The sequence below is a fragment of the Pithys albifrons genome, chromosome 5, assembly GCF_047495875.1.
Source record: "Pithys albifrons albifrons isolate INPA30051 chromosome 5, PitAlb_v1, whole genome shotgun sequence".
In the NCBI taxonomy this organism is placed as follows: domain Eukaryota; kingdom Metazoa; phylum Chordata; class Aves; order Passeriformes; family Thamnophilidae; genus Pithys; species Pithys albifrons.
The window spans coordinates 14705560-14777648 of NC_092462.1; the positions used below are offsets into that span (position 1 = coordinate 14705560).

General features: G+C 36.6%; 1 long non-coding RNA gene across 3 annotated transcripts; it reads left to right on the forward strand.

Annotated features, from left to right (window-relative positions):
- Positions 1 to 12399: 12399 nt before the first annotated feature.
- Positions 12400 to 56502, forward strand: LOC139672160 (uncharacterized). 3 transcript variants are annotated; one of them, XR_011697873.1, is made up of 4 exons: positions 32278 to 38662; positions 41756 to 41841; positions 48658 to 48731; positions 50113 to 56502. It is a non-coding gene; the product is annotated as an uncharacterized lncRNA (long non-coding RNA). The 3 variants fall into 3 exon arrangements; XR_011697871.1 differs by lacking the exons at positions 32278 to 38662; positions 41756 to 41841 and adding an exon at positions 12400 to 18576; XR_011697872.1 differs by lacking the exons at positions 32278 to 38662; positions 41756 to 41841 and adding an exon at positions 12400 to 18576 and having other exon boundaries at positions 52506 to 56502.
- Positions 56503 to 72089: the final 15587 nt, after the last annotated feature.

The window sequence follows — 72089 nt, forward strand, 5'->3', positions numbered from 1 at the left end:
TTTTGAATCACCTACACTGAAATGGAGTAGGGACAAGGGAAAGAAAATTAGATAATAAATTCAGAAAGTAAGTTTCAGATTTCTGATATGCCAACCAGCGGATTACAGACAACCAGTGTTTGTTATGTTCTGTTTTTAGGTGTTCTGCTTCCAGATGTTTGGAGAGGTCTTGTATAATTGAGGTTTTGTTAGTTGGTTTTGGTGGTATTTTTACTTTGTCAGGAGCATGTGTGGGATGTTAAGTGAAAATATACAGGACAATGTATCTGTTACATTTTTAGAAGTACAGAAAATCCTCCCCACTGACATGAGTGTGTAGGAGAATACTGTAGGAGTGGTAAGGAATATATTAACCAATTGAAAATTGCAGACTTGATAAAATGAGATAAATTTCTTCAATGACAAATCTGTCTCAACAAGAGCAGCTGAACTAAGGAGAATGTTTCTCTAGTAAAAGTAATGGGATGTAACAGAGACTTCCAGTAGTTCATTTTAGTTTTACCTTTCACAAATTAAAGCTGTGTTCAGTTCTTTCCATAAGGGTCCATGGCATCATCTCTGAAGAAGGAGGTAATATCTTCTTCCAGTCATTCTCCACAAGCATTGACTGCCCTTCATCTGAGGAGGCAGATGAAAGCATTGAAGCATTACTTGGAAGCTAATATAGACTGTAAATCATTCCAATATTATAACATCATTTGAAAGCATGTAGACATGTACTTAATTGTAATCACTCCCCATGATATGGAAATAGAGAGAAGGACATCTTACATTACACAAACATACAGCTATAGCACTAATTAATTTCCTAGTTAAATCTATAGATAATTTCATCAAATAATTAGCAATAGCTTCATAAATCATTTACCAAGTATCTGGAATTCATACTATGAACCATAGTTGCTCTAAGAAAATGGTTGATTCCCCTGTTAGTTTGCCTCCTCCTTAACTATCAACTACTTTTGTAACACTTTTAGGGAGCTCATAGCAACTCCATAAACATTCTATCAGACTTGAAGAATGATCATTAGTCCATAAAACATCAGAGTAAGCATGTCTGATTTCACACACTTAACCTTGTGTTGGTTCACTTGACAACCTGTTGGTTCTGAAAAAGCCATTTATAGTGCCCAAGAACAACAAATAAATTTTCAAAGGATTTGTTGTTTGATTGCAGATGATCTTACAAACATATTAAGATGTTTTGATCACTATGATAAGAAGTAAATTGAATTTCTCTTTCTTCCAAGTTTTCCAGACACACAGCAACAATAAAATGTCCCAAAGTTACTGTGTACAACACATGCAAACTATATTATAACTTACCCATTTCTACTTTTACACAGCACACTTTACAGAATCACTGTTTATTCAGGGATTAGTCAAGAGATTAGTTAGAGAGAGCCCTTGGGTCAAGTGCTTTAGTTTTCTCACTCAGACTCAGTTTTAACTTCTACCCTAGACATTATATCTGACTTTTCTGAAGGAGCAAGTTCAGAAATGGGAAAACACAACAGTGTATGTTACTGTATTACCTCCTCTACCTTTTGAAACAGAACAATGAAATAAGGCAGTGAAGATACAATCTATTTAAAGAAAAAAATCTATATTGTTCAAAGACTGGTTTTCTCTCTCACCTCATGATGTAGATATTGTTTTGTTTGAGAAAAAATGCAGTATTATAAACAGACTATTGATGGACTTTCAGAGTTGTCATCAATAGTACTAATTCTGCAGAAATGAAAAATAATTTCCCAGGAGTCATTCAATTTACCACTTATAACACACAAAGGACCCTGAAGAGTAATAGGAAAAATAGATTTGCAAAATTAAAGTTTATCATAAAAATTAAATAGTCTTTAATGAAAGGGCTTTTCATATAATAAAAACTCTCACAGCACCAGCTTCAGAATCCAAATCTTGTTGCATGAAATCAATCTTTGGAAAAGGGAACTGTGTGCACATTAATACTCAGTAGACATTAGTTTTGTATGCTCTGTGAATACCAGACAGGGTAGAGCCATAGTCCAAAGAATTAGTAAAAATACACAGATTTTATAAAAAGCAGCCATAGTCCAAAGAATTAGTAAAAATACACAGATTTTATAAAAAAAAAAATCTGGTTGCCTGGGGTCAATGAGAAACTCAGAATAGCTTTACAGCTGATCCAGGTTATGTTAAGTAAGTGACAGCTACAAAGTGCTGATCTAGTAAGAAATGAAGCTGCATCTCAACCATATACAATATAATCCCCTGTTTAGGCATTCCATTGGAATTCCCTTAACTTAGAAGCATCCTTATGGAAAATTTTGTGGATTCTTTTTGTGGCAAAACATCACAGAATATCATAATACAGTTGGAAAACTTTTCTTCATATCACCTAAAGAAACTCTAAGAAGGCAACACAGTGCTGGATTTTTATAAAGGGAAGAATGCAAAACTGGAAAGACAGTTATTATTCCATTGTGAATGATACCTTAGAAGTACAGCTAAGAGCAGTAGAATGAAAAGTGAAAATATAGAGAAGAAATTTTCTCTGATAATGAGTTCCTCTGGATTATGGAAAAATCTTCATGAAAGTCACATTTTGACAAAGCACTGTAAATAAAACACAAGACATACTGATGGGTTGGCAGAACAGAAGCCTGAAAAGCTGTTAGTATTTTTCCTCTTCTTTCTTAATTCTTTACTCTTATTGTTGACACCATTTATTTCCAATATTTTGATGCCATTTCTATAATAGTAAAAAGTTAATTCTATATTTCAAGTGAAAGAACTCTCATTTTCTACAGGAACACCTTGCAGATATAAAACCAGGTGAGAATTATCACCATTGAGTTTAACATCTACATAAGAGCTATTTCTACAGCATCCCCTTATACACAGCAGAGATAAGCATTCCTAGCACATACATCTTTTCATATTGCCAACAGCTTATTTATGAGCCAGCTCCTAAGAGGTCAACAGAACAGCTCACAGACAAAGATGATAAACACAAAATAAAAGTTGTACAAGCAAACATACAAATGATAAGGTGATTAGGATGAAATTAGACATTAGGACGTAATGAAATTTAGTGGACATCAAACACACAGTCTGTGCAGTGTGGGGGAGGATGCCAGGTTGTTTTTTTTTTCAGTAGGGTGAATGGATGAAGCAGAATATAGATGCCAACTCTCCTCAACTGGGAGCCTGGCAGGACCCTTCTGCTTTCACACAGGGCGTGTCATTGTTAGCAGCAACACAGATTTCCAGAGAAGTTTAGAGACTAGTGCACTTCTCTCAAAAGATGTAGAAGCTGTCTTCAAGAACTGTGCTTCTTGGAAGAATGTACTTTGTACTGCCTCTGCTCTTGTTAATAGCGTGAGATTTAGAGAATATTTCTGCTTGGATATTTTCAGTTACTTCAAGAATCAAACCTCCTAATTTGTCTCCTACTTGTTCTTCAGCTATACCCAGCTGTGTAACAGACTAGCAAGCAGACTCCACCATAAAGGAACTGTCTGTTCCTTGCATAAACTGGGATTGATGACTCCTAATAAACCTGTATTTTGAGTTGTACATATTCAGATTCAAAAATGTAAAGCCAAGACTGCCGACTGTGATCCCATCACACAACAGTGTGCTTGTGTTCTGCCAGGATGACATTTTATGTAGTTATGTGTTCTTGTCACAAGAAAAACTGAAAATGTAAAGTAAGCAAAGATACAGAGGTTTTACTCTTTTTTCTTTCTTTTTTTTTTCCAGCACTCAAAACTGAAATCACTGATTATACAGCAGTGAATTAAGGTGTATTACAGAAGACACATAGCCTAAAATCAATCTTTGCAGGAGGCAGGGTCTTGATTTGCCCCTCAGACTTCAATTTATTCTGAAAGTTGTATGTTCTTAGATAGATTTTGTAGCTCTGGACTCACAAAGAATAAAGCTCTATTTCCCAGATTACTCTTTTTATTGGTTTTCATCATATAAGGGAATTTTTACCAACTATTCTTCTGGTTATTTAGATTATCAGGCATAAAAAATAGTTCTTTATATATATAACAAAAAGAAAGGAGGTGGGATTTTTTATCTTTACGTACATTTGTAGATTAAATGTGTTATATATTTATGGGAAGCAAGAGTTAAATACTCCCACTACATTTTTAAGTCAACATTATTACACTTAGATGCAAGTTTATCATTGCAAACCAAAGGATTTACTCACTGAAAAAGGTAGAATTGCAGGCACCATTTCAGATTGTCTAGGATCTCAAAACAACTCTTACATCATACTGTCTCCTGAGCCATTAACATAAGGAATGAGGCCAAAGGAAATAAATTGGATGCTCCTAAATCTGGATCACCTGTACCTCTCAGAAGAGCCATCTAGGACTATAGGCGGCCAGACACAGCTTAGGGTAGACTTTCACAGCTCTAGTTTCAGCCAGCGGTAGGGATGTGACTGGATCCTGGCCAGTGTCATGCTTGAGGCAGTGAAAAGCTCTTTTTGTTCTCAGTAGATTTTGGGGGGCGGGGGTGGTGGTGTCCAAATAAAGCTTGTACACACTACCCGACCTGCTTTTTTATTTATATCCCTGTTTATACATATATTGGTAACTTTGCAGACCTTTCAGTGAACACACACTTCATGCAGACACTTCCAATGCACAGATTGCAGGAAGAAAAGCTCCATCAGCACTCCCCACAGCCCTGTTCCCTCCAACATGAACATCACAGGCCTTCCACATTATGCAGCTGTCTTTCATTCCCATTAAAATTGAGCTGGAGAATGGATACAGGGAAGTGAAACACTTCTGACTTAAATTTTGGCCTCTTTCAGTTTAGAGGCTGCATAAAGTGAGTACATACTCAGACTTGCAAAGCTGGAATTGCTCATGTACTTCTGTTTACACGTAGCAGCAGATCCTGCTTTGTAAATTTACATGAACTATGAATGTATTTTACCTTTGAAATACTACAGTTTACAGGATTAGAAATAATAAAATAATGGTGAGCCCAGAATAAACCACAGCTTGTGTTTGAGTTTTCCTCCTCTAATGGGTAGATATTTATAATTTACTAACCCTGCAATGATAATGGGGATAAGCTGCCACAGCAAAGCAAGCTCTCTGACTTTCCAGCTTAGTCTTCTGTTTGCTCAGGTAAGCAAGCTGGTTTCCATTTCAAGAGAATATGTAACTCTCTTCACAGGCTGCTCAGCACGAGAACTTTGGTATCCAAAGTTTCTGTCTGGCTACTGTGTCAAGAGAGTCTCAGAGAGACTCAGACACGCAGTCCAGAGATAACTGGGGTCTGGGGCACAAAGGGAGACTGGATAGAAACTGAAAAGTATTGGGGGACAATTTTATCCTTTGCCTGTACACTATTAGCCAGGATAATCTGGCTTTTCACACAGATACATTAGCATGACTCTAAAAAATAAATCACAGTGTCTTGGTGTCCGTATTATTTCTCCTGTATTTTAAAAAGAAAATAAGCCTCTAGTCTTATCTAGACAATACTTCTAAGATTTCCTTCTAACCATGTCCAAACAATCAACATTCCTCTGATAAATAATGCCTTGATATTAACTAATTCTCCAAGGTATCTTTTCTTGGAGTTTTCATAGCATGGGCTGATTTATTTAATTGATGAATAGCTTTGTATGTGCTTATTTTTAATCCTAGCCATTTATCCTACAAAAATTGCTGTTTGTAATTATTCCAAAGGCCTAATAACAATATTTTAATGATAATAATGAATGACATGGCTTTTAGCAAACCTTTTAATATATGTAAAACAATAATTAGTCTGAATAAAATATTTGCTCAGCTAATGCATAAGAGCTTATATTTTACTTGATCTCATGTCAATACAATGAATCCAACAGGCTGAGTTTCTCCTTGAAATCCATGACCAGATACCTTTCTTTTTAATCAGACTCTCATACTTTCAAATCTGCAGAATGCTTTTGATGATCTCTGTGTTATGAGTTAAATATTATATACCACCAAAAAGAACTCCTATAGCATTTTATCTGCTCTACCATCTTCTGTATCCAACTGCTGTGTCACATTGAGAATTTAAATTGGAAGGTCTTTGTGCCAAGGGAGGGGTTTTTCTACCTGACAGAACAGCTTCATTGTCCATTGCTAAGGTTCCTTGTGCTAATGCACTACAAAGAATGATTATTATTTAATGAACACCTGTAGTCTCCAGGATGGTTCACTGAGGTTATCAGTGACAGTTACATTTTCTAAGCCTATATTAAAAATTACAGGAATAACTATTCCCTTGTTCACTAAAGAGAGAAGAAGATCTTACCACTTAAGCAAAGAGTGTGCACAGATACTGTCTGCGTTGCAGTCTCAAGAGTTCTTAAAAATAGCAGAGAATCCATCTCTGGGTGCCTGGCCCTGAATCTTGGCCTGTGATCCAAAATTCATTTTCAGACCCTTAAATAGGCAAAGGGGTTTATGAAAGCCCACATTGTCTAGTCACGTCACATAAGTCACTGGCTGCCAGCAGAATCCATCAATCCCATATCATTGGAAATGAGTCACTTTTCTTTTGCCATGTTCACAGGTTACAGAGGCTATTATTTTGATAATAGGCCTTCAGGTGTTTCTATTTTCATATCTGAAGCTTTTCAAAAGACTTCTGAAGACTTTCAGGAAATATTCAAACCATTCAGTCTTATATAAACCACCTATTGCCTTCCATTCTCCCCATCTTTCTCTCTCTTCTTTTGATTCTTACAGAAAAAATCAGAGTGAGATTTACATTTTCAAATATGTTTTGACTAGTGAGTTCTTGATTTGAGACCTTAAAGCACAGTTTTACTAACTTAACTTTTGGTCAGTCTAATCAGTCAGCATTTACAGTATTTTAGCTTACAAAATATTACTTTACATTCCATGATTCTAAGAAAATACCAAGAAAAAAAAAGATTATGAATTTCAACAGACTTTCCCCAAATTTTTCATTCATCTGTTCTTCACTATCCCACGTCCTCCTTCCCAGATCACTGTAAAGTTTGCTGATCATTAAGAAAATCATTATTCCTGCAGTTAATATCTCTTTCACTAATCTCAAATTGAGGCTTTTTGAATAAGCAATACACTTTATATCAGTTTTTCTTAAAAAAGTAAACAAGGACAGAGCACATGTATTGTTAGAATTTTATCTCTCTGTAGCATGCACACAACATACAAGAAACTTTGAGCAAGAACTGAGGTCTCCTGAATAGCACTGTGTACTGAAAGCTGATGAAACCAGTATGAAAGTCCTTTCAGCCTATGGTAAAGCATCAAGCCAATACTTCATTGTGAAAAAGCACTGCAAGTTTTGCCTCAGATTTTCAAAGACGTTGAATATTTGTGAGCTTGCTTTTCTGGTTTCTTCTGTTTTGTCTTTCTTGAGTACATATACATAAGCTGAGAACACAAAGTGTGTTTGACTTAAACAGAACAGCAACTTTTAGTTATTTCAGTTTAAACATGATGAGATTTCAGATTGTGTCTATTAAATTAAACCCCACTTAAATTTTGCTTACTCTAAGATTTGTAGCAAACTGCAGCTTCCCATAAAAGCTCTCAAGTGGAAATACAACTATGTTGATTTTTTAGATTATAAGAACTTCTTCCTCCCTTTCCTATTAAAGAAGAAAAATCTGAAAAGCTATAACTGTTCGTCAAATTCATTGTGCTGATAATCCCTTAAATTCCAATTTTGCTGTAGTTTTTATTGGCTGAAAAACTTAGTCAAGCTCTACTCATGAATTATGTATTTAAGAATTGAGGACAGGCAATATCTTATGATCCATAATTACAAATCAAGTCTCATAGAAGAGTCTCTTCCCGTATCATTCAGCAATGTAGTTTTGTAACTCCAGTATTAGTTTTTTATTTCCTTGGGGACTGTATATTGTTAATCAAAAATAATACAAAATATTCTCACAACAAACTCACTTTGACACTGGTGCAGTACCATCACCACAAATACACTGCCATGACTTCATTAGGCTAATGAATGTCCTTATAATTGTTCCTGCAAAGGTCGTATCTTCTTAACCTTCATTGCTTGCACAATTTTCTATCGTGGCAGGTCTGCAAAATTTCATATTGTGTCTAGATATGGTAGTCTGTACACACAAGAAAAAGGTGGTAAATAGATGCAGAAAAGTAACAGTCTTACAACCTTACAGTCTTCTTAGCCCTGGAATTGCTGGAGGAATAATTTTCTGAACATAACCCAACACAGTCATTTAGTTAAGTATGAAGTTGGACTCACTAAGCTCTTTAGACAGTTGGTCACAAGAGATTCCTGTTCTGAATTATCCCCTGGGGCAGCAACCCAGTCTCTGCAGGCTACATAAAGAGCCTGAAACCTTCTTAACATAGGTGTTTAAATTCAAACTTAGAACAAAGTACTGTGAGTGCTCTGAAAAAATGAAAAAGTGGAAAACTCCAGAATCTTACAGCATTAGAGTGGGAACTCTACATGTTGGGTATCTGAACAGGCAAGAAGTAGTTCAGAAGTTACTACCTAAAAAGCTAGACAATGGAAACATCTTCTTTAAAAATGTCCCATTTCAGGGAACAGTCTGACAAAGTCAGCTTTGTCTTCCTCCTTTCTTCAGGGAGTTAAAAATTTTATAGCTCTGTAGAAACCTAGATCCCAAATCTTGTACTCTTCAAACAAGAAGTAAATATAGCAGTCTGCTATGCTTAAAATCAATTACAGTAGCTTAATGATTAACTAAAAAACCTGAATGCTTACTTCCATTATTTTTTAGGTAATTTATTTTAGAATAATAGATCCTTTGGATATGTGGAAAGAAAATGAATGCAAGTTTGATGTTATTTTTAATATTCTCATTTTATCATAAAGATTGAAGGCATTTATAACTGCTTCAAACTATAAAGCACATCTCCAACATGCAAGTCAATAAAAAGCAATTAAAATGTGTGTGATTGAATGTTAGACACAAGTCTGTGACTTTTTAAAAAAAGCTTTGAATATTAATGAACACTTTCTAAAAAATTGTTTAAAACCTTATGAAATGGTAACTCTAACTCACAACATTAGCAAATTGCCTGTAATGATAAGAGAGTAGTAATACTACCAAAGGATTTAGGACAGTTTTAAAAGAAACAGAAATACTCTGAAAGTAAAGCCACTCTGATGCCACTCAGGATCAATGTATTCCCAGATAACAGAACACCAACCAAGCATGAGATTTGCATCTTCACTTCAGATTTTTCACATATGAACTTCTTTCCTCCTTATCAATTCAGTTACCAAAAGGCTTAGTGAGTGCAGTCAGATCGGAGTCTCTCGCTGTGGTTCTGACTGAAAACTTAATTGTTCATGTCCAAGTTATGCCTGCAGACCCATGATAAATTTAACTGCAGAACAGGAAAAATATAGGGGATAAATAAAATATTAACGTACATCTGTAAGAGTTAATGTACCAAATTATATAACACATATTATGCATGTAACTTAATTTCACTTATACTGTAAATCAAATGGCCTGATCAAAAAAGAGAAATACTCTACCTGCACTTCAAGCAATATGGGTCAGTTTAAACATGCTTAATGTTACCGTGTCCCTAGCAAATTTATTTCTGTCATTTAGATCAAAGGCATGTATTTGCAGCATTTTCTATGCCTGCTTCATAGATACAGATAAGTTACTTTCATAAGAACCTGGTACTAACACTATTGTAATTGCTCAGAAAATACTGAAATCACAGAATTTAATTCTGGAAAGATTCTCTTTAATAAAATATTGCTGTTTTTCTCTTAAGACTATGTCATTATTTATTCTTTTCATGCTGTTCACTTCAGAAGTTTCAAAGTGTTTGACAACAACAAAAAAATCAATTAAAAGCCCAAAGACAACACTGCAATAACATGAAAAGAAATGTAATAAAATGCAAATTTCTAAATTATTCAAATTAAAAGTTTTTATAGGTGTCCGTACTAATAAAAATTAATAACAAGCCTTCAAAGGAAGAAAAAAAAAGCAACAGAGGGTTTGAAGACTGATATTTGGTTAAATATCTGTATTTAGTTTAATAATTTGGCAATATTTGTGCCTCTCAGGATAATGGCAGCTGTCTATAGAAATTACATATGCATTGCTCAAAACTCCAGTTTTTTTCTTTTAACTATATGCACGCCATTTTCAAGCTCCTTTACACCATATCTACTGAACACAGAAATATTTTATGCCTTTATGATGCATTTGATCTAAAAATCTCAAAGCAACTTAAACAATCACAACATTCTGCAAAATGAAAATTATTTTTATTTCATAGCTAGGGAAACTGAAGGATGAGGGTCCTACCTTCAGATATTTCACATGTTCCTGAGTGAAACTCAGAGCAGCCAAAAGCACAAACATCCATGTTTTGCAGTGACGCATGTAGGAGTTCCAAAGCCTCACTATGTCAGCAGCTTAAATCCAGCTACACTTACTCAGATATGCGCCTGAATCTCTTTGCTTTTGCTACCTGGGTGTATAAATGTTAGACTGCATCATTTATTCCCTGCTAATTTATTATGACACTGTATATAGAAACCTATGTTATGAAGAATTTTTCTACCTCATCTGGTGGCCTTTATTGTAATACAAGTTGAGAATCTCACAGATGGTGTCTTTGACATCACTATCTCTCATGACAGCATCCCAGTTTTGCAGAGTGAGGACCCAAGCACAATGTAGTTAAGGGCTGAACTTATCTAAATTCACTTGGACCAAGATGATGTACTATCCCAGAGATAATGAAGAAACTAGCACAATGAGGCAAACATGCTTCATAGTCATAACTTTCCCTCCAATGCCTCTTGCAATGCTTCCTTTCCTCTGCTGAGTTCTTAAACCATCTCAGGGCTGCTGACAAGTGGTTGATAAAGGCAAGAATAAAATGCTGTCAACAAATGTTGCCCGTTTCCTTTTATCCTCTTCATACACATGATCCAGGCTGCAGAAAAATAGAAACTGTCATGCTGGTTTGGCTAAATCCTCCCTCCAACTGCAACCAGTAGCTGATGCTCAGGGGACATGGGAGAAACATGGGAAGGACAGACTGATCCTTCCCAGAAAACATCACTGCTTTTGGCAGTCGGAAGGTTAAGGATTTCCTGAACTGCCTATCTGCCATTCATCTGGAACCAAGTTCCACAATTTATTTACAATTTTATGAAAAAAATATTTTCTTCTGCTTCTTTTAGATATGGAAACATCCTTGAAAACAAACAGATGAGTTCTCTTCTTTTCTAAGTAAATTGTTCACATACAGCTTTGTAAGGACATGTGTTTACTGATCTCTCTGTGTTCCTTTTTTCTTGTGTTCTTTGTGTCTCTGTTTCCTCAGAACAAGCACATCCTCATCGATTTGGTAACATCCACCTCTAGTAAAAACTCCCACTACTCACAGTATTCTTCCTCACTTTTAAATCAAGCATTAATCATCACAACTGATAATTACCATGATTGAGAAACTCAAGTAAAAACACTTTTTGTCATTTTGTAAGAGCTTAGTTTCCTAAGGGAACTTTCAGTGAGGGACACTATCAGAAATCCTAGTTCACCAGCACTACAGCTATTCCAGTAAACTCAAGTGCAAAAAATTCCCACTCCCAAGAGTTTCTCTCTGCCATTTATTAGACTATTAAAACTGCCCTTGCCACACCTTCAGCACAGCGAGCCAATGCTATTTGGATAGTATCATCTGCAGCACAGTGCAATAAGTTAACACTGTTCTCCAAGGACAGTTTGGATGCAGCCCCTCCACCTTTGGATGTTGAGAGTGTTTAACAGGATGGCCAGATGGTGCTTGGTGGCCCTGGAGCCAGTGGACATGCCCTGGCACTGCTTGTTGCTAACATGCATTTAAAAAAGCCCAAATCAATGAGGTTATGCGAAGTAGAGCACAAGGCATGACTTGTCTTTCATGTTGACTCCAACTTATTAGAAGAGGTTATATATGATCAGCATAACCCCCCACAAAATACCCTCCAGATTTTGGATGTTCTTGAAGGTATAGGGGCTCCTACATCCTTCTGCAGCCGTCTAGGTCAAACATATGCTATTCATAAATGTTTAACATAAAGTGAACCATGAAGTGAGAGCAGTATTCCTACAGCTCAGTCCACTGCCTGAATCATATTTTCCTTTCACAGCTGTTTAGGTTTTTTAAAATTATATTATTTAATCACAATGTGGTAGTTTGGGCTTTAGTTTTAGCTAGGCCTCAAATTAGCAGGCTCAGAGAATCTACGTAGATTAGAAGAGACAGGTATCACCTGACTTAAGTAATCAAAGAAATATTGCATACCAGATGATGCAAACCTGAGATATGAGTACAGAAGTAGGAGGTGTTCATTCACTTCCATCATGGCTGAAATAGAGACAAGACATGCAGCTGCTGTCTTGCTGGAGTAGGCCCTGCTGCTGCCGCTGCTGCCGCTACTTGCCTTTTCTTTGAATTCAGGGAAGTAGAAATATTTTGTTGTTATACTTTCTTGCTGGGTGTATTTTAGGGTGCTTATAGATCTAGAGTGATGGAATCTGGTTTTGGTGGGAGGTAGAAAATTGTTATATCTAACTTTTGTGTGTTATATTGTAATTTTCCCTTAATTTTCTCTTTTCTGCATAAATATATATAGTTAGTTTAAGCATAAACCCCTTTTCTCGGCCGGAGAAAGAGGCTCTAACATTCTGTGTTGGGCAGTTTGCAGTTTGCCAGCTCAACCCACAACAAACAGTTTAGAAGCTTTCCTGGTATGATGCTTTTTCCTGTAACAAACCATATCTTATTTTTTTAATTTTATATTATTATAAAATAATTTCTTAATGTATGTCTTGTTCCAGAAAGGAGGTCAGAGATAGCCTGTTTTTTCTACTTTAAAAAATAAAACCTAAAAAACCAAAAGAACCCAAGTTCTTTTCTATATGTGGTCTTTCCAGGCAGCCCTTCATTAAAGATGTACTTTAGCATGGCATACTCTCTCACACTTCCCTACTTAGTTGGTAAGACTACACAACTGATTGTCCAGGTTTTCAGCTGTTTCCTTAAAGCCACACAGCATTTCATATAGCTGAACTGAGCTGACGGCTTGGTGGATAACGAATTCTCATCTGACAGTGCAAGTCTTCTGATCAAACACAATTGTAACATTGCCAAGTTCCATTTACAAACCGAATCAACTTTCTTATTGAAAGACGGGATCTTACGCAGTTTTTATGTATTACTTTGAACATTACACCAACTACATGTTCACGCTTTCCTTTGTGTTTCTCCCCAGGCTGTTGATTTCTGTAGGGTTTGGCTGCTGCACTGCTCCAAATAAGTCAAAAAGCTCCAGTTTTGCTAAGGTCTGCAGAAAAGTGACTTGTCCAATTTAACTTTAGGTGAGATTCATCTCCCTAACTTTGGATAGCTACAACACAGTCATTTGAGTCTGCATTACTAGGTCCCTGCTACAGCTGGTAGAGAGAAAAAGGCATTTCATAGGACAATACCCTTCAGTCTGGTGAAATCACAGAAACCAGACAGATCTAGACTTTTAAACGGCAGCCATCTAAAATTAGCTGAGCTAATTCTGTTCCACTTATACATTTTTTTGATACCACCTTCTTCATAAGCACATCAGGAGAGCCAATTCTCCTGAGAATCGCCCTGAGAAACAATAGCTGAACAGCACTTGAGAGCACAATGTGTTGTGTTTTCCCAAGTGATTAGCAGTCCGCAAGTGCCAACCTGCAAGTGTGAATCATATTCAATTACCATCAATCTAGAGTAGAAAATAAGGACATGATTGTTCACAGAGGTTTAGTGTGTAATTCTGCCTTGTGCAATGATTTCTCCAGAACATACCACACACCCTATGAAAATCTTCCAGGGATTTAATTTATAGTGTGGTCTATAGGATAAAATTGTCCTCCCTGATGAGTTATGATCAAATACATTGTCAGCCTAAGACAGAATGAATTTGAACCAGCACTGTGTTTCCTTGAGCCATGAAGGAAGCAGTGGTAATAAGAGAGAGAGAGGTTTGTTATGTGCTGTGGTTCACTATGTTCACATTCAATAAATCATGTCCCTGCTCTGTGACTCAATTTACCCTTGTGCAGACTGAGAATTCACATTTTGTGAAAAAAACAGCTGTGAAGTTTTATGGCACAGAATTACACCAGCTTTCAAATACACAGGAACTTCTGTTTGTTTCACATCTGGAACTGAAATCAGAGTTCAGCCCTTGAGGTCCATGTAAATAATTTGAGACTCTCAGTTTGAAAAGGGCTAGGGAAGTGTGCATTAATATTTAAACTTGCCTTGCATAGCATTTTCTGGGACATGTTTTCTAATCATTGGCATTATCCAAACACGTCACATTTCCTCTTTAGCAAGGTTTTACTGTGGGATTATCTTGATTGATGTGGATAACAGCATTGCTGTGAAGAGATATTTTTTTTATGCATGCACTCCAGTTTCTGTTAACAACTGTAAAGATTAGGGGTTTATACAACAGGTATTAGCAGACTTTTCCTGTTATTAACCATTTAGGTCACTATTTGGCTTTATATTTTATGCATGAAGGTTTTATGATTATGTATTCCAAGCGATTCTGCTTTCTTGTTTGATTTATTGGACAAGCTTACTCAAGGCTTTGCTTACCTTTTCATATTTGAAGAATTCAAAAAGTCTAAAGGCTCAATGGGGGTCAGCACATTCTATCATACATTTAGAATGAATGTAAAATGCATTTCTATTTTATTTTTTATTACTAAAAACTTTATCAGTAAAGTCACCAACTTTATTAACATCACTTGTAAAATGATACATGCCCCATCTTGGACGCAACCCTCATCAGGGTGACAACAAAACAGGCACAGCTGAATAAACCATCTCTGTTCAATGCTGTGAACAGTACTGGCAGAGAAGAGGAAAGGAAGTGTCACTCAAATAAATGATTACATAAAATTTACAGATTTCAAAGATTTTCTACCTTGAGTCCCAGAACATAACATTTCTCCCTTGCCCATCTCCTCTCAAAAACCTCTGTTAGACTTTAATTTTTATTTTTGGCAAAGAGCTCAGAAACCTTTTACATACTTTTCTAAAGGAAAATCTATGCCCCGTCTATTCTCTACTATCTACACATTTGAAAGTTAAAGAGATATTTTTCTTGATGATGTGAGAAACATCAGGGGGTTAAAATGAAAAAAATTAAGGCATAGCATTAGGCTGAAATAAGTGCATTCACTTCAGTTAGAAGCCTGTAGCTTCCAAAAAACTTGGTGTTTGCATAATAAAAGGAATGAATGTTCAAATGAAAAATTTTACATATAAATAGGTTTCTTACAAATCACATATGTATATAGCTTAAAAAGCATCCCAGAATCTTTATGGTTGTAAAATGTTTAGTTGTTGACCTCCCTTCATTCTTCCAAAGGAGAAACAGATGGCTGTAATTGAAATTATATGTGATTTTAAAGTAGTGCCTAATTTATGGATTTTGATACAGCTCTTCATTATTGTACAATATAAGAGAATTTCTTTTTTTCTTTTCCTTTCCTTTTTCCTTGTAGCTTTTTTATTTTGATGTACATGTGTATTTTTTCAGACTGGTCAATGCTGTAAGCAAGAGTGTAATTTTGGCACAAATCCTTTCTCTAAGATATGTATACACCATATATTTTTCCAAATACAGGCTAATGACATCACCCACCATGTGGACAACTAACAAACCCAAAAATATAAACTACACTCCCCTCTACCATTTTTGAGTAATGCAAACCCAGTAAAGATCTCTGTCTCTCTCTGCCCAGTGCCAGCCAATGTGGGCAAGCTTGAGCTCTGCTGTGGACCAGGTCCAGGCCAAACTGCCCAGTGACTTTGACAAAAATAAGCATGAGTAGAAAGCAATTACAAGCTCTTCTAAGAAAATAGTAAATATTCCAGAGTTAGGGTGTAAAATCTGAAGAAGCAGCAACAGTTCCATGAGGTGAGATCAGTGGCTTTTTTTTTTTCATTTTATCAAATAAAAGATATAGCATCAAAAGGTAGCACTGCTTGATGGCACCATACCATGACATCACAGAAAGCAAGATCTGGCTGAACTAAGCTGCTGTGACTGTTGTATCTCTCATTTGAAATTACTAGGGTGGAAGAGTTCCCCTAATACTTCTGCAATTACCTCCTTTGCACGAAAAGGGGGAAATCGTCTCTGTTAATGAAGAACCATTGCAATGTGCCCAGTTATCAGCAAAGCATAGACCTTGCTTTTGTTTGGCAATGAATTGAAAATGCAGTTTTCTTTAACAATTTAAAGAAACATTAAATAAAATACAAACAGTACAATTCTTTTCAGATTTAGGTGATGACATTTCTTTGAAAATCACATAATGAAAACACCCTCCCATGGGACTAGATCTCCACTGTCACATTAACATGGCCTAAGGTTTGTGGGATAAGTAATCTCAACAGCAAAGCCCTGCTTGGCAGTATTTCACAATCTTTTCTGGAACCCTTCCCTGAAGCCTACTGAGCTAACAGCATGGCAAGTCTCAGGATCTACTTCATAAGATGAGGTTTAACCTTCAGACACCTTAATTAGTCTACAGAGCATTTGTAAATAGGTACCTACACAAAGAGAAAAAAAAAAACAAAACCCATCAAGTATAGGAGGGAATATAGTTAGCAGAATAAAGTACATTTCTCAAAAACTGGACAAAGAATTGAGAGTAGTAACATATATTTGGACATTTAAGGTAATTTTTAGACAAACCTATTCACAATGGAGAATCACTGGGATTTGGATAAATGGAACTGCCACGTTCCATTTACAAACTGAATCAACTTTTAAAAATTACTATACTTTAAAAATTACTATATTTACAAAAACTCAACAAGGTTTCTTCTGCTTTCCTGCTCAAAGTATAATAGAAATTTAAGCCATGTGTTCATAAACACACATTATTGGGGTACAATCACTAGCTGCCTGAAGTTCTGTTCTGAAATGAATTCCTAAGCTCCTCCTCCCCCAATCGTTCTGGAAGGGAGGAAAGAAGTCTGGACCAACAGAGCCAAGGCAACTCAAAGTGGAAGCCCTTAAAATCTTCAAGCTGTTTTGAGCCATTTTTCATCCAGTGCAAGAAGACAGAGCCATTTCAGGACACCGTGCAAAAATCCTGGCACCACAGGCTCACACAATGAAGAGGCATCTCCGTCAAAAGAAGCTGAACATTCCCAACAATGCTTTTCCATTCACCACTGCCTTTCAAGGCCAACTATTGGTTCTGCAACTTCTGGAAAAATTCAAACAGATAAATTATTCAAGGTCTTATCATTAGATTTCTTCAGCAAGTGGCTTGTGGCTCCAGGTGAGAGGCGGCAAAAATTCTGCTAGAACTGAAGCACAAGGTTTAAATTAACTGTCACACAAGGAAAAACTGTCCAAACTGAGTGAAATATCAATGTTAAACAATACAGTTCAGAAGCTATTTAAAAATACAATTCCAGACACTAAGAGTACCTGAAAAATGGTGAGAGGGATTCTCAAAAGGAGACCGAACTCACAATAGTTTGTCCATTGACTTCAAATCATTGCATCAGGCCAGGACTAACTTGTCTTGGGAAACTCATGGCTAAAGACATGGTCTCTGTACAATCAATTATATAATTGTCTTTAGTTATGAAATTTAGTTTCAAAAATATTTTCCAGAGCTAAGTCTCACATATTTTTACAAGAGTATTCCTTTAAGAGACATAATGTGTCCTCTTATGGCATTTAAAAGAGAAAATAGATTCTGGATGCATAGGTACAGAAGAGAATTCTGCAAAAATTAAAATTCCTGCATGTTAAACTTAAAATAATTCAAAATAATGTCATTTTCATGACCAAAAAAAAGGTCATGATACATTTCAAATATATTAAACACTCAGACTGAAAGTGATATTTCTTCTCCTTTCTAAACTCAAAGAGATGAAAAATCAAGGCAAGCCCACAAAATATTCTATGTTTCTGGTCAAACAGCAATGCTATTAATGTATATTGCCTAATTAATAGAGACCTGTAGGCTTTCTCTCTTAAAAAGCTTTAAGTTTATAGAGCCACACTACCTGCTGCAAATAGCAGCAAGTGTCTAAGATCATGAGATACAGAATAATTGACAATGTATGATGAGACTTATCTGACAGCAGATGTAAACATGTTTCATTTGTAAGAGAGGTGGCTGAATCATATGCTGTGATATTTGCCTGAGCTCTGATCATTTCCTCTGGGTTGCCTTAATGCTTGAGTAGATTTCTATCAAAATTACAGAAAGAATTGCCAAGTGTCTACTGATTCTGGCTATGACCCTTTTCTTTTTTGCCAGGTTTTGATGTCTGTTCTGCAAAGATCCTACCTACCTCCTATGCCCCACTGTAGAGCACAGAGACATAAGTTGAAATATGACAGGAAAGATGCCTACATCTTCATCCATGTGATGTGAGGCTCTCACTTCAGCCTAGAAAGAACTCTCCTGCTTGACTGCACACTTACATATTTGCAGACTAGATTTTGGAACAAAAGGTAAAACCTATCTTCTAGGTTTATAATAATTATTTTAAAAGTAAACACTTCTTCCTCCAAGAATAACTGTAGAGCAATCACATTGAGTAACTTCCACCAAATAATAATTAAAAAAAAAAGAGAAACAAAAGCCCCAATCATACCAATGACAATTTCATAGAATCACTACATTATTTAGGTTGGAAAAGACCTCTAAGATCATTGACTCCAACTTTTAGCACAGCACTGCCAAGTCCATCACTAAAACTTGTCCCCAGGTGCTACATCTACATGCCTTTTAAATATATCCAGGGTCGGTGACAACCACTTCCCTGGGCACCCTGTTTCGATGCCTGACGACCCTTTCAGGGAAGAATTTTTTTCCTGATATCCAGTGTAAATCCCCTCAGTGCAACTTGAGGCTCTTTCATCATATCACTTGGTAGCCAGGAGAAGAGACCAACCTCCATTTTGCTACAACTTTCTTTCAGGTAGTTTAGAGAGTGATTTGCTAATTTCAAAGTGGCTACTTCTTTTCCCAAAATATTTTATCAACTTTTAATTTCACAGTGTTTTGCACAAAAAGGATCTCTCTGGCCTTGCAGCCCAGCAATTAGAAGGGCTGTCAGAGGCCCAGATTCATGTCTAATCTCTCTGTGAAACAAAACAAGCATTTAGGAAAACACCTTTGATACAAAGTAATAAAGTATTGCGGGTTGGTGTCCTCTCAGTCTCTCATTTTTATTATTGAGCACGTAGATTCATTAATACAGGAACCTAGACTTCCCTCCAGAATACTTAGCTGTAGGCTATAAAGTTACTTTTTGTATTGCTGACCAAACCAGATACTTAAGTATTTTGTACATAATGGAGCTGTTCCAACAGAAAAACATGGCATTCTGTAAGAGCATATCGTTCCATAGTTAGGATTTTTAATTCCAAGTTAGATGAGGGGGAAAAATCAGTAGAGATTTGAAGTGTTTCTGATCCAATATAATAAGAATACTGCAGCACCTGTTTTGTGATAGCATCTATATTGTCCTGTAAATTTAGCTTTTGCTTTTATCTAAAATGTCTGAAAATGCGTTTTTTGGTTGAACAAAGCATCTTGCTTTGATTAGCTGTGGGAAAAAAAAGTGGGGAGGAGTGAAGAGGGATCTGTTTCTTGTCAGCTGGAACCATTTTATTTTATTTACTTTTAAGTCAGTCACTGAACTGACAAATCAATTTATTGTGTAGCCTGAGTGCAGATCGCCTGCCCTGGAGTCAAAGCAAGCTGCACATATGTAGGCAAAATTTGGCCTTTGCTTTCCGAGCACACCCCTCTGAGCTGCAGAGCGCGGTTCCAACTGCAGGCTCCGCAGGCTCCATGTCAGCAAATGCCAAAATGGGTAAACTAAAAGAGAGAAGCTTTATAGAGATTAAGAGATTACAGTTTCTCTGTAAGATATAATTAAAAGAGAAGGAAGCTTAATTTCTCTAATTCCTAAAATGAAATAAATCAGAGTAAAATATCTTGTATTTTTATTTTCATAAAAGTATTCATGTGTTTCACAAAGCATTGTATCACTGCACATGTATTCCAACAGCAACAAAGCAAATGTATCCATGAAAAAACACCTACTGAGATAAGCACTTAACACTATACTAGTTCATACTGATATCTATTATATGTGGCTTTTTATAATTTCATATCGCCTCTTAATTCAGTAATTGTACAACAATTAGCAAGAGCAGAGTATGCAATAAAGCAGTAGAATTATGGTTTTTTTCTGCAACCTGAAGCAAAACATTAATACCTGGAGCAGATTTACTACTTTGCCATTTACTGTGACCAGCCTGGACCTACAACTAATTACTGCTATGTACCTTCCAGATCATAAGTAGGAACAATTTTTGCTTTCTATTTAAATCCTGTGTCAGTAAATGGCCAAAACTGGCATTCCTGTATCTAGAAAACATATGCATGGTTTCTGGATTAACCTTCTCTGAACACATTCTTTTTAATATCAGGAAGCAAGAGAAGCACCAAAGCAGCTCTTATCATAGGGATACCACAAGGAGGTGATATGTGCTGTGGTAGATTAGTTCATATCTCTGGAAGACTTTTGGAAAACCATTGATGTGTATTTTTGGAAAGCACCACTTGAAATTGCCCCTAAAGCAATACAACACGAGAAAAATAAAAACATACCCTTAGCTATGCAGATAATTTGCCTCACAGCTGATGTGAGTCTATGCAGACAAGTTTACCTTGCAGCAGATACACGGTGCCACAGACAGAGGTGAAGTGCTCCAAGCTTTTCACCTTCCTGCAGCTAAGGGAGCCTTGGGAAGAGTGCAAGGGCAGCCTCTGCCTCCTCTCTGGCCTGGAGCACTTGATTTAGGGACCCAGTGGCCTAATTTAATTGTTACAACTGACTTGGAAAGCTGTTGCACAGTGTGCCTTCAGGAATTAAACAGACAGAAAGTAGAAATATGTTCATCTGGCCTGACTGCTTCTATAGAATTCCCTTAAAATCTGAGAAATTGTGCATCAAACCAAAATATTCTGGTTCAATTGCTGTTTCTTTTAGGAGGATATCCAGGTGAAATTTAGGTTTCAACAACAAATAACCACCACATTTCAAGACTTATTTTTTCAATAATGAATTAACTTCATTTATTAATACGTATCTTGTTTTTATCTGAATTTTTTCTCCCAAATGTGAAATTACTCATTTTGTTCACAATGTATTTCAATACAACCTATTCTTCCATTTGAAATGAAAGACAAATTATACAGAAATAAATGAAATAAATTAAAACATCACCACATCTCTTTGGAACCATCTGTGTACTTCATAGTTCCTCAAATGGTTTTAAATGTGACATTTTTTTAGCACTTAATCTGTCATTAGAAAAGCTATTCTTTTTTGCATCCCTAGAGTGGAAGAATCATAAGTTATCAGGATGAAATCTACTCTCACCAAGAAATCAAAAACTTATCCAAACATAGAGTCTGAAATCTGCATCTAGGTCTAGGTTTGGTTTTTTTAGACACTGAGGAGGTACGAACACAACTTTCTATTACAGAGCACAGCATAGACACAGAGTGAGTTTTAAGAGTTCCCAGGTGGAAAAGGAAGAAAACAGGAACCATTCAGACTATCCTTTATCTCCCTGACCTTGCACTTTCTTGCAAAGAAAAGAACCTGCAGGATATTTCCCTCCCACTGCCCCGACTCTCAATCCCACCCCACGTTCCTCCTGCACCATCTTCCAGCTCTCCCTCTTCCTCTGCTCACTGTGCCCTTTACCTTTATGATCTCTTGCCTCTAGATGAATAAAAAATCCTCCCCTAAATATTCCATTAAAATATTTTCAAAACTCTGCAAGCTCTAAAAAAGACCTCTCTCATAATAAAAAGAAAAGAAAAAGAAACTTGAAAAATCAAAGTCCAAGTGTACTGGTAAAATACGTGCAGTCACTGCATTTATCATTCTTTTTTGTTCCATCCCCTTCTTCATACTCTGCTTACACTGCTTAGTTGGATAGTATGACTTGGTCTTTATATGGTATGTGGGCAGTTCTTGTCCCTACATATCCACAGAGAACAACTATATAGATTAAATATAGTAGCAAGGACATCATATCAAACATATCTTTCATCTCTATCCCAGTGTTAACTGCTATCCTGTACATATGCTCATATTAAAAAATATCTTAAAAAATTCAAGAAGATGCAAGATTGAATTAATACCTCCACAAAGCATATAAATCAATTAATGTAATTCAATTGCAGGATTTAATTTTATGGTAAATTTAAACTATATCATAAAGAATGTTAAAGTCCATACTTTTTTCCCACTTTATGCTTCTATCAGGAATAAAAATCTATTTCTCATAACAAGTAATTATGAACAGAGTATATTCACAGAAAACAATCTATCTGTGGTGAAAGAAAGTGTTGTTCACAAAAAGACCTCATCACATTTATGAAAAAGCTGAAGCAGCCAAGGTCCTTTCATGACATTCTTGTACTCAGGTTAGGACATTTTTACTAAGTTTCAGTAATCTCCTATAATGCTGTAACAGCAAAATCCTAATAAATAAAGAACTACACTTAGAGGATTCTCTGGCACACATATGTAAAAATGAAAGAACAGACCAAAAAGTTCCTTTAATCCAAAGTCTGGCTGATACCAGCCAGTCTCTCAGGATCCCTCCAATGCTGCTGGCTGATGGCATTGGAGCCAAGTGGCTGGAGCACCGGGCCTCCCACCAGGCACCGTAGAGTACACGGATGGTGCTCCAATGCTCAATGCAGTTACTGCTAGAGCTCCAGCAATCAAGTTAAGTCAGCAGGAAACCCATCAGAAGGGTAGTTCATAGTAAAAAAGCCACAGAGAGCTGCAAGGACAGAAAGGCAACGGGAGGAGAACGAACAAAAGATGCTAAAACTGCAAACAACAAGAAAAAAATGACAGCATCAGACAAGAACAGTTTAAGAAACAAACCTAAACCCAAGGCACACAACATGTTATTAGCAACAAAAAGCACACATAGCTTCCAGCACCCTGAAAGGCGAGCAGGAGTTAGTGATAGATTTCAAACACTTGGTTACAAAATCAAATTAATTCAGCAAATAGAAATTTTCTTTTGAAAGGAGAGTTTGCTTTTTTTTCCTTTATCACCTCTTCTATATTTGTCCTAATACTACCAGATAAAGTTTGAAAATTTTAAAAATCATTCTAAGAAGAGAACATGACAGAATGACAACCAAGCTGGTGAGCAGAGCGAGCCTGTTCAGCAAAGAATCTCTTGAGTTTACTAAGAAACATCCAGAACAGAAGGGTGAGCTCACAAAAGCCTCTGTCTTAACTAAGAAGTGACCAACATTACCTCTTTCAAAATAACGGAGAGGTTGTCCTTGTTTTTTATAATTAAGCTAGAGGATGAGGTACCTCTTATTCACCCCCACAAAGCAGTTCACAGTCAGAACATTCTTCCATGCTTCTCCAGTTATTTCCTATGCTCAGAGAACTCAACTCCATATTCCTATCCATCTTTAAAGAGGCAGGCTACCATACTCATCAGGACATTCCCCATTCTCCTCATTGAGGCCATGGAATTACAGAGGGTAATGCTAAACTGGAGAATTCTGCAGCATATCAGCCACTTTAGCTAGGAAGAGAACTTCAAATCCCTGTGACATTAGAGCTGAAGCTGTCCTTAGCATAGAAACTGGAGCCCTCAGGTCAATACAAACTATTACACCACATGCCCACATGTATTTTGTCTCTGGGTCACTGAATCATGAATTATTTTCTGCCTAAAATAACCAAGACATATGAGGTCAAGAAAACACCTTATATGTGAGAAGAGATTCTGAACCAGTTCAGACCTCAGGTAGTGTGGGTGAATTCTTTAGCCTTAAAGCAAGTACATAGAGACACTTTTATATCAGCAGCCCTTCAGCTTACTGCCTTAAATGCAATAAGCTATCTTTTGGTTTTGTTGGTTTGTTTTTTTAAATCGATCTCTATTCTTGAAACAACTCGGCCATGCAGAGCATGAAGAGAGGGCACAGTGTTCTGTTTCCTTTGGTTCCCACTCCATCTCCTCCATGAAGTACAGTAGAGATGGCTATTTCATTCTGTGCACACACAACAGCCAGGCTTGCCCTGTTCTGCAAGCAATGAAAAAACAGAGAGACAGACAAAATAAGGTGGAGTTGGTGCTAATACTGGCCTTTAGCTTGTGACTTGGTATTTGCTCCCTTCCTCTCTGAACAGAGATGGCAGTCTGAACAAGTATCTGGGATCTGAAAGACATTCTCTCTTCTCCCTAAATGGAAGAACTTGCCAGGTACCTTCTAACGTTTAAATTTTGACATCAGATTTTGTAGGTTCTGCCATCACTGGCAAGCTGAGAAGGTTTGATAAGGTAGTCTCTAATCAGTTAAGATATGAAACTTGATCACCACATTGAAACTTCAGTTGAGTACATTATCAGAATTTAGCTTTTTCCTCAAATCTTTTTTGGCACCTGTAGGATAAGCCAGAGAACTGATATCATTTCTGCATATTCCAGGACAACTAGTGCCCTGTGGGAATCAAAAGAACGCTGCCAAGCAGACTGGGTCATGGTTCTTTGAAGAAGAATGACAAAAAAAATCCCAGATTCTACAATTAGCGATGTTATGGTGACTGTTAAGCCTGATTCTTTCTGCATTTTTGCATATGCTTATGGAATAGAGAGATTCCACTGTTTACTTCAAAAATTTAACTGTTACTAGTGGTTATTCTCTATCAAACAGCCAAGAATGTGATTAAAGAGAATTTCACTGTGGCACCAACCCTCCTTTAAAAAGGAAAAGGTGGGGTGGGCAGAGGAAGAGAGGGAGAGAGAGAGCTCTAAGCTCAGAAGCAAAACACTGTTATTATTCTGAAGTGGGAATGACATCCTTGCATTAACACAGCATGAAATCATGGTAGCAATTTTCATGCCGTATTATTTTGTTTTTGTCAGGTCACTGATTTTCAATTTCATCAATACTATATAAAACTAAGGAAGATAATATAATAAAAAACATCCACTTGGAGTCCAATACTGAAGCAAGAATATGTTGCAGATTTTTGTGAATTTAAATCAACCAATCCATCCACAGAAAACAGGTGCTACTTTTGTCCCCAAATAATATAAATAAACCAAACTCAGAGGTTACAGAAAGGACAATATACCCAAGTAAAGCTGATACAATTCTGAGCAAGTTTATGTTACTGTGGCCTACAGGTTGATCTTTACCATCCTCTAACAGGGAAAGTAGAAAAGCAGGCAGAGAAGTACAAAGCTGAAAAGCTCTATTTTTTTTTTTTTGTTTACAGTCATCTGGACCCATGCCTTTAAGCTTTTTCCAAGCACTACTTGTTTAAAGCGAAATTACCACTTAAATCATCCCAGATTTAGTTCAGCAATTCTCATTGTCCAGCTGTCCTTCTGTGTTTTGAATGTATCATTACAACTGATCTGAGGTGTCCTAAACCACAAGTTATAGGAAAATACAGCAGTCAGAGAGACGTGCTACTTCCAAAGCACACCTGATAATTGCCTACCCACAAGGGTCCCAGTTGAGGAAGAAAAGCTCTCAGAACTGCACCTGATTAGCAGAAAAGTCGGGCCCCTAGAGACCCACCTCTTCATTTGGAGGCATTTATGAGGTTCTTTGCTTGGAGAGGGGAAGAAAGGAGAACAAACATCAAGCAGCTATCACTTACAAACATCCAAATGAGCTTGGATTTTGCAGCTTGATCATTAAGTATGTCAGTACCTGTTTCTGAAACTCACAACTGTACCACCAAGCTCCAAATCCCTGAGCTCCTTATCTGAGCTTCTGCATACAGTCTCAGCCCGAGAACCTTTCCCATGAAGGACTAAAAGACCTTCAGGTTTCCCCTCAGGCATACATCTGTGCAAGATCAGAGATGACTTTCTAAGGAGAAATGTGCAACTTCTTTCTTTAGAGGAGGACTGGAAGCCCCTTCATCCTTGCCTAAGTGGAGGATGGGGATAGCATGGAAATGGACACAACCAGTCCTACTCCCTCTATTGTTCAGTTATATCCATGGCAGGCATGTCCCCCGCTGACACCAAGGCCACAGAGAAGACTACCTGCTGCTCTTATTCCCCAGTGCTCTTCTTGAGACACAGAAGAGACCAAAATAGTTTGGCTGGAAGGGTCATAATGCTCAGTCTGATGAAGCTCAAATCTGGATGGGTGAGGAACAAGAATATGGGCTGCAAACACACCTATGCTATAGTTAACACAAGGTCTTGTGAAGGCAACAGTATGTCTACCTACTTCATAAGAGTTAAAACATAAACAGTTACTGTGATTTTCTCCATTGCTCTCCCAATATTGGCAGACAGGTTTTCCTGTGAAAACACTGTAGAGTAAATTGGACATTTCATGATTTTTTTATAAAACCAGATCCTTCCCATCTCTATTTGAAAATAATTAGTCCTTCTTCAACACTGAATGATTAAAATGTAACTAACATCACACTTCTTTCACATGATCAATGTTGGTACAATGAATAGCACATGAATTAATAATGTCTAGGCAGTTTTTCTAATTGTTTCCTAATGTTCAGTTATTATATATTCATTTAATATTCACTGCTATGCTCTGATCACCACTTTTTCATTTGTTTCATAAAAATCAGGCATTTTGCCTTTGCTTTCTGCAAAACAATTAAAAGAGTGAAATGCAGCCATCTGATTGTGTCAGGTGATGTTCCAGATGACTATAAAAGAGAAAACACAGTACCCATCTTTGAAAAGAGCCAAAAGCTCAAGGACCCTGGGAACTATGGACGTGTCAGACTCACCTCTGTGCCTGGGAAGATCATGGAACAGATCCTCCTAGAAGCTCTGCTAAGGCACTTGGAGAATAGGAAGGTGGTTCAGGACAGCCAGTCCAGGTTCACCAAGGGCAAGTCATGTCTGACCAAACCAATGGCTTTCTGTCATGGGGTGACTGCATGAGTGGACTAGGGAAGGATTACAGATATCATTTACCTGGACTTCTGTAAAGCCCTTTAACATGGTCGCCCAAAACCTCCTTCTCTATAAATTTGAGAGAGATGGATTTTATGAGTGGACTGTCAGATGGGTAAGAAATTGGTTGAACAGTTGCATCCAGAGGGTCATGATCAACAGCTCAGTGTCCTGATGGACATCACAGTGACAAGTGGTGTCCCTCAGGGGTCCGTATGGGAACCACTGTTATTGAATACCTCCATTAATGACACAGATAAGGGATTGAGTGCAACCTCAGCAAATTTGCAGATGACACCAAGCTGAGTGGTGCAGCTGACACACCTGATGTAAGGGATGTCATCCAGAGAGATCTGGTCAAGCTTGAGAAGTGGGCTCATGGAAATCTCATGATATATAACAAGACCAAATGCAGGGCTCTGCACCTGGGTTGGGGCAGCGCCTGTTTTCAATCCAGGCTGGGAACAGATCAAGAGCAGCCCTTCTGGGAAGGATTCAGGGGTGCTGGTGGATTAAAGACTGGACAGGAGTTAGCCATGTGCACTTGCAGCCCAGAAACCAATCGTGTCCTGGCCTGCATCCAAAGCAGCATGGGCAGCAGGTCACAAATCTGTTACTGACCCTGCTACTGTCCGTAAGGGTATCTGTTTGGTAAACATCTCTCTTTAACTCTCTGTTCTGTGAGCAAATAGCTGGTATAATGTCACTAAAGGAGGTGAAATGACCATATACTATCAAAAAACAAACAAAAAAATGTACAGCTGTACTACCCTGCATCATCATGACCCATCCTCAGATAATCCCAAGTGCCCTGGGACTACAATTATTTTATTGTATTTAATTAAAATAATAATAAAAATTAGCATCAATTACAATGCATTTGTTTGCAAGCGTGTAAGTCCCTAGAAGTCAAAATTTTTTTAAGTCCTATGGTGTCAAAATTTTCCAGGTGGCATCAGCTTCTTATTACAAGCTACCTGTATTTACCTGTTCTCAGGCTAGGAGGTGTTAAGAGAAAATCATACTAGATTATGTATGGAATTACAAACTTGTCTTTGGACAAAACACAACAATCTAGTTGCATGTATTACCTAGATACATAGAAGAAAAAAAATTAAAAGCATTGTGTAGAAACGCATTCTTTAAGAGCAGAGCACCTGAATGTGATGTAAATAAGCAATGCAATATCCAGAGGAGTGTGTACATTTTTGTTTGTTACTGGGCTTTGTTTGCATTGATCATAACTCTCAGCACAAAATCTACTAAGACAGATCACTCAAGATAATACCACAGACTATTTTCTTACTAGCGCAAATAAAATGCCAACATTTTGTGACTATTAATGCCCAGTGTAAAAGCTCAAAATAATACAAAACAAGATATGGGATGACTACAGGCTTTGTTTTGTGTTCTCATCCCTATCTTCAAAACACCTTATCATACAAAACAAAAAAAGTACTGACATCAATATTTCATTGAAATTCTTTCAGAGAAGACTTATATACATTATATTTTCAAGATGAGATGCAGGCTATTTTACTTGCAGCAGAGAGCAATATATTGGATAATAGCTGACATTTGACTCCCAGGGTTTTTCTTTTATGAATCAAAATTCATTTAGTGATAGTAAAGTAGAAGAGTGTGGCTAAGAAATCAATAAAAATGTTCTGTATTCTAGTTATGGAACACAGAGATAACCCTAAGTCAACATTAATGATGCTGGCCTGTGTAAACATTGACAAAACCAAAGGAATGATTCTAAATAATAGACTTCAACAAGCAGGTATCAACCAGATGTGTTAGTGGAGATTGCTGCAAGACTTTATGATGGTTATAATTTATTAATTGTGTGGAAATGATCAACGGCATCCAGTTGAAGATGTAATTTAGAAAATAAATTTAAACTACATGACAATGGTCATCTTTCCTCTAGCAGTTCTGAAATAATCGACTCTCTTTTTAAATACATAACATTTATTTATTGGCTCACTCCAGTCAAAGACATTTTTGTTTCTATTTTCCTTATTGGCAATGAACACACTGAAATTACACTACTGAATGCACATAGCCCACACATTAATAAATCAGTTAAAATCCATAAAATAAGTAGAACGAAGACCTTATATTTCCTGACTGTCCAAAATATGGCTGCTACTGGAAGGAACTATTTATGTTCAAAGAACAAAACACCAAAAGAGAAGACTGGGACGAGGATATGAGCTATCTGCTCCATATGTGCACAATTAAGCCCATCTTCTCCCCAGCTTGGAGAGAACTGCCAGATACAACTGACCCAAGCAAAGGGGTAAAACAGAAGAAGGGGATTAAATAGTTTTTAAAAACAGAGACAACAGAAACAAAGAAGCAGTATCAACAGAAATTCAGGTAAAGACCAAGGCAATTTCAAACCATTATTATATTTGATGCTAATTCTAGGAACATATATTCTTCAATTTGGGGTTTTAATAATTTGTTTTCTGGAAACCAAGAGCCTAAGCCAGCTCTTTAGACATTAAATAAAAACAATAACAAAAAAAATCTATTTTCATTCTATTTTACTTTGAGGTGTTTGACTTTTATTAAACCCTTGCCTGTTCAGATACCAACACATAACTTTACTCTGCTTCAATGGGCTGCTTGATATGGAGTCATTCTTGAGATCTCTCAGGTAAAGTTTTAGAACATCCACTTAGTTTTTTGTTTATTCAAAACCAATTCCATTTTATTACTCTAAATGCTCATGTGTACAGCAAAGAAAGCTGTCAGGCACACCTATAAGTATGCAATTCAGGACTGCAGCATATATCTTACTTATACCTTAAATTCAGCATAAATCAGAGTTTCACAGTGAATCATCTGTAAGGGGTGCCAAAAAAGCCATTATATAGTGAGTGACAGTAAAGTATGCAAAATAAATCAGAAGTTTCAGTGTTGCAAAAAGCAGCAATAAACAAACATTTTGGGTCATCCTTCATTTATTTATTGAGTCTTCCAATACTTGCTTGCACATATTGCTAAAAAGGCCACAGATCCTACACTTCTGAGAATTTTTTTATTTTTAAAAGGCATATCTACCTCTCATAAAGACAAACTCAAACATGCAACTGTAATGTAATCCAAAAGACACAACTGAGAATGCAAATAAAAAAAGACATTTTGGATTTTTTAAAATTATTATTACATGTTTTAAGCAATATACCTGATCCTTTTACATTTAACAATATTAGCAATAGTATATTCAAAATGTCCAGACAAAAGAAAGTGCTTTCCCTCCCCTTAGTTTGATTTTTTTCTTTAACTAGGAACTCAAAATATGCTTATAGCTCTCTATTGGGAAATACATATCAATTCCACCTTTATTTTATGAATATTTACTTAGCTGAATACCTAGTGCTGCTAATCCATATTTTATGAATATGCGTACACACACAAAAGCTACATGAAAATTGTTTCCCTTATAACATAAAAGAACTTTTTCTCTTGGTGAGCATTTGTTATTTTGATCAGCGAGAAGGAATAAGCCCTGTCATCAGCCCAAAATATAACTGAATCTTGAGAAGTTTTTAAGACTATTTCCAAGCCATGGATTAATTTTTTTGTTTCTATATTCTACCTTTTTAGGGCAGAAAAGGAGAGACTTTTTCCTTTTGTCCTTTATTTTGTCCTTTATTATGCCCTTACCTATGTTATCTTTAGGGAATAGTAATACATTCCATAAAGGTAACAATTATTTTCAGAACAACAAGCAGCAAAAAGCCTCACTGACTAAGGATAAAAATACTTACCTATTCACCACCCCACCATGTCATAATTTATATCAGCTATTTTCCTTTGCAAGGGTGCAGGCAGAAGTATCAGAGCCATTTTCTGCTCACATAGGAGAGAATAACTCAATATATGTGTTTCAGAAACCATTTCTCAGAATCTTTCAATTCTATTTTATTTCAAATACCACTGCCTCAAGAGTAATAAATATACAACTGCCTGGGGACAAAACAAAGTGTTTAATCTTGATGCAAGAGGTTACATAGTTGTTAAACAAGAGAAGCTCAGATTTTGTTTCCATTAGACACAAGGAGAGAAGAATTTTCTTTGGGATACTTTTTGCCAACCAAAAGAATTAAGAAATGTAGGTTGATTTTAGCAACAAAGACATTAAATAAATGTATCATGCATGAGGATTTTTGTATGCTGACCTTACAAGCTGCCTCCTTAACTCAGCAGGAGGCAGATCAGACAGGAAAAATCAGTGTATTTTGTAATAGTGCTGTGTATAGACACTAATGTTTACATATTTGTTGACTGTGGTTCAGGAAAATGTGAAGATTAGTACTTCCTTTACAAAAGTCTCATTACTAAACCACTGCAGTGCACAACCACCATAAACAACTATGTATGGTCTTATTTTGTTCTGCTCAAAAAAACATGCTGGATTTTAAATTGTTGCTTAGGCCTGCCTTATTTGTATTTATGTATTCAGCATTACCCTAAAGTGAGTATTTTTTTCAGGAGTATTACAGTGATTTAACTAAAATATATCCTTGCCCTTCATATGAAGTGAGACTGCTAGTCTAAAAAAAGGACAAGTAAGTCTGACAAGACAAGAGAAACACCCATATTTGCACTCGGAAGGTGTTGTTAGAAGTGTCAACTTTTTGTCTAGTAATCCCAGCATACAACCTTTGACTCAATGAACTACTTATACATTAACCACAGACAGCTAAGGCATTAAAGAAGATTAAAATACATTATTATTAAGTTTGAAGAGTTTCCAGTGTAGAAACAGTAATTTAAGTAATTGCATTTTGGACTCCTGAACAGATTGTAGAATTTTTCTCCAAGGGAAGAAGGTTTCAACTCTGCTTTTCCCAATTCACTGCATTAACTGTAGATAAGCCACAGTTTAGCATGACAAGACAGTAGTGTCCAAATCTGCCAGAAATGATGGGCTGTAAGATCCTGTACAGCACTATCACACAATCAGTCATCCGTGCCTTGTGTTCAGCCACCAAATTGAAAACGCAGCTTCTTTCCAGGAAGACAAAGATGAAAGCAACTAATTCATCTGGAAAAATCTGTATTGATGAGGCCCAAGAAATTTATTTCAAAGTGACAAAGTGGGCCATAAGAAGATAAATTTCATTTTGGAGTTTTCTTTTTTAAAAAGAAATATTTTTTTCCCTAGCTAGGATGCCTAATTGCAAATTTGAGGCACACAAAGCTAAAAAGGACAAATGGATGAATGATGATGCTCCTAAAATACAGGTTATCTTCAGACCAAGCTCATGTTTTCATCTCAGCCATAAAAAATGGTACAAATCCTCAGGTGAGACAACAGGGAGATGTATAAATTCATTAAAGGCAAATTAATGAATGGCATCACAATGATGTAAGCTTACAGAATTGAGGCAAATTTACAGAATTGAAAATAATTGAGACCTGAAAGCTACAAGTTCAGCAGGCAAAGAGGAGAATAAAGTTTACAAGCCTTTCTCCTTAGAGAAGACAATATGATTCACAACACCTGACCATCAAAACAAACATTCAGTGCTCCTTACCTCTCACAGGCAGATATCCTGTCTGCATATTATTTTGCACTGGCATATGAGTAAGAAAAGCAAAGATGATTCTCCTTCACATGAACTACAGTCATGTGAAGCACCAAGTTGGGAATTCATTGGTAGGAAGACTCTGTTTTTTGTTCTAAATTTGCCAAACTTGTCTTACACAGCTTTGGTTTGGTTGTTTGGTTGGGCTTTATTTATTTATTTTACTTTTTGCATTAGCTAATTGTCTTGGGTTGAGCTGGCAAAATGCCAACTGCCCAATAACAGAGTCAACTTCCCTCCTTCTTGCTGAGAAAAGAAAAAAAACCCTAGAAACTCATTTATACTTAAACCAACTATATGTTTACACAGAAAAGAGAAAGTTAAAACTACAATATAACGCACACTTACACAGGTTAGAAATAACAAGAAATAACTCCCCACTCCCCAGTAAACACAAATCCCACCATTCTAACTCTAGATCACTCCAGAGACTCAATTCCCAGAAAGACAGACTTAAGCACAAAGACTAAGAACAAGCATTTTACTTCCCTAAAATAACATGGTGGTGAGCCGGTGCTGTGGGCTTGGGCCTCTTGTCCCTCCTGGGACGGCATGGTATGTCCTCCTAGGACCACAGCTGTGAAGCAACTGACCAAGTCACTCCCACAGTGGCTCTTACCCCTTTGGAGATGATGTCGTAATATGGTATGGAATACAATACTATTGGCTAGAAGAAGTCAGCTCTTAGCTAGCTCAACCCAGCTGAAATCAGCTGACAGACCCAGGCCTAGACTGTCATGTAAAACCTAAATTTAGGCCTACCTAGCTAAACCCATAACACTAACCCAGGTAAAAAGACTAATAACCAATAATTAATTTTCTGGAACTATTAGTACAAAATAAAAAAAAGTTTTCTTTTTCTTAGAAAATATCTCTATAAAGTTATCTACATACATTGGTATAAACACAAATCCAGACTTACCCTCAGTTTTTCCAAACAAGGCAACCTCAGCATCATATTGTTTTTTGCAAAAATAATTTAAAATGCCCACTCAAGTGCTAGAGTAAATTTTGATACTGTGCTAAATCTACATGAGGAAAGAGATACGTTTTATGTTGCATCTTCTACATTTTCAGTGTAAGCAAAGCAAAAGAACATCCGGATAGAGGGATGCACATGGACTTTAATTCCCTGTAACTAAGCTGCATTAAGTATAGACTGTGCGCCAAAATACAGAATTCTTGCAGCTGTGTAGGGACTGTGCTTCACTTCTGTGAGAGGGAAACACAAGGCACTCTGGTTATGTGTAAAACTCAACCATGTTTTTAGGGATTCCTTTCCCCTGTTTTGTTCATTTGGTGCTTGTCATGGGGCTTAGTCCCAAACTAACCAGACTTCTACCTTGCTTACTTGTGGCCTCATCTGAAAACCACTGCATATCATGCAACTAGGCAGAGAAACCAGCCCTGGAAAGGATACCTCTAGCCTGGCCTCAATGGGGAACTCAAACTCAATGGAGTGGGTGGCACAAACTCAGCTCTGTGGTGCTGTGAGCTTCCTGAAATGCTACTTAAGCCAAGTATTTCACTAAAATGTAGAAAATCTGCGTAAGAGACCAGTATCACAGTACCATATCTACAGTGCTCCAGCCCTTGAGACCTTGGAGACAACCTGCACCTCTTCGCTCCATAATGCCCTACACAGCACAACTATACCCTAAGTAGCACAAGTAACAGAAACCCTATAAATGGTCATAGCATCATAGAATGGTTTGGGTTGGAAGGAATCTTAGAGACAATCTGGTTCAATCCTGCTGCCATGGGCAGGGACACCTTCCACTAGACTAGGTTGCTCAGAGCTCCATCCATCCTTGCCTTAAACATTTCCAGGGACTGAGCATCCACAACGTCTCCAGGGAACTTGCCTCACCACTCTCACAGTAAGGAATTTCTTCCTAATGTCTAATCTAAACACACTGTCGGTTTGAAGCCATTACCCCTTGTCCTGTTAACTACATACTGTTGTAAAAAATCCCTCCCCATTTTTCTTATCTGCTCCCTTCAGGTACTGGAAAGTCACCACTAGGTCACTCTGAAGCCTTCTCTTTTCCAGGCTGGACAGATCCAATTCTCTCAGCCTTTACTCATGGAGAGATGCTCTATCCCTCTGATCAACTTGCTGACCCTTCTCTGGACTCATTTGAACAAGTCCACGTCCTTCCTGTGCTGAAGACCCCTGAGATAGATGCAGCACTCCAAGTGGAGCAGAGGGGCAGAATCACCTCCTTTGTCCTGCTGGCCATACTGCTTTTGATGCAACCCAGGATACACTTGGCTGATGACAGCACATCCAGTGCTGCATAGGCCATTCCATCATTGAAAAACCCATTTTTGCCTTTTCTCTATTCTGAACTCTACACACTCTCCCTGTTCTCTGAAGTAGTTTGACAAGACAGCACCCACCAGGCCCCTGTGAATGACTCCTGCTCCCAAAACATTCCCTCAGCATGAAGCAGAGAATTAAAACTTTTAAACATGCTGACTTCAACTAACCCTGCCAGGCAGTACAGAACTCTGTGTCCACCTAGATACATTAGAAAAAGCAGCATGCTGAAATCTCCCACTGCCTGGGTTGCTCCTGCACAAACAGGCACAGCTCAATGACACAACTGAAGTTCAAGGCCCACTGTACAGAGGCCACACAGAGGCATCTTATTCCTGCCCTGCAGGAGACCTGCTTTGCTCTTCCCTGCTTTTCTGTCTCTTCTTCTTTTACATTTGGGTTTTCTCTACAGTGACTGACAAAGTAGTGCCTTCCTGCACATTTTATGTGACCAATCAGAACAAAAAAAAACAAAAAAAAAAACAACAAAAAAACCCCCAAACCCAACCAAACAAAAAAACTAATGAGGCACCGGAATGGATAACAACAGACTTACTTGTCCTTCTTCAGATCCAAGTCAGCTACTGATCTGGAGACATTAAGACACTTCACTATAGAAGGACTCTATAAATATCTCAGCTGGTGATTTCTAGTTCACTTTGAAGTGTCAGGCACTTGACATTACCAGAGATTCCTCTGCATTAGGCAGACAGATGTGATACAACATACTAATCCCAAGAGGTAGATCACTATATCCCCTCTTGGAACTCTCCTAAAACTTAGCGGAAAAGAGAAAGCTTAAAGCAAACTGTTTTGAAGGTGTTTGTAGTCACTTCACCCATTTAGAGAAAAATAGTGTCAAAGCCAAATACTGTATTGCTGGAATCTGCACGACAGTCTACAGCCAGTTAAGTGCTATTTCTTCCATTTGTTCTGCAATCACAAGGCCCCTTTAAGTACAAGTAGCTCAGGATTGTGCCACATTAAACCTTTGCATTTTTTTTCAGCAGAAAAAGCTTAATGTCGTACTCAGAATCAAGGCACTGCTGTGTTAGACACTGACAACCAAGGATTGACTTGAGCCGGTAGAGCTTTCAATACAAATAAAGGAACTGTGGTCTTTTTGATATGGGCAGAGCCAGAGTATTAGATTGTAATCCTAAAAAGGTCCCGAAAAGCAGTCAGGTGAAAAGACAAGGCAAACAGCTGCTTACTAGCAATCCAAGCCTTCCCTGCTGTGATTATAGCACACTTCCTGAAGGTCTACTCTATCACAACTTGCTAATACAGCAGGGTATGAAGAGGAAAAGGTCCCTACCACACCAACCACACCTACACCCACAAAGGCAAGCAAAGAACACATCATCCCAATGGAGATCACATGAAGCATGGCCCATGATTCAAGGGCTTATTGACTATGATTACTTACAAAAGAGGTATATTTTGTGCTACAAATGCAAACAAAATTCTGTCAGGCTCTATAGACTTGTAATTACTGTACTGAAAGCACATCTGTGAACAATAGAAGACCTTTGTCTCTTTCTAACTTGATATAGGAAAAAGGACTTAAACCCCTAACTCCAAAGGTGTTTCTGACTTCTACAAGTCATTAATTCCCACTGAACTTGGTATCTAACTGCCTTAGAGAAGTTGACATTTAGGTTTTATCTAGACAATTTTTGAAAATACCTTCAACTCCCTGGAAAGTAAAGGAACAAATATTAGCAGCATCTCTTAAAAAAGGAGAATATTTGAGGAAGTCATGAATAATCAGAAACAGTCAAGCCTTGAGCAAGTTTTGCAGAATGATACCCACTTAAGATAGCAAGAACAGTTTAAGTAGCACAAAAATATGATCAAACTACACAAAGAAATGAAAATAAAGAAAGGTGAGCTCACCTTTTTTAAAATTTACCTCAGGTGTATACATTTTGATTTTCGCTATTGACACCAAAATTAGCTGTAGCCTGGGTTTTACCTTTTAATTATACAGTCACAGTTAAAAGAAAAAAAAAAACAACCAAAACCAACCAAAAACCCCAAGACAAACAAGTAGAATTTGAAATATCATCAAAGATTTCCAAAGGCTTTCAGGGATGGTTTTTGATACCTTTATACTCTTAACTTCATTTTATGTATCATTTGTGATGCTTTATCAGCTCTCATTTTGTTTCATATTTATAAAAGAATTGTAAAGTGTCAACTTTGTATCACAGTGTTGGATATATCTGGATCTGTTAACTTGCATGCAGTTCAGCTCAGGAAGCACAACCTTGTGTCCTTCAGTTCTCACAGCAATACTACAATTCAATCCCAACCAGCCAACTTTACAAGACATTAAGAATGCCTACAAAACCGACACTTGTCTTTCTCTCCTCTCTTCCTCCACATCCTTCATAAAAACCTATTATTTGTTATTCATACGAAACATTCCTCAGTATGTGCCTGTGTGATGGGAACACAGTGCATGTGCCAGTTAATTGGACATTTCCTATCACTTAAGTGGGAAGTTGTTAGAGAGCTGTTGTTGGGGTTTTTTTTTAATTACCAAATTTGTTCTGCCAAACAAAATATCCTTCAAATATTCCTTTTACAAGCAATCACTACCACAAGCGAAGTCTGCCATTGCATACTCTGTTGTTAATTTGCAGCTATGTCCGTGGCTGCAGTTTTGGGAATATAATGGCAAAAATTGGCACCAATTCTATATATTAAAAGTTAACATTGTTATGCAGAAACAAGTAAAAGAAAAATTTGACACCTTCATCTTTTTATCGAACAGGTGTTCAAAACAGAGCAGGAACAATGTTACACAGTCTCTCAGTTCATCATAGGAAAAAAAAAAATCCCACTGCATTGGTTTCCTGAGGTTGAAAGTTATTTCACATCAGATTTGTTAAAATATCCCTCACATTTAGAGAAGATAAGAAGTCCTTACGAATGGATCAGTCAGCTTGTTGAAACTATTCAAATAACTTCTACAAATGTCAAGTTTAGAAAAGAAGAGCCTGTGCAAAATATGCCTATACAATTTTACTTACAAAATGTGCTTCAGAACACAATTCTCTGATACTGCTTTTATTAAAACCACAGCACTAGCAATCACTGCCAATAAATGATGCTGATCTGAAAGCTCTAGCTGTATGAAGCAACACCTTCAGAGAAGAGGAATATTTATTATTAAAAAGTGCTACAAAATCCTGTGATGTAAAAAAGAAAGCTAGGTACCTTCTTAGAGAGAACTACAATAATCCTGTTGAGGAACATTCATGTGCACAGCTGAACTACCCACATAAGTCTGCTAAAATATGTGATTAAATTCTCAGGGTAAGCTCTGTATCCATGCACAAAACTCTTTGGTAAACTGTTCTTAATGTTAACCAGGTGTCCAGAAGCAGATGAAAACCCTTCTGAGTGGTCCTTTTAATATAACAGTTTAAAGTAAATAATCATTTTGAAGTACAGTATAAAGGGAGGTTTTGGGTTGTTTTTGTTTTATTTTTCCCTGAAGTAGAGCTCAGTGCTACTTAGAAGCTACACTGAACTAAGCAATGTGGGGCTAGCGGGTGCCGCAGTTGTATTGAGAAACAGACTACACTCTCATTACACTGGTGGGAATGCACTTTCAAAAGAGGTATGTAATTTTATCAAAATTTTGGGTTGTTATTTGTTGGGGTTTTGTTGTTTCATTTGTGGTTTGGTTAGGATTTTTTGTTTTTAAACCAACCTAAAATTCTCATATGCCTTTTTGAATCAATATTCAAGGTGTTATACTCACAGAAGAAACACAGCCCTCAAAATGCAGAGTTATGTAGAACAAAATAAAACAGGCAAAGTAGTTTTCAAGAACAAATAGCAAAAGGATTCTGGCTTCAAGCCCAGCCATAGGTGCACAGAGTGCAGAAACCCCACGTATTTGAAGAACTGAAGAACACGTTTCCCCAACAACCACCCCATAACTCACAAATTACACTCTTCCAGTGCCAGTCAGAGAGGAGGGCTGGACACAATGTCCACAGCCATGGTCCCTCTCCAAGGCCTTACAGAATCACCTTCTGCAGCAGGGGAAGCAACTCACCCAGAGCCCAAGGAGTTTCCCCATGACATTTGCTCCTATCAGTCCACAGGGATAAGGGCTCCTTGTGCACCACCTCACCCTTTCTGTAACCACTCCATAATATAATTGAGCTCCAGATGTGTCTGCAAAAACCTCCGCCTACTCATTTCCAACTTTTTAATTATGACAGACCTCCTAACGGTTTGCTGGTTTTGCTCATTGGGTATAACCCAAAATGTAAAGAATCTAGCAATATTGCTCTGTGGTGCTTTATTTAAATTGCATTTTAATAGCGAAAATAATTTTTTCACGCCTTTAAGCATCCAATCAGAATAAATATGGCTTCCAATTCTAAGCAGGGAAGCTTTTTTTCTTGCTCACTGGCTTGCTTATGCCTATACAATTTAATTAACATTTCTATAGTACCTTTCCTGCCAGATAATGACTTCTTTCTTCAACTTTGCTTTCCAAAAACACGATATAATAAATCACAAGGGAAAAATCTTTATTTTTAATTTTTCCATTTATGTATTTAATGAACATTATTGAATTTTTGCCAAGTATTTATTGGAAACTTAGAATAAATATCTGTGAACTACTATTTCATTTCTGTCTGTGAGGATGAAGTGTTCTGCTGACACCAGAATTTTAATAATAATTAGCTGCTTTATTAGAAATCTGTTCTTCATTTTCAGTAACATTATAAAAGACTGAGTTTTAAACTAAACTAGAAATAAAAAGCTGTGTGATTTCTATTGAAACATTTCCATCCTTCAAATGTAAGTTTTGAAGAAATCTTCAAAAACACAGACTGCAGAATGCTACGCCATGCCTAGTACTAATTAGTGCTCAGCACTGGATTTGGAGTTTTCAGCAATGAGTACCAGCCTGCCCTCTTGAACTGCCTTAGTTATGCCTGCAGTTCTCTCTCTGAAACACATATTGTGCTGATGAAGATGCTGCATTTTTATGTGTAGCTTCTTAGATCTTTTCCATACCTTGGTCCTGGGAGGCCTCACTTTCCAGCTGACCCTTGCTGGGTGCACCAGTGGTCCCATCTCCCTGTTTTCTCAAAGATTCAATTTCCTCTTTGTACCCTTTGTTCTCATTTATTAACCTACCTCTCTAAAGGAATTGTTCATGTTCCATTTGGGGATACACATATTTCAGCTTTAATTCCCTAAATACGAGAGAAAATGAAATACTAGCATAAACACCAGAACTCTTACTATACTCACCACCAAAATGTGTGTCATATGCCCATGGAAAAATTATTGTCAGTGAGTTTTCAGGGGTATATTGAGTCACAAAAAAGGAGTTACTTTATCACAGATCTCTAAGGCATGGCATTGATTGTTTAATTATGAACCACAACAAGCCTTCTTTAGGAAAAAAAGTTTTTTTCAAGAAGCTCTGTTATTCTCAGAGTATCTCATCAGTAGAAATCAATATTTAGAAGTATTTTTTCTTGCATGCTGATATTTTGACAGGATCAGGTCCATTAAAATAGAGCTTTTAGTGCACAGTCCTTTATGTCTGTGTGTAAACTACCATAGTTATCTGAAGTTTTCACACTTATAATGTATCTAAAGCATCAATTATAAATCAAAGCATTCAACATTCAGTAGGTTTCAAATTATGAATGCTCTTGATCATATTTCATCTTACAGCTTCTTTGACAAACTATAACACAAAAGATTTTTTTAAAGCCTAATCTTTACTAAATAATTGGCTATGTAATTGTTATGTTTTTTGCATTTATGAAAAAGAATTGTGTATTTTCCTACTTAGTTCTTTTTAGGCTAAGGGAACAACAAAACCAAAACAAGAACTGCGACTACATTGCATACTCCCCTGTAAACAAAGGGTTCTTCCCACAATATCCACAGACTTATCACAGGCAAGAGTTAACTATGTCAACATAAAAATAAAATTATGATTTTGTTACTTTGCATACCTGCAGTCCTGTATCAGAAGCACTTTAAATGGAAATTACAGCTTGGCAAGAACCAGTACAATATTTTCATATACAACCCTGACTAGTGTTTTAAGTAGTATTATCAAGTTCTTTTTTGGCCATCAAAAATTTCTTGATTCCAGAGGTGAATATTGACTGTGACTAGGCTGTAGGCCAATATTTATGAGTTAAATGGTGGGAGTCTGTGCATGTACACATATCCCTTTCCTTTAAATCAGGGTGGGTGCTTCCACACCTCAGAACTGTTGCATACCTCCTTGCAGTCCTCCACATCATACCAGGCTAGGAATTGAGACCCAGTGTGAAACATGATCCTCTCTTCTGCACCCAAAAAGAATAGGAATTGTGGCATATTCCTGTCACAAAGCAGTCCTGGTTTTGTTAGCAGCAACAGCACAATGAGCAGGCTGACTTGTAAGAAACATGCTCTTTACATGTAGAGCACAGACTGTACTTTTCATATTGCAGCTGTTCTTTCCTATTATCGACTAGCCAGAATTACCTCCAGGTTTCTCCATCTCTGCTTAAAGATAAATATTAACTATTCTGCAAGAAACCTCATCTTCCGTTCGAGTCTGCTTTTCTACAATTAGTTTTTTTTTTTTTGTTTGGTTTGTGTTTTTTTGTTTTGGTTTGGGGTTTTTTTTGTGACAGAGAGATGCCTTGACCAAGGTGTTTCCTGTTTTTCACAGTCTGGGAGAGCAAGTCACAAGAGCTACTGTATTTTTATGCTATTCTCAGCTGTGGAAATCTGAGACATGATTCACTGTTTATTGAAGTAAGTCGACAGACTGTCATTGATCTCAACAGATAAAGAACCTGACCTTTTACACATAAGTTTTTGCTCCCAAAGGAAAGCCAGGAATGGCTAGAAAAGAACAATCAGAAGTTATCAAGACTTAGTGCAGTCCATTTTTTTCCATTGCATCTTTTTTTTCTATTTCATATTATCTCGACACCTTTCCAGATTTGTGGGCAATTCTTTAATTTGAAGACAGAACCTTCTAATATTTCTGGGAGGAGACAGACAGGCACAAATCACATCTACTTTTTACTTAAGTTCTCCTGAGAGGTAACCAAGAAGAACAGCATAACAGACTATAATCCTTTTATATTAGCAATGCTTTTTTAATTTTACTTTTCCAAATTAATTGATATTTACCTACTGAGTGATCTTGATATCCTGGTTTATTGTTTTTCACTGGGAGATTTCATAAACACAGCTTTCTAATTATATACAGTAGCAGGCCTTTACCTGTATAAAATGGATAATTTCTAGTAGCACATCTTAATTGCAGCACTTCATAAAAACTAAGCGGTCAAATTTGCACCATTTCTTATGTAATAATAAAAGTGTATGTATCTATGAGATTGTATATAGAGTACTGTTAAAGTGCAAACCACTGTACTATACAGAAGAATCTCAGATAACTTGCACATCACATGTAAGTGTAGTTCAGCATTCTCCAGGTTAGCAGATTATTTTTATCACATTTTGTCAGTTCAGCAATGTTTATTTCTTCAGTACATCAGACCCAAGATGCCAAAGACTTCTCAGAAGAAGATTTTTAAAATATTTTGGAATAAAGTTTGCTGTTCTTCTGACATCAGGTACAATGGATGAACTGTTCAACTCCCTAAATGCAGTTTCTTTTTCTATGTAAAAGCAACCTTTGCAAGCACATGCAGTTTGGTGCAGAAGTGTTTGTCTACATTCACAAAGAACCTGAAAAACTTTAATATTAAGAGATTTATTCATTTCAAAACTGTTAACTTGTAGTAAATGGTAAACAATCTCTCAAGTGCCAATATGATCCACTGATCATCAGACCTGTCTGAAGCATCGCATTACTTAGATCTGTGCAATCTGCAAACAACCACTCTTTAAAACAAGTTGTGGTATTGTAGATTGCTAAGATTCACTTCAAGATATAAGAAAAGTTGTGCTTTAAATGGTAATATTTAAACACATTTCAAAGAAAAAACATAGCACCCTTCTAGAGAAAGACTGAATTTAACTGAAATACTACAAATTGACTATTAATAGTCTTTACTTTCCCCTTCATGACATCTTTTAAATTAGGGTACCATTTTTTCTGCCGATGAAACAATTTGTAACAAGTACAGTTAGGAAAAATCTACAGAAGTTTTTCCAAGGAAGGAACTATACAGAAGTTTTTGCAAGGAAGGAACTACTTACTAAACCATTAAAGTTGTGGGAAGTGGGTATTTTGTCTGTAATTTTCTACAACAAGACCTTGGGGATACATTAGACTAATGATTCAATAATCATTAAGAGCTTAGAAGCATTGAGTCTTTAAAAAAAGATTCTTATTGAACACATCACAGTTTTAAACAGAATAACGCTTTATTCCAAATTCTCTTTTCTGGCAGAATATTCATACTTAGTGACCTGAAGGAGGAACCAGGACAAACTCTTTAAGAAATTCATGATGTTTTTCATTTCATTAAATATTTTTCATATACTCCTGATATGACATTTGAATGTTGCCCATTTTACTTCAGACAGACCCTAATATGTGTTAAACTGGAGTAAAAGAAAACTCATTCATTCCGATGTTACAACTATAGCCAGGCTGATTAAGCTGGTTACTATTCATATTTTTCCTGGACCTGCTGGAAAATTGTACAGTGATTCTTGAACCACTTGAATTCTACTTCTGTCCATTTCCACCCCCCACACACTCCCCTCCAATGTTCCTGCTTGATCTAAGACCCCCAGAAGCTGCAGCACTCAGAAGGCCTTCCTGTTCTGAGCAAGTCCTCTCTTTGGTGGTCTAGTGAGTTCAGCCTGGAAAGGAAGTCTCACTAGTACCAACAAGGGAGTTTTCCTTGATATCTCAAATAAAAATGTTTGGGCATGTTAGCAAAAAAAATGAGGACAGATAACTTTCATAGATTTGAAAGACAAAAAGAACAACAATGACAACAACAAAAATCAAACAAGCAAGCATGTTCCCTTCCTCCACATACCTTTTTGCTGCTGCTACCTCCCATAAAAAAGCGTTTGTGTTATGCTTTCAGTGCACCTTAGTGAGAAGGACACAAAGGCAATCAGCAAAACTATGACAAGACACAAACAATGAGTTAAATGCTGTTCATTAACAAATTGGCACTGATCATACTTTTCAAACTTAGGTTTGTAGTTTATAAATATAATTTCTCTTGTATTTATGCAAGAAAGAATGCTGCTGTTCATACGTAAGGAAAACACATACCCAAGTTAGTGATCTTTTAAATCCCAGATGAAGCCAACATGTGATATAGACATACATTTAGTACAAGGAGCTGTGTCTAACTATGATGCTCTCTTGAATTCCACACGTGAAACTGATGCTGAAGGAGTGAAGGAGTTTTAATTAATCAGCTGATCAATGAAAAGTGGGATTCAAAATACTGAAATGTTGACTATCATTATAATGGAAATATTTAATTCAGGCAAGTTGCCATTTGCAGTCTTTAAAACTAAAATAATCATCATATTTCATTGGCTGGAAGAGGGAGAGATGTCAGCATTGGAAGTTTTAATAGCAAGAATGTTGGTAATGGACAAAGTTAAGTGATGCCAAGCAAGTCATCCCAAACAGACATTTTCGTTTTCCACAGTTTAGAGATATATTTAAGTTCTTCTGCTCTCACGTCTAGAACAATGATATTCATTACACCTGCCCAATAGTTATGCCACTGAACTCAAGGAGTTTAGATCCATCTTCATTACTCAAAGGAAATCAACACAAGACAGCACTGGAATAATCTCTTCCCCTATCCCCCAGCATATGGCGTATATGGTTGCACACTGCAAATAGCATATTGTAGTATTTATATACTACAAGCCAGCAATTCCACTTAGCCAGTGATCCATTTCCTCTAATTTTTCCAAATTATACTAAGACTAGAGGAATTATTGGTATTCTGTCGAACAGGATTAAACTGGTTAAGAAGTAGAAAAAGCTGTGTTTTATTACTGTGTCTGAGTTATCAGCTATATACATTCAGTAATCTCTGCACACAGAATTTAAATATCTACAACTCCATCTCATATTGCTGTATAAAGTATGCAGCAGACATGGACCACACTGTTAGTCATGTTATCAATGCTGTATCACAGACTAATCAATGGAACTGCTCCTCTGTGGCTGCCAATATCCAGAAAAAAAGCAAAATCAAAGTATAAAATATTACATATATAACACATTATTGAACATGGGTAGTATATGCATGTATACTGAAAATTCCAGTTCTCTCAGAGAATTTGTTTTGTTTGCATATGAGTAGTCAACAGACTGCATGAAGTTTCAGATGTTGTGAGTCCACTGTCTAAACACAACTTGATACAAGTTGTGAAACACAGGGTTATCCTCTGAATGTAGATATAACTTCAGCCTAGTAATTAAAACTGAAAATACTTATGCACAAATGTTAACCAAAAAATAAAATACCAAATGCATGGTTTCACAGCCTTGAAACTAGACATTTACATATTTGAAGGTGATCTATGTAATTAGCCCTCAAATATTATAAGTCAGCCAAGATAAAGATTGTGGGACCAGGCTGAGGGGAGAAGGATTGATTATTGCTTTTCTTAAGAACCCTGGGGTTAATTGTTCCACAAATCTGAAACACAAATCTGACAATTCACACTGATTTTATAATGGCAGATTTAAACTGAGTTTCTGTAATATTATGTCCACAAAAGCAAAAGCAAAACTCAGCTTCATAGCTTACCTCAGGATAAAGCCTACAAAATCTTCAAATTAGTTTTGCATCATACAGCCAGAGCAGCATATGAATTTTGATACCTTTCATTAGAATTTAGCAAAAACAAAACCATCATTTGGATACTGAACAAATAATTCTGCTTTTTCCTTAATCCCAAGGTTTTAGGAGGAGAAAAAAAAAATCCTTCACACTTTCCTTACCTTTGTTGCCTTTGAACATGATCAAAGTTCATGAGCAAGTCACATTCACAGGTTGAAAACAGCAGAAGACAGCACCCTCTTTCAGTCATTTGGGCATGTAGGAGGCTCAGATTAAAATGCCAAGATTTCAACATTAGAAATAAATTAAATACTCAACAGGAAGACTCAAGTTGTTAGAAAAATAGATATAAAACTGAGCAGCCTGGTAGGCTCTGGATTTATATTTTATTTCCAGTATAGTTTCACATTAAAACAGATGGTTGGGTGGAATCATTTCCCATGGATCATGAATCACCTGCTTTTCAACTGTGCGCAATGTTCAACTTGGTACTACAACCAAGAGTGATGGTACAGTACCTGGTAATTGAAGCAGATCTGCATTGCCTTTGGAATTGGACTGATTTCTGCCCCAGTTGCTTTGGAAATCAGATCATCAGGAAAAACAGATTAAAAAATTTATCAGACTGACATTATAGAGTTCCCACTTAATACAAAGCACTGAAGATCTGATCCTGCACTGCTTATTCCCATGAGCAATACTTAATGAAATGCCCACTCCTGCTCACCTAAAAAGAATAATTCATGAGCAAGGATTTCTCATTTAAGTATTTACAAGATGAGACCTTCTCTTTGACCTTTCAATTACATTATCATATATATTTAGAAGTCACGGTGTTAACAGCCATATTTTATGGTCTTATATTTACATATTCTAAGTGTTTTAAAAGTTTCAAATTGATATGGTGGTAATTGTTTTCCTCACTTACTTTGCTAACACTCCAAAAGTAATTTCTGAGAAATTTCCCTCCTAGCATTAACTTTGATTTCTATGGAACACATGCTGACCTTAGCAATACTACTAATGTTAAGCATTAAATAATGAGTAGAAGGTGTAGGATTAGACTTCAAATCCAACCATTATCCTGACTGCCTCGTATAGGTAAAATTAGATTTTCTGTAATGAACACTATTTATGTCACTTATATACTCTTAAATATTTCAATTATCTGCACTGATACAAAACAACCAATCTTCATTGATCTAAAACATTATTCTGTAAGATACAAGAATTATTTAGGATTTGACAGGCATATACTGGATATTAGGCTTTGCAGGAAGTATGGAATAAACAGAATGAACATTCTGCATCACATAAGCATTATGTTTCAACATACTATGTTTACCATGTTTAGTTAGGGAACAAGAAAAGTATCAATTAAAAAGTAATGGCTTGGACATTATGTCTTTCAGAAAACAAAAAAATAATAGTAGAAAAATTGTTTTTATTCAAAGGGAGTGAGTGAAATCTCAGAACAGATATGCATGACTCTAGGCAATGAGACGAGAGGTTCACGGCTGCACTTTTCCCTGGAGCTGATGTTCACCCTTAGTAGAATTACTACACATACCAGGGGCAATATGAGTGGTCCATGACATCAACAGTAAAGCTCCCTTCTTCCTTGATCCTGCTTGTAATTAGAGCGATGAATTGCATTTCTTACCTATTTTGTCTACCTATTTGCAATTTCATTTCACTTCTCTAGCAATTTGAAGCCTTACAAACTATATCCAATCACACCTTCAGGTCCAACTTCAGTTCAAAGTGAATTATTAGGCCAAGAAAATAAAGAGTCAGAGATCTGTTTCTGCATCTAAGCCCTGAATGGTCTTGTTTACAAATTTAATTTGATAACAAAGTTAGTAATTTCATTTCTTCACAAATATTTGAATGTTACATTTTTCTAGGGAGATACCTGCTCATTTGATCTAATGGCTGTCCTTTCAAAAATGCCACAGAAAGCCATTAGCATAGGTCCACCAGTGTTAAATGGTTGGACATAAATGGTGATTGCTGAGAACAAAATCCGTTGCCCATAGCACAGTGATGTAAGGGTTGGATAATTTTATTACCTTTAATAGCATTTGCAGCTATGCAAGCTAAGCCAATGACATGGCTAATCAAATCTCTGACTTACAAGATGACCACCTGTGGCTATTAGGGAAGGAATCCCCACTATCTCAGATGTAGGCATAATGCCCTGTAACAAACAGTCTGACATTTCAGAGAGGGAAAAGCGACAGGATGACAAAACTGCTCTGGATGACAAACAAATTTAGTTTTCATCAGAACTGATATGAACCACTATTCATTCACGGAGAATCTTAAACATGAAGTATAGGAAACTTCTAAAATCTCTTTGTTGCCCCCTGCACCTTCCAGATTGCAAATCTACTGCTTTGGCAGGTCTCAGATCTGCCTGTAAGAGGCAGATGTGCAGTGCTGCCAAGAAAGATAAACCTGACCCTGTGACTGTCATGTGCGCTACATTCTGCCCTGCTCTGGGACTGCAAATGTTGCAAGTACAAAATTTTCAACACAAGAGGCAGTCTCAATTTTGTCCCTGGAAGGGGAATCACAAATGAGGTGGGAAGAGCTTCAAGGCATGTGTTCTGTTCACTTATTAAGATTGCCTCATTTCCTTAACTGTAGACTAATTGTGCAGGCTGACCACAATTTAACTGGGTATAAAGAGAGAGTAGTGACCTCAAACCTAGTAAAGTAATGCTGGAGTTGTAGATATTTTCCAACTTACACAGCATTTCCTTCAGTATTTCTTAGCCTAACGTGGGGTTTTTTTGTCTCACCTCTGCAGACTTAAGCTCAATCCTGAACACGACATGATGCAGAAAAGGTGTAATGCACTTCTGGAGTACTTCAAATAAGATGGCAAGTTGCAATTTTAGACTGATTTTAAGTGTCTTTATTGAAACTCTGTGAGTACACTGCAAATTACATAGCAAATATATTAAAAGAGAGAAGACAAAATATTTAATCCTGAACTGCTGTGCATTTGAGGTAAGATTTATTCCATGGCATCTGCTGTGGCTACTAAATCCTGAACTTCAGATGCAGAGATCTGCTGAACCAGATAAACAATAACGCATTGTTCAAAGAGGTAGATGATAAATCAGAAATATTTCCTATGTGAAATTAGGAAACATGAAAGTAACTTTTTTTATGCGCTCAGTTTCAACAATACTGTATTGCAGAAAGTATTTAGCTTGTCATGTTCTTCTATTATTTTATTTTACACTTCATTTGTTTCTATTGCATAGTCTTGCACTTCATCATTAGGTTGTTCTGTTGTTGCAAACAAGCACATTGAATTCTGATCCAGTTATTCCAGAGGAAATTTTTTGTCAGCCTTTAAACTGAAAAAAAATGGATGAGTGTGACACTCAACAGTTTTAATAATGTGTTGACTCTTGGGTATTCATGGCCTTTAGATGCCTAAAATAATAATGCTTTTATATGAAAAATGAATATTGATTAATGAACTGTATTTTTTTAAAGCAGCAGTCAAGCCTGTAGCTATACTTGTCATGTAATTTGTTATAAATCACAATACGTATACCAAGCAAAGATATACCAAGCAAATTGAATTTTTCCACTGCAAATGCCTCCCTATCATAGCCATGTATCCTCTGTTGTCCTTAGCAATTGAGAACAAATACACAAATACTAAAAAAACAACTATCCTCCCTGACATATGCTTAACCAATTTATGCATGAGTGATTGTCAGAAAAAAATCAGCAATATTGTAACCATCTGTGAAAATTACAAGGTTATACATAAACTAATATCCTATACACATAAGAGTTCCTTTGTCTGCAGATACTATTACTGGAAAATATTACACTCTTTCTGGAGGTGAAGACACACTCAGTATCATTGATTTGCAATCTTTTGTTCTATGGAAAATACAGACTGAACTATTATTACTGTAATATACCAACCTCTGCTAAGCCACCAAGACCCTAAGTATTTTCAAACTTGACTAGACAACCAAATTCAGATCAAATGGGAAAAAAAATTGCCAGTTGACCCATTCAGGTGATGAAAGAAGCAATGAAAGGAGACTACAATGTGCAGAACTTCAATGAAAGGAGACTAACTTCAATGTGCAGAAAATTTAACATGAAAATATTAGCAAACAATATCACACTCCTGCAGACAATATAAACACACTAGGAACACTTCAATAAATAGAAGTCTAAATCCATATTGCCTTACCTTTGCATTCATCAAGCCAAATCATTTCTCTAGAATTGGAAACAGGAGATTCCCTGAGCCTCAGCTTGAACACTTTGAAGAGTTTATTTTCTCCACTTGAAGTTCCTGCTCTTAAAATGAAAGGACCTAGAGAATCACACTTTTTGGTTGTTTGTTTAAAAGCATTACCCTTTTAACACTCTATTTTATATATTTCATTAACCATAACGCCAAGGTCTATTGCCCTGACTCCCATGATACTCAGAATCAATAAAGGTGACAAAATCTGGATGTATGCTGCTTCTTTCACCTTTCCCCCAAAATTTACCTTGTTTCATCATACTTGCAAGATCCAGTAATAGTGGATATAATAAATTTTCAGCACATAAAAAATGGAGGGTTAACTTAGGTTCTTCTAGGAGCTCTGCATATTCTTTTTATACTGAAACATCCTCGAGGAAGAAAGCTTATCTTCTCACAGTGATTCACAAAAATTTTCCTCAATCACACACATCACAATTTTCTACATTTTCTCTCAAAGCTCCTCATGGAACTCCTTTGAGTTAATACTCTAAGTTGCCTATTACTAGAATTGGAACAGTAACTTCCTTCAATACTATGTAAAATACAGACATTTCTAACAATCTGGGGCATTTTTCCTAATCTTTCAGATAGAAGAAAATTATGTTATTATGGAGGCAAAACGCAAACACTCCAATTTTCATTTGAGGAGCAACAACCCATTGTTGGAGTAATGCAGTTTATTTCTGTATTTCTTAATCTTTGAGTATTTCAGGAGAAAGTTACTTGTTCTTTTGCTCCAGAACTGTTGCTTATAATAGAAGTTATTCTCAAGCAGGACATAAAACAGGACATTCCTTAAATCTAGAAGTGAGATAAAGCAACTCTTCCTAATGATCTGTTTGTGAAGGAAATTGACTGCTTTTCTAGAATGCCTGGTAGCATTCAGAACATTTTATGGATCAAAAAAAGACAGTTTTGGTTTAATGTGTCCCTATTTTCTAGAAGTACACCGTAAGTTCATTTTCTGGGAGCCAAAACAGTTGACAACATAAAAAAAAAGGATATATAAATCCTAATTATGTGAATTATCCTGATTAATTTACATATATTGACAACATGAGATATGATTTTATTAGAAACATGTAACTGAAATCAACACACAAATCCTTTAAAAACTTTTGTTCTTCAGTCTCCACTTTCTCTCTGCTTGTAAATATTCAATGGATTTCATTTTTGAAATTAAATATAATTGCATTTCACTCATAAGAAAATTGTTTTGTAACCCTGTTTCAGGCTGTGCCATCCCAGAATTTATGAGTGTAAAAGTGCAATCATAAATCTTCTCCACAATACTAATGCACTCAAGAAAAAATAATTTTCATTTCAGAATCAACAGGACCTAAAAAAATCCACATATTTAGTATGAAACTGCTTTGGGAAATTAAGTCTTTTGAATTAAGAAAGCCTAAAGATCTAGACACTTTTCAGAAGGAAAGACTGAATATTCAGAAATTTCAAAACAATACAAGAAGTTACAATGCTACTTTGTGTGTTAAGTCAGTTTTGAAATAACACTTTGACATATTTTAACTATCAGGTTTAGGAAATCTCATATCACTAAACCCTCAGCACTCCCATGCAAATCAAGCTAAGCAGTGATTCTTACATAGGTTTACTATAGGATTACTGTATGTGTAAATACACTATATAAAATAGAATTTTTTCTACAGGTACACAACTAAGAAGTCTTCAACACTTGTCCTAAATTCCAGTTACTTTTATCACAGATCTCTATTTTAACTGAAAAAATACAGGACTTTTTCTTCCTTCTTTGATGTTAACACTCAAAAAATAGCTCAAAGCAACTTATAAAAGCTCTACACAGACATAAAATTTCAAATTGTCAACAAACACTCTGGCAGAAAATCCATGATATTTTTTAGATGGAACTAAATACACTGCAGAATATAAAGCTAGTGCAATTTTACATTATAAGAACAGTAGGGAATGTGGAGGTAGGCTACAATGAATGACTATGGATTATACATCCTGGAAAAAAAAGACTCTTTATGGAAACCCAAAAAATATTGCAGTTCGTAGTGTTGTACCAAATGCTTTAAATGTCTTATTTCACCAGTCACTGCATAACAGGGCATAGAGTTCCTTTAGGAATAAGCCACTAACTCAGTGATTTAAAAAAAAAAAAAGAAAAAAAAAGAAAAAAAAACCACAAAAACCAAACAGAAAACCATGAAAAAAAATTTACATTTTTTCCTCTAAAGTTTTATTCAGTAATAATACCAGCAGATAGAATTATAAACATCTTACTGATCTGGCCAAATCTACGACCTTCCTATTTGTAATGACACTGAAACTCCACAGAAGTATTTTTATTAATGCCAGCTTCTGTATTAATGACACAGATGCTCACACTCAAGAACCAGAAACATCAGGAAAAACATAACACAGGATGCCTTCTCTGCTAGCATGAGGGAAAAAGGAGTCAAACTCTGAAGCTCTTGGTGGAATTAAAGACAAAGGAGAAAAATAGAAGAAAATGCTGTCAGCTCAAGGTTTACAGGAAAGAAGAATGTCACCAGCAAGTACAGCTTGGGATGAAACCCCAATGCTTGCAGTTTCTAATTATGCTTCATAAGAAAGGAATAAATAAGCTGTGCAAGAAGGGCAGATGGAAAAAGTCTACCAGTACTTGCATAAAGCAGAGCAGAGAGGTCATGTGTTCTAGTAGGAAAGAAACAGAAGCTTGAAGCCAACTGTTGTATTATAAATAGCCTTCACAGAAAGCAAGCATGACCTCACTAAAACACTTCCTAAATTACGTGGTTTCAAGATATAGCAGAGTCTCTTTATGATAAAATGCATCAGCAGAATGAAAAAAGCTTCTAAAATTAACAAGCACCACTGAATAATCCTCAATCACACTCGTCATTAATAACTACAAAGTTTAGCCAGTAAAAAAATGTATTGGTAAAATTTAATAAATCCAGTAAAATTGAATTCTATGATTAAAGTTATGTCATTGAAAAATGGTAACATACCAAAAATTAAATCTCATTTTACCATAGAACAAAAAGCAATTCCTATCTTATTTTAGATTTGTCATTCATATGCAATTTAGTTTCCCATCCAGGAGAACGTGAATCTGAAGTCCAAGGCAAGTATAATTTTCAAGATTTTACCTTCCATTTTTACCCAGGAAAAAATCTGCTTCTGGCTTATTTATATCAGCTAACTGGCACACAGCATCAACATAATGAGGGTTCAGTTCTTTCTCTTTTCAGCAAGTTCTCTCAGTACAGACATGAACCTCCACTCATTTCACATATTCCTGTGTGTATCTAGACCTGCTTTGTCAAGCAAAGAGACTTTGACAGGTTAGATGCAAGTCAAAACATCCTGGGATAATAGACTGTATCCAAGAATGGTAGTATTAAAATTTAAAAAAAAAAAAGATAAACTAGGTTTTCTTGTGAATCAGACAGATGTCCAGTCCAAGAGTCATGAAGAAGTCTTAAAGACAAACAAGATTAAGTGGCAAAATACTGATCGTATTTAAAGTTTTTGAGATACTGACAACTATTTATTGCAACAAAACCTCTCTTTTTGTTAAGTTTTACATTCAAAGAGTGAATACTATGGAGCAGCAAGCCTCGGCTCTTTAGTGTATTACTTGTTTCACATACTGTGTGAAACAACTCATTTGCTGGTATGAAGCAGCAGATGCTTATTTCTGCACTGGTAAAAGATGTAACCTTTGCATTTACCTTATGCCTTTGTATAAGGTACAGTCCCTATATAGAGAGAACACATGAAAGCTATGTATATATACACTATAGGACTGAATCATAGACGTAGTCATCTCTCTACCTCCAGGCTACTTGGTAGACAATTAAAATGAGAAAGTAATTTGTTCTTACAGACCAAATACTTTTCTCATGGACTCTTCAGCCTGTCTCTGTGAACACCTTAGAATTTTATTTTAACAACTATCTTCATTGGCAGGAAATTATAGGCTTTAAGAAAATAATGCAGAGCAAAATTTCAGCTAGTAATAATCTGTGACTAACTACAATCTTAAAACGTGAATACATGCTTAAAGACTTTTGTTTAAATCCACTGCCTAAACAGTTCTAATTCTGAAACCTGCATAAATTTTGTGTTTTATTAGAAAGATATTTTTGTGTTATTTTCACTGTGATAATTGTTCAACATATACAGGAGACTAACAAGATTAGACTAAATGTATGCATTTACTATATAAAGTATATTTAGTAGTTTTTCTATAATAAAGGCATTCTGCAGAATATATTAGAATTTAGAGGTAGACAGTTCAAGAATTACTGAACATACTGTCATTTTTCTGAAAAATTTCCACTGAATATTCACATTTCAATTAATGTGATGCTTCTTCATAGTATAAACAGGCCAGCCTGTTTTAAAATGCAGACTACAAACATATCCATTATGTTTTCAACCATACCTTTCAGCAACATGTGATTAAATCTTCTATTTCAATTTTTTATTTATTTCTTCTTAGCCTGTAATGCAATCATATGCTATTAAATGCTATAGCCTAGAGCAGTATTACACATTTATAGGCCCATGACCATACAAACAAAAGTAGCTTGAGGGGTAGGAAGAAAGATGCATACAATCTGTGGTTAATTCTACCTCTTCACCTCTTCTAGTAATTCAGCCTGACTCCTACTGTACGTAACAAAAAAGCAACATCTGCTGCGTGATTCATTTTGTATATTTAGGCCTAACATAAATCAAGGATGTAGCATATATTAATAAATATATATTACAATATTACTTTTTTTTCTTTTGTCATTACTGAAAGAAGAAAACAAATGTTTACTCTCAGCTAAATGGAAAACAAAGAACAAGTACAAAGTTCTTGGAAGAAAACAAGATCACAATAACATATGGACAAACAATTCTAGATTAAAACCAAAGGTCAACCTCAAATGTGAGAAGTATTTTATTTAAAGCAGAGCAACCCTCAAAAATGATTTAATTTGGTCAGATATCAGTCTTCCTTTTCCTTGCCTTTTTCCTGGGCATAAGACTGTAGATAATATGCCTTTGTATGATAATGACCAACATGAGGTAAGGCAATGTGATTTCATGTTATTTTCTAGTATTGCTCAACTAATTAGGCACATCAGAATATAGACCACAGAAGGACATGACATTTTTACTACCAAGGACACAGTAGGCTGTATTTCTTCTCTTCCTTGAGAACTGCTGGGTACCTCATGAGATTGGCCAACACACAGTGGCAGAATTTGAAAGCAGTGTACATTGGAATGTACCATTTGGCAGACACTTCTTAGAGTACACACCTGGGCAGAACTCTCCCTGGGGATCAGGGGTGTTGAGTGTATTCCTGGCTCTGAGTAGCTCTGACCCATCAAGGTAAAGGACAAGATGGATGAAGAGACGGACATGGAGCCAATTGCACATTGGCATCCACTCTCAGTGACCAGAACAACATCAGGGAACAGAAGTATCCCATTTTGGACACCAGGTTGATGTTTTCAACTATGTATCATAGCTACAGATTACCGTGTGACAAGTGGGAAACTGATTTTTCAGCAGCCTCAGGGTGCACAAACTTTGTCCTTTTGTTGTGTGAGAGTGCATTCAGCAGGGCCAGGTGTTAAACAAGTGCCTAACTTCAGAATTGAACACAATTTTCATACAGCACAGCAGGAAGCTCCAAATAATCCCCTGACAGTGACACTGAATTGCAAAGTCTACGAGCTACTTCTCCAATCAACTTCTGGCTTCTAAAAGTTCTTCAGACAGAAAAAAATCATTCTTTATAAGGAAGGTGAATGTTCATATACTACCAGAGTACTAGTAACTCAAACCTTCCTAAGAAAGGAATCAAAACCTTCTTCCTATGACTTCTGCTCCCTAGCTTAATCTGTAGGTCTCCACAGTTCTTTCCTAAAGAAGAAGCTATTGGAAGACAAAGCAAAACAATTTTATATTAGCTTTATACTTGTTGGTCTTTTCAGTTCTGCTGCACACCCACACAGCTGCTTTGCTGGTGTTACAGATAGAAGGAAGCATAACACATTCAAGAAGAAAACCTAAACAATAGTACTGTTTCCTATATGCTAATTTAGTTTGTTTCAAATGGTCTGTTACTTCACCTCAACTGAATAAAGCATAATTGGTGAATACAAACAAAATATCTAAATTCATATTTCTGATGTATGAGAGGTTATATTATATATGATTAGAGAATTAATGAGACTGTTTATCCTGAGGATGACCTTTATATTATTTTAAATGTAAGCATTTCTAATATGAATAAAATGTGTTGTCTAAAAGTAGTATTCAGTGACCACTAAAAAAAAACAAAAAATAAACACATTCATAAAATACAAAATGGGTTTCAAGGACAATTTTGTTTGCACTTTAGACACCATATTTGAAATGTGTTTCAAAAATATCAATATACAAAAGCAGATCTTAGAAAACGCATGTATTTTAAGTATTTGACTTGCTTTTCATCAGTAGACAATAATGACTTAAATATCCTTTTTCCTGTATACCTTCCACCTATTAAAACATATTTTTAGTTATCTAGTTTTAGAGAATAAGGCAATGTAGTCTTCTCACTATGATTACCAGTAAGTAAATGAAAGAAATTAAAGAATGCTACAACATAACATCCTTGCTGAAGCCAGAGAATACGGAATCTATATATGAAATGTTACATGTCTTTGGCACAATTAGGCAAAACAAAACTCGTATATTGCACATTGTTTATTCAGTTTTTCCATCATTCTGATACTTCTTTTGATTCTCCTTTTTCCTTTTGAAGTATCACCTCAACATTTAGCTTGCAAACTAATTGCATATTAGCATTAACCTGTGCTTAAAATTTATTCTATAGGTCACTAGCCAAAAGCCTGAGTTGGGGAATAAGACAAGAAAAACAGACTTTGCAAAGGTTACAACAGCAAACCACAAGATTCAGAAGAGCACTACGTAATTTTGGTGATAAAATTAATTTGCCTGAACTAAGGCTACTAATATAGATGTTTTTATCAATAAGTAATACCTAAACACATGTGAATTGTATATACAGAGAGAATAATCTACAAAAAATAATAAAATGGTTTAGAATTCCTGTGTTTACAGTCAGTTAACAAACTTTAGAACCTAAAAGTAAAATTTTGTTTTATTTTGATGTAGCAGTCTTGTTATACCTTATGTCACTATGTTTTTCTACTGGTTTATGTCACTATGTTTTTCTACTGAGAAACACCTTTTCATTCTAATAGTTATCTTTGACAATCCCAAGCAACTCCCCACCCTAAAATTAGAGCCATCAAATGAACTCATAGGACTGCTACAGATATTTGGGAAGAGCTGCATGGAAGACTACAGGAAAAGACATTTCTCAAATACAGCTGGGTAGAATGACAGCAAACATACAGTCACAGATGCAGACAGGTCTCTGACAAGCAGAGAACACAGGATGTTTAAAAGAGTTTATTTTGAAGTTCATTCTCAAGCCATTCTACAGAAGACCAAAGTGGCAGAGGCAATTTTTAAAAATTTTCCCAGCTATCAGCTTTGCCAGATCTTAAACTTTTACTGAATTTAAGGATTGGATGCAATCAACTTGATTATTGCTCATGTATTTTGAATTATCATTGAGGACAAGGGAAAAGAGAGATTTTTCTTTCACTATTTGCTGAGACAGTGTTGAAGTGGGAGAATTAGAGAAATACTTATTTAGTTTACAGGGATAAAGCCACAAATGACATTGGGCACTGAATCACCATTTAAATGATAAAACACTCTCGTGGGCCTGGAAATTTTTGATCAGCTGGTGTCTATACCTAACACTGCAGTACATTCCAAAAGCTGATGAGCTTACATGCTGATCTAAGTGAGTTGCTCTGTCATAATCAGCATGAGTCAGGATTGCTGTGAATCAGTTTCATCTGGATCAGAGATGCTCAGTGACGCCAGGTCTAAGCATTTAAACTAAGTAAACAAGGTCCCCACCTTTGCCAGGCAATATGCAGAGCTTTAATTTCAGCTTTTGCTCCATTTACTCCCAGAGTTTTCCTTGCATATGCAGTTACCAAGGGAATTCAGACACTTACAGAGCAAGATAGCAGCAGAAAGTAAAAAATACCGGATCCATGCCTACTGCTGAAGGCCAGGCCTTTCCTTCAAAGTAGACTTGAACAACTACTTCCTATCACCTGTAACTCTGAAAGCTGCCCAGATAAAGTAAGAAAATTGTTACATTTTTTCTTCAGGATGCCTAAATTTTAAAATAGAGTTAAAATATATGAATGGAGAAACTCTTCTACATCATCAGAACAAAAGATCGCTTACCCTGTTACCCAACCTCCAAAAACAAGCTACTCACAGGTGTTCAGGAAAAGAGTATAAGAAGTGTGACAGGTAATACGTGTCAGGAGAAAGATCCCTCCCTCTACTATCATACTACCATCTGACAACCACTTTTTTAGGGCAGATGTTTCATAGTCACTAATGGCCACTGGTTTCTCTGTTCTTTTTCTTATTCTCTTGGACTCCCTACCTCTAGAAGCCATAAGTTTAAATGACTAACTTCTCTCCAAGGGCGAAGAGGGATATTATTTTTCCACTTTAGAACTGCTGCTTGAATAATGGCACTGGGCACCTTTTAGAACCAGCATTGTCAGAAACAGTGAGCAATCACTCCCCATTCACCTTTTCTATACTCTCATGATTTCTTAAATCTCCATCATATTTCACATCTGCTGTACATTTTTTTTCTCATTTGAAGAGTCAGTTTTATCTTTCTTTTAAGGCTTTCACTTCTTCCACACCTCTGCTCTTTCCTGGTCTGGACCCTATCTTGTTCTTTAATATAATTCCAAGCTGTCTTTCCTAAGTGTTGAGAACTAAATTAGAGCCCAACACTGCATGGATGTCTATGCAGCTGTTTTATCTTGTCCTTAAGTGCATTACTGTGCATTTATGAATACTGTAGTTCTGCACACCCTTTAGTCACATCATATGAGCATTCTTCAGAAAGTCAAATATAAAGCTGACTGAACAGCTGCATACTTAGCTGTCTGTTATTATTTACCCCTTTTTTACCAGAATACTTACCAAAGTTGTCAACACAGTTCCCTGTGTCTCTTCTGAGATTTCAAAAGGAAACTTACTCTGTGTAGGACCAAACCAAAAAGAAGTATTTGCAGTCACCACCTTTTATTCCCTTGATGTCAAGGCTGATTTAGTGCAAGGTCATGCTACACAATCATTTGCTCAGTCACTTTTCTTCTTAGTTTCCCAAGGACTCTAAGGTAATACTATGCTAATCTGAGATTTGACACAGTTCATTTTCTTGTTTAATTCTCAAAATCCTACTATTGGTACTGCAGCTTGAGACTGCTCCAAGGGCTTCTCACTGAAGAAGGCAAACCCATGTTTTAGTGTTCCTAAAATCCTCTGGAGCAAACAGTGCAGAAAACAGTAAATTTGCCTGTTTGCTGCAGCCAGACATTCTCTCAGCTCCTTTTATCACCTCACTTCTCTACTGCTCATGTGTTAGCTAGTTCCTCTAGCTTACCAAAATGGTTTACCATCTCCTGATTTAACAGACACTTGTGATCTACTGCACATCACTGAAATCCAATTTCACCACTAGTCCCTTCTAATGTTCTTACAGAGCTTAAAAGGAAATCACATGTACCTGATTAGAAAAGGAAATTACTTCACTAAATTTGTACTCTTCTCCTTTCAAAATGAAGGATAAAAATCTTCATCATTGGGTTTCTCAAGGCAAACAACCCACACAGTAAGTTGACTGCAACTGAGTTTGTACAGCTTCCAGTAATCTTGATACTGACTTCAGAGAAGTACATCCAACATCACTACTGTGACAGATCAAGCCCTTCATTGCCATTTATATATAATCTATCCCTACAAGGAAAGGGCTGAAGATTCTAATTGGGAGACAAAAAGCTACATTTTAAATTTTTCACATAAATGACATAAAGTGACAGGAACTACTGTTAAGAAGAAAGTCTGGCTGGTTTTATTTTCCTTAAACTGGAAATAGGTTAGATGCATTTCATTTGAGGTTCAAGTTCACTCTACCCACTCTAGGGCAGTAACAACCATGTTTAAACTAAAAATACATGAGGACCTGCAAGCTCTCAGTCTTGCTCATTCTAGCTGGTATGTCAAATACTCCATTGGAGTTCTGAAGTCTCTACAGCAACAACTATTCCATTTGAATCCACCAGAAATACAGTATGAGTTCAAGTAAAGCTAATGGGACCACTTTTGGAGCGGGATACTTGAAAGTTGAATTAGTGCTGTCACAACCTGGCTTTTGCAAAATACTTTAGCAAAACAGAGTTAAGTTACCGCCACATAACATCTGCTACTGTGATATCACAAAATAAATTTTACAGATGTTATTTTTAGCTGAAACTACCTAATTTTATTTTATTAAAAATTAAATATCTATCTCTTCTTATACTGACTGCACGACATCTGTTCACTTGCACAATTCTTACTCATTATGACTTCAACCTTATATGTGTCCTCTTACTCTATTTATTCATTTGTACCTATCCTACTGTTACAGAAAAGATTTTCTGATCTGTTCTATGTTCTTCTCCCTTCTGCTGAAGATCATTCATCTTAACAGAGTTAAGGTTATGCAATACAAATGGATGATGCTTCCAAGTCAATAAAACCCTATACCAGTATACAAAATTTCTGTAACTCTCACAATGTATTGGGCAAATAAAAAACCTATGGAAGAGATTAGCAAGTGTTTCTGAAGCTTAAATATTTAAATCATACCCATCTGATACAGGCAGTTCTGATGACCTCACTGGAATTACCAAAACGTCTGTGTATTATAACAACTAGCATTAAAAAAACCCTCAAGACAACAGTAACTGAATTTCCAGACACCTTACCCTAAAGATACAGAAACATTCCAAAGAAAGGCTGTTTATCTGTCCAAGGCAGGTGCAGGGAAGTGCTGCCACCTGTCTTAGGATTCTCTTTGTAATATTCCTAAGATTACTTTATACTTCTGAGTGCAGTTCAGTCTACCTGTCTCTCAAAGTTCTGATCTGCCCAGAGATGAAGTGCCAGGCATTCTTTATAATTATAAATATATCTCTTTTTTTTCCTCCCTTTGACTTCAATGTAGCAGACTAGGACAGAAAAGTCAATTCTTTACTGTTCAAATATTCAGCTACCAACATAATTTTCTTCTATATTCATAATATTTTTAAACCTCATACTTCTACAGTATTTAATAGATATTAGTGAGTTAAGCTAAAGGCTGTTTTGCTTTTAAAAAGAAAACTCCCCTTTTTTCTAGTTTTCTCTTGGCTAGTGTTATAAACAGTGGCCAAAATGATCTATTTCACAACTCCCAGAGGTACAGCCATTCTTAATTAATATCCTGTAGTAATTATAGAAGTTAATGTCAAAATACCACTTGAGAAATCACATTTCATGTCAAAGAATCCATATAGTTTAATTTATCCCTTTGTCATCTTGCGTACAAGACAAAGTAAGGGTGGCAAATAACATATGAACGTTAGCTGGAGGGCTGTATTATCAAAACATAATCCAAGATATACATTACTATTCCAAGAGGAAATAGTCTTAGGTTATGATAGATCCTCCAGTAGGGAACATAATATCAGGGTTCAGTTTGGGGCTTTTGTAAGCAAATAGTCCACCAAATTTAAAAAGAAAAAAAAATAAAGATATCTCAACATAGAAAGAATGCCATAGAAATATACTGATTAATTAATATTGATGAATCTCCTTTCAGTAGCGTAAAAAGAAAAGTAAAATCAAATTCCCAAGAACATAAGGAAGCCATAAGCAATGCCCCAGATTAAGTCATAAATTATTCTTTCTTGTGTATTTATCTGCTTTGCATAATCAAGAATTTTTCTTTTTCCACCTTTATTTCTATTGTCACTTAGTTAATCTTCTCATTTTTAACTGGAAATCTGGGTTTCTTCATTGTTGACTTTGCTTCAAACCAGGGTGTGCAGTTTGGTTTCACATAAGTTTTTCATTAAAAAGTTATCAAAACCTGTTCTCAGGGATGAAAAAGAACAAAATGCTTTGTACTTATTGTAAATGTGTGACCCTCCCTCCCAGACTGCCAAGATGCATTCAGTTTTGATGAAATTCTCACAGCACGGTAATGTAGCTTGAACTTTGTGGTTCAGAAAGGAATGCACCAGAAATTGAATGCAGATGTAAATAAACTCTGAAAACAGTATTGTTCTTGTAACACAAACCTTCTTACATCACTGTGAAGGAAAACATACACTTTTAACTGTTTTGCATTAACCAGATTATTTTTAATACCTTTCATTTCCTGTTTTCATTATTCAAATAGAAAGTATTCAGAATTTTAAACTAGAATCTCTCGACCTTTTCAGTAAGGGGAAGTACAATGAGAAAAGGCTTGTATTCACAATACTTCTAAATCATATTACCTGACTCTGATGCTTCATATTTTCAGCTTCTTTATTACTTATTATTACCTTATGATCTTTCAAGATAATTAAAGAGATTGCATCATTCTTTTAAAAAGTAGCCCATAAGCTGAAGATAAAAATGTGAAACAAGTTACCTACCTCTGTCTCCAAAATGAAAGGAGGACCATTTTCTACAGTATCATACTGGAGGGGAAAAAAACCACAACAAAAACAAAAGGAAAGAATAAATATAGAAATAGTCACTGAGAAACAAAAAATACGGGTTGCAATATAACAAGGTTTTGTTCCATCTGGAAGTGTGAAAACATGTATCATTGTAAGTTATGAAATTTAACGTGTCTAAAACATGTTTAATTTAATCATTTACATCTTGCAGCACTGTTTTATTAAATAGTGAAATATTTATAGCTTCTGGCTCTAATTAAAATGTTTTCTCAAAATTATCTTGCTTATTTCATATGAAGACAACATATGAAAATAGACAATCCAGTAAATATTTGAAAGGAAATTATCTATGAATATTCACTCATGAATGGCAGAGTGAACGAACAAGCACACAAAAGCTACTCTGAACATAATCTTCTCCAAACCAGCAAAGCATAACCAGACCTAACTCATGTGCCTACAATGACTCATAACTGTCTTGAAAATGCTTTGATTATGAATAAAAGACTGGAAGAAATTTTTCAGATAAGCAATTTTAGACTGTCACAATAGCAATAGACCATTTTTGTCTCCCCATTTTCAAAAGCAACACACAAATATAACTATTCAACTGGCCCGTTAAACACAGAAGAGCCAGAAGAAGCCAGATAGAGGGCCAAGTTAAACCTGAACCACTACATTAAAACAACTGGCCCCATACACATAGGACAACGTTTACATCCCCTAAACAGAGATGCACATGCCTGCCTGTGCTCTACCACCACTGGCAGTCTTCACGGTTGCATAGGTGGAAAGAGCCCTCTCCCACCCTTTCATCAGTCTACACTAGAAATCTCTTATGGACTTCTTTTTCCTTTTATAAATTGAAAATTTAAATATATCTTTAGCCAGAAATATATCTCCCATGGATTTTAAACTCAGGGGATGACGTTTCATTTATTTTAACCAAAGAATAGGATACACCAGCATCAGCAGGGCTGTGGCCACCTGGCTGCTTTCCTAAGTTGTTCTTCCATGATTTAACTGATCTGCATAATGGACAGAGGCCTTCACATAGTTTATATGCATGAATACCAAACTAGCAAAGCCTATTCTGGTCCCAGTATGCATCAGGTGTCCAGCAACAGTCATGCCATAGTGGAGATCCTGCTCCCACAAGGATGCTGCCTTCCAGGCACCTACCACTCATTATTATGGCTTTCTGGGATCCAAGGTCAGAAGTAGAGCAAGGAGGTCTGTGTAAAGAAGGCAAAGGACTAGAAAACTACTGCTACAGCATTACTAGTGTCCTCTCTCTGCCCTAACAGCAACTGTAAAGATACCAAACTCCTACATTCAGATACCTACACTCTATTTTGTGCTCAAGAACAAAGTTAGTCATTCCTGTAAATCTTGTGCAGAGACCTGTAACTGTGTGTCTTTTGCTTTATTTGGAAATGGATTTGTACTAAGATGCCTAAATAATTACATACAATTTATCACTTACATCAATGGTTTACTGCCTTTAGCTGTCCAGCTGATTTCAGATTAAGTCAGTTTTGATTTCTATAAGCACAAGGACTAAATATTTACTAGACATAATGGCACTCTTTGAAAGAAATTATTACATTGCTAATGCAGGCAATGCAATAAAAATGACTACTCTTTAATATTTTATTTATAATAATTATTGTGGGTCTTGGTATTTTTCTTCCTTAGAAAAGAAACTGGTGAAAAATGCTGATTTTAAGGTAATATTTTAAAACCTTATTTAAAATGCTGGAGGCATTTCATCTGACATTTCTAAACAACACCATTTTCATTTCCTTTGGAAAAGGAAACAGAAGTGATTGCCATCCTTCTTGTTACATTTCTTCACATATTCAGCAGTAGCTTTTTGTTGTTGTTGTTGTTTTGTTAAGAGTTGTGGGGTTTTTTTTTGCTTGTTTAGTGTTAGTGGTTTAGAAATCACTTTGTAGATGGGTCTGTGGTGGGTGAGCCTTGGCTGCCAGACAGCCACTTTTATTGCCCTTCTCAGGAAAAAGTAGGATGAAAAAAAACTTGAGGGTGTAGGTGAGGACAGGGAGATCCCCTCACCAGTTAGCAAAAACCAAAACTAAAACCACCTTCCTACCTTCTTCCCAAGCTCAGCTTCACTCCTGACTTGAGTCTTTTGCCTCCTCCTTCCCCTGAGCAGCTGAGCCCTGGCCTGAGGCAGCCCCTCAGAGCTGCTGGAACTAGTGCAGGACATTCACAATGCAGCACTGGGGTTTAGCTGGGTGCCTTTATGCTACTAACAGAAATATCCGTTAAAAATCCTGTCTAATCCTCTAGTAACAGGTAGTAAGAAAACTCCTCACTTCTGACAATATACAGTAGTGAAAAATAGTCTTTAGCCTCCTTCCTTAAGTTTTAGCCTTAATTTCTTCTATCACAATGACAGAAGAAATGAACTGTCTCAAATACCAGGGAATTAGTAAACAATATATTTTAAGCTTTGAAATAATACACTGAAGTGACAACTCATTACTATTCACATTTTCAGATCAAGAGAATATAAAGGCAAACACCATTACAGATACTGTAGGAAGGGGGCTTGGAGCTAAGCATACAATTCAAATGAATTAATAATATTCAAATCACTAAGGTTCATGTTCACTCCTTGGAAAAAAAAAATCAGAAAATTCAGAAGATTTGAAACAGGTACAAATCAAAAAATATCCCCCCAAACAACTTGAATTCAACATTTTTTGACAAAAAGACAGAAGTCCAGTGCCTATAAAATAGTAAAAGTTCTGGAATTAGCCATACAGCAAATATGTTCCTATAATACATGTTATATGAATATTTGGTTTTAAAAATACATCAATTTTCTACTTTTTATTCACTGCTCATTAGGAATCAATGACACTCATGCTATAATAATAAAACTGGTCTACTGTCAGACTGTTGTGGCCTCACACAGACTATTTATGGAAGCAACTTGTACAAAGCAAAGACTCAGCTTAATCTTCAGATTCTGGGTTAAATTATGTTTCCAAAACCACAAGAGTTGGCAGCCTCTAAAAAAACCAAACCAAAACAAAACAAAACAAAAAACACCAAAAAAAACCCAAAACCCCCAAACCCTTATGAGTAGAAGATATTTGATACACTCAAAAAAGTTAGCCTTAATTCTCTAACACACTTTTATGAAGTGCACTTAAACAGTCAGATCCTCAATTTCGCAAGTGTCTGTCTTAAGTACTACAAGAATTCTCATGAACTAAACAAAATGTTATTCAATTACCATGATTTAAACACATTATTACCTTTTCATTCCACTATAAAGGAAAGAAAACTACTGGAGAGTACAATATACTGCTTCATCTTTTTAAATGGTTGAGAATGTTCTGGGCTTTTACTGCACAAACTCTGGAAACTCATCCCAGCAGTAAGATAATGGTTATCCTGTGTTAAAGTAAAATGTAACACCCACCATTACTTGAGGAGGTGCTCTCAATGTATAAATCCTGACTGGCAGCCCGTGAGTTATTACTTTTACCACTTGCCCACACGTTTTTTGTTTTTAATGTTTTTGCACTCCCTTTCCCTAAAGACCTGGTAGAAACGTATGAAATACAGTGACACAGAACTTTGACACAGTCCTTGTTACAAAACATGCCTCAGATGGCAATTACTCAAAGGATGCCATGAGCTCAACAAAACCTTCAATAAATACGACAGAACTGAACATCTGCAGCTATTGTTTCAGCTGTAAATCTTGTGAATGCTTTTTACTGTAGCAACAAACTGCTAATAAATCCAACTTGCATTGCCAGAAATGTATAAAGGACAGGATACACTTCATGATGTTTTCTCAGTGTCCTCCCTGAGCCCATGCACTCAGGCATATTGTTTCCAGAAATATTTTATAGCTAGCAGTGATACACTGTCCCCCCTGCCCTCTCCCATGACTGATGAGACAGAGAACATTGACGGAATGCCATTGCCTGGCACTACCTCCCTCTTGCTCAACAGAGATGGGAGGTTTTATGCTTACAATTCACATTAGGTTTAGCAACAACCATCAACAATAATTGTACATGTATCATTTGGCAAACACACTTTTTAAAAGCCTTACTGAAACAATAGAAGAGCTGTTCCTGCTACTGTGGAAAAGTGACAGATTTTCCTAGCATTCTTCTAATGCATATATTCAATATACAGGACTGACAGGCCAGCCACAGCTGAGGATACTCAGTAAAAGGTCTCAGATTTTCAAAGTACTTCAAATACTAATTCAAAAAGTAGCACAAAAGATAGGGATTTATCAATTACATTCATTTAATTTCAAAAATTAAATTATTACTACAGCAAGATTTATGGAAGCATTTGCATTCCATATAGCTTTAATCCCTACTAACTACAAAGGTCACTGGCTTGTTTTTCCTTTCACCTCACTTTGTTCTGAATGAGGGCATGATAGAGCCAAAGAGAAAAGGATGAGAGAAACTGCTATTGTTTGACATCAATGGAAAAGCTGAACTAAACAAAAGTTCACAACCCTCATACCACAGGTCTAGAAATCTCTGTAAGTGTTAAGTTGGTTTAGATTCAGACTGAGCCAGGTTGAAGGTACATGGCTTGGCAGCAAGCTGTGCTCCCTGTGACAGCAGCTAACTACTGACAACAGAGTACACCAACTGTGAGTTGGGCAAAACCATTCAGACAAAGCTAGTGGGACAGGTGTTTCTTCTTCACATGTACTCTTGGTGTTCTTATTCAACTTTTTGTCTGCTTCTTTATTTCTTGAGGGTTTGAAACCCATCATCACCAGTAGCCTACAAAAATGTAAAGCCAGCTGAGCACAAAGAATTAGTATGTAAGGCACCAAAAGTTTATTCCTCTCCACATCCTCACTTATTAACAAAAACAGAAAAGCCAAATAGAGGAGAACAGTAGCCTACAAAAATGTAAAGCCAGCTGAGCACAAAGGATTAGTATGTAAGGCACCAAAAGTTTATTCCTCTCCACATCCTCACTTACTAACAAAAACAGAAAAGCCAAATAGAGGAGAACTGTTCCACAGAAAGGTAATTTTTTGCTACCTACTTGTTGCAGGTTTGGCCTAGCTGTTGCCAACCCCGGACTGGCCTCCCTTCCCCCTCCCAGAACCTTCCCAGCAAAGGAAAGGGAAAAAAAAAACCAGAAAAGACACGCACTCTAAAGAAACTGAAATGAATAAAAAGAATAAATTATATTTACTAACATTTACAAACCACACTGTATACACAATACATAGGATCCCACCCCCCAGGGGAGAGGGGAAGGGAGAAAAGGGGATTGATTGGCCGGAAAATAGGGAAGACACCAACCCAACCCAAAGAAACCGAATGAATCAAAACAAACACAATTAAAAACCTCAAGGAAGGGGAACAAGAATGAAACAATCTCACCCAGGACAGGAGAACCACCAGCGACCGGAGGGACCAGACTCCAACAACCTCCCCCCAGCTCCTCAGCCAAGGAAGGGAAGACAGCAACAAGAACCACACACCCCTCCTTGCTACGTGGAAGACACGTGTGGAATACTTGTAACTTCCTTAGATACAATGGTTACTGAGGAAGCCATGGTCAAACCATTACACTACTTCAGAGGTAAAGACGGCATTATAAAAATTGCTCTGATACAGTTCAGCACAGGCTGTTGAGTCAGGAAAGACTGCAGGTTTAAAGTTTATCCAGAGCTATATAATCTGTTTCATGGGATCTCAGCATTTTGCTGGTGTTCATCCTCAGCATGTTCTATGTAGCTCTGTTCTACTGGGGGTTTCATACCTGGTCAGCTGCTTTCTGGAAGCAGAGCCATCTAAAACTAAGGGGAAGAAATTGCAGAGAGAAGAGGAACTGGAGAAAGAGAAGATGGCTTTCTCATAAAACTCATTTCATCTGCAAATCTTACAAATTACATTCTATCGAAATACATGTCTTCATGAAGGACACCAGACTTTGTAAACATGAAGAATTGACTATAGTCAGTAATACAGTAATTATAAACAAATAGTGCTGGTATGTTAGGAAGCTAGTTAGTGCATAAAACTATTTTCCCAGTTAAAAAGAGTTACATTAAAAAAAAAAAAGAATATTTCAATTGGGCATTTATGCCATTAAGTTAAAAAAATGCAGAAAGCACTTTCTACTTCCAGAAAATACACTAGCAACATTTTAGCAGCTTTTGTTTGATTAAAGACACAGAGGTGGAATTTTCTAAAGAAACTGTAAACAGCTGCATTATCGCAACAGATATGTCTTCATGGGAGGTTTGATTACCTTCTACTTAGAGACTGAGGAAGTGATTGTAAGAAGATATTCGGTTTAAGAAGGTGCTGGTGTTTTGTTAGTTGACGTTTACTAACAGATCAAAACAGGTATATGTTTGGGTAAGGGCAGTTTAAGGGAAAGCTGCTTATTCTTTTACAAACTAATCCTTCTTCCCTTGTGTTCAGTCACATAATAGTCTGCAGTTCACAAGTACCAAATACTAGCTAGCATTGTAAAGATGGAATCAATAGCATAATCCTATTAAATTCCGCAATGCAGGCTACTTTTCAGATATATAGTGGAATCCTCTTAAATTGATTTTTTTTTAATAAAAGGTAGGGTTATGTGAGGCTCTAGCTATAAACCCAAAATATATTGTCTACATAATGCTCTTCAGATAGCAGTTCAGTCAGTTTTCCTCTGTGAGATTCCTGTGTGTTAGCTGGCATGTAACTGTGATGCTTCACAAGATGAACTTCCAAAATAAAACCAACACTACCTTAGTTATTGCAACCACAGAGCAATGAAAGAACTGATGAGCTTACATAAGGCTTCAGTAAGAAGTGACACATCCATTTGCATGTGAGCTATTGTCATGGTTTAACTACAGCTGGCAACCAAGCCCCACACACTCCTCCCCTTGTTTCCAGCCTGACTAACACAAGCAATTCCTTCTATAGTCCACTATTAGTATAGTCACATCATAGTTCTCCATGGTTGCAGGGGGATAGCCTCCTTCACATCACAGTGTTCAGCACAGTCTTCAAGGGAGTCTCTACTTCCCCTGCCCCAGTATGGGGTCCCACTCACAGGAGACAGTTCTCCTGAACTTTTCCAATATAGGTCCTTCCCACAGGCTGCAGTTCTTTACAAACTGCTCCAGCATGGGTCTCCCATGGGATCACAAGTCCTCCCCATGCCCCTCTCCTGGTTACTGCAAAAAATTAACCCTGTCCTGCCCAGAACCAAGACAGCTGTTGACAAACTTCCTTCACGAACATGATTAGATTGTTCTTTCATTGAAATGTATCGTTAGCACTTGTTTTAGTGTCTTTCCAGATAGTAGCTCTTGTACAGTTTACTCCATCCCTGAAAAAATTTGTCTGCTCATATTTGAAAATTGGAGGTTCTCTAAATCGGTTTTGAAAAACTGTCATGTTTGAATGTACAGAAAGATTTCATCCATTTCCCTGATATAGCAGGAGGATAAATACCACTTGTGGCACTAGTTACCCGATTCTTGCACTAACTAAAACAAATGTTGTCTAGTATCCAGTCCACATGCAGGCCACTCCAGCTAAGCAGAGTGAGTGATGGTGACACTTACTGACGGGCAGAGATTTCCAATTCTATATCTGGAGGATGATTCATCCAGCGAGTCATACCATAGTCTATCCGTACTCCAGGACAGACTGATATTTTTCTTATGTCTTTCAGAGCAAAAAACTACACACAGGAATTTAAGAAACTGTTCCTCTGCTTTCATAGGAGAGATCCATAAATGTTCTACTTCCTATCCTTTCCTGAACTGCCAGTGACTCCCTGTTGTGCAGCCCTATAGATCCTGATGCTATCTGCTATCAGCAGATATAGGAAAATATTAGGATTTCTACAGTACCTCAACTGTCCTGAGAATCATAAAAATCAGTAACTACAGTTTGCAAGTCAGAAAATCATAGCAACTGTCATCACAATGATACACTGACATTACCAAGAGATGATGGATTTCTCAGTTCTCCAAGCAATAAGTGTACATATTCAATGTTTTCTAGAATAATTTGATGCGTTTTTCAGATTAATAGTTATTGGTAGCATTGTAGCAATACCAGAATTTCTACAAATCAGCAGCAGCATCCCTCACATGTACAGCACTATCTAGATACCTTCTCTGAAATGGAGTCATGGAAACAGGAGCTGAGGGCTGGGTAATGTCTCTGATTGACCTATTGATACTACAGGGCCATGAGGGAGCTGGGGAGAATACCCAGAACCCTGCCTTTGCCCCATCCATCTCTCACATTTTAAATGAATCTCTCAATAGGTTACGTTTCAAAGGTTTGGGATTGACAGGAGGAAAAAAAAAAGCGTAAGTGTAGCAACCTCATTAGGATTCTGCTCTCAAAGGCTCCACACAGCTTTGTCTTTTGAAGAGTAAAAGCTGCTTAACAAGTCAGCAATAGCTCGGTTCCCCCTCAGAACAGCTATGGTAACAGTCTTCATTGCACAAACACGTTTCTTGTACTACTTTCCCAAGTCTTTGCTAATGTGAACCTGTGGAGTGAAATAAATGCAAGACAGCTCTTTTGTCTCTCTGGGTTTTTTAAACACTCTGCATGACAAGTATATCACCCCTGATTCCTGTCTTTTGCCTTCTGTTAGGAATAATTCATCAAAATACACATTTCTGAGATTAGGGATAAGTAGTTCATGCAACTAAATCCACAGGATTGGTTGCACAACTGCAGTCAAAGTTAACCTAAGATTTCAGAGGATTTCTGTCCAAGAGGAGCCAGTTGGCAGTGCATTTTTCCTTATTCAAACATCTGAGCAAACTTTTTAAGGTTAACAGGAATGTGTTAGGGTGGTTACACATGTTAATCATGGGACCACAACAAAACCAATTTACCCACTCCAACTGTTAGTTGTAGCTTTTGGCATTTTTAGAGACTTGCAATCAGAAGCCTTAATTTTCCCCTTCACTCCCATTTTCTCTCAAAATCTGGAGACAAGCCTCTCCCAGCACCTAGCAGTCCTTACTGAGGTGTCTGCAAGGAAGTGTACTCAAGTGTCACATCTGTCAGAGGACTAGGCAGTATGTTGCTTTAGTAGTGCACACTTAGTGGCTACTGCATCTAACCATTAAGCAATATTACAATAGCATGACCAGAAAACTAAATTGACTTAAGCATTGTCATACAGATGGTTAATATTAAAACTAAATGGACTGCCATTCTGTCATCTTGCCTGAAGCCTGAAGGAAAGCTGTGATTTCATATGATTGAGGTG